This window comes from Sturnira hondurensis, unplaced genomic scaffold, assembly GCF_014824575.4.
Source record: "Sturnira hondurensis isolate 20B ecotype Veracruz unplaced genomic scaffold, ASM1482457v3 Scaffold0008640, whole genome shotgun sequence".
Lineage (NCBI taxonomy): Eukaryota > Metazoa > Chordata > Mammalia > Chiroptera > Phyllostomidae > Sturnira > Sturnira hondurensis.
This window is the reverse complement of record NW_028081271.1, coordinates 3,608,170-3,680,258: the sequence shown is the minus strand read 5'-3', so window position 1 is coordinate 3,680,258 and position 72,089 is coordinate 3,608,170. Positions and strand designations below refer to the sequence as shown.

The 72,089-nt window shown below is 40.9% G+C and overlaps 1 long non-coding RNA gene across 1 annotated transcript; it reads left to right on the top strand.

Moving 5' to 3' along the window:
• Nucleotides 1–25,999: 25,999 nt before the first annotated feature.
• LOC118992990 (uncharacterized) lies at nt 26,000–50,483 on the top strand. Its single transcript, XR_005067755.1, has 3 exons — nt 26,000–26,011; nt 37,912–37,917; nt 50,418–50,483. It is a non-coding gene; the product is annotated as an uncharacterized LOC118992990 (long non-coding RNA).
• The last annotated feature ends 21,606 nt before the right edge of the window (nt 50,484–72,089 follow it).

Below are 72,089 nucleotides of genomic sequence, written 5' to 3'. Positions count from 1 at the left end.
ACGTGAGAGGCAGGAACAGCAGTGGGAAGGGGCACAAGGGACGAATTCGATGGCCACAGACGCTCAAACTCGACTTCCAAAACATGACCACCCGACTGGATGACATGTATGTGAACTCCCGAAACCAGGCAGAGAATAAAGGTTTGTGTCAGGACACCTGTTTCACCATGAGCACAGAGGCAAGACGGGGCGAGACTCTAGGGGTTCTGTAAGGGAACTGGTAGAAAGAGAAGCAAAAAGGGAAATTGAGGTTCGGGGAAGGAGAAGAGTAGAGGAAACCTGGGGTGGAGGGGCTGAGGACCAGGCAAGGCTTTGCGGACTGAGTTCCTTATGGTTTTATGGGGGGTTAACAAGATTAGATGAAGGGCCTGCTGGGGGAGGGGACCATTTAGCACCAATGTCAGTTTCTTAAAATGGCAAGGTTGCAATTTATATTTCAGATGCATCTTCCTCCTGTCAGGGAACGAGTAACCACCTTTCTCTGTTTCTTACTGGACTTTAGCAGTTTAACTGAACTCATTTAAGTTTCTGAGCTCCTGAACAGCTGCAACTTTGTATTTAAATTTCATCTGCTCTCTGTCCTACTGAATGTTCCAGTAACAATCCATCTTCCTTTCAAGTCTGACAATTTCATAAGGGTGCTGACCACCCACAGAGAGTGTGCCTTCAAAAGGCAAAGCGCTTTAGGAGCTGTGTTGAGTGAAGCAAAAATGCTTAGATTTTAGTTGATGCTATTAGAACCGAACTGGGATAGGAGTGCGATGATTCAGAAGAATTAGTTTCGTTTTTTTTTTTTTTTTACTGATGCCTCAGGAAAGCAACAGCACCCAGGAAATTAGTAGAATTTAGAGCAGTGTGGTCATTGGGATATTATGCCCTATATTTGAGCAGTTGCGCCATAAAATTTCAGCATAAGTGCAGTTAAAACACATAAAACTGAAAACTGCACCAACTTTTAAGACACTGAAGATTTTTCTAGATAAATAGGTCGCGTTCCTTGAAGTAAGAATAATGGGCAGGACTACATTTTATTTAGATTATAACAAAGATTTCTGATAAAAATGGGCTTTCCTAACAACAGAAAGGACCATGGGTTAGTCTGAGACATTAGCATAAAGAGCTTAAGTTTAATAATCTCAAATGCAGAAATGAAAAAAAAAACCCACACTGATTTTTGACATTTAGAAACCTCTTACTATCCACCTAAGTCCTGTGTTTCAGAGATTAAGATTGCAACGGACTTTTACTTCTTACTACTGAACAGCTTTGTATTTAAGTAGTCTTTCTTTTTTCCTTGAAAATCTGATTCCTATCTCTAAACGTCCGTAAATCAGAAGAGCGTGCCTTTAAATGAAGTCTGTCTCGGGACTGACCTGTACCTGGCCATCGGGTAACCTGTAGCGGTACCGCCACAGGCTCAGGCTCAACCCCAGCATGCCCCCCGTGGGCTGATAACTAAAATGTGACAATTCTGATAATTAAACCAGCCAAATAAAGCAAGCCGCTGATGTCTTGCATTAATTTAAAAAGCTTCAGGTGAGACTCGGTGCACTATCCAATTACTGGAGACATTTGGGGTGTCCAACCTTTTGGCGTCTCTGGGCCACACTGGAAGAAGAAGAGTTGTCTCGGGCCACACATTAAATACACAAACATGAACAAAAACAAAAGAAATCTCATCGTGTTTTAAGTATATTGGTGATTTTGTGTTGGGCTGCATTCATAATCCTCCTGGGCTGCAGGTAGCTCTCAGGCGGTGCACTGGACACCCCTACCGGGTGGATGCTCTCAACCAAGATGGTATAACTTTCCTCAAATGCACTGAACTTGATGTCTGACCAAACCCATACTGTAAGCAAGTAAAGGGCCGGGTGGTGGATACACTGTAGCCTGTGTAAGTAAGAGCCCCATCCAAAGACATCTCTTGATTAGTGAGGCTGAATATGCCCGAGGGTAACGTTTTTCAACCAACCTAACATTTGTGAAGAAATGTTACATTTTCCTGCCGCTTTCATTAAGAGCTAGGGGAGTTCAGATTTTTGGTTTATATGGAAAACCCCAATTAATTAAAATAACAAAGAGAAAATAAAAGCAGATGACTGTATTCGTACTGGGGTATAATTTTAACATTTATATGCATAGATTCCATTAGCAGTGAAGAAAGTTAAACATTTCACCACGTTTCCGAAATGCAATCAGAAGGTACTAAAATGGGAAGAAGCACAGCTCCCAAGATTATAGCTTTATGTATCCTGGGCCTTCAAAAGCCAGCATGATCAAGGGGAACATCGCGAACTTAAGGGTAAATTTCTAACGATTACCTGTACAGGGAAATTGTTCATGCCTGTTCTCCACAGTCATAGCCACCTGATTAAATAACATCCATTGCATGCCAACAAATGCCTCAAATGCATACCATGTAAGAGCAGTGAATTTTATTTTATTTGAGTTTGTAATTTTATTTTTTAAAAGATTTTATTTATTTAGTTTTAGAAAGGGGAGAAGGGAGGGAGACAGAGAGGGTGAGAAGCATCACTGTGTGGTTACGCCTCACACACCTGCTACTGGGGACCTGGCCTGCAACCCAGGCTTGTGCCCTGACTGGGAATCAAACTGGCGACCCTTTGGTTCGCAGGCCTGTGCTCAGTCTATGGAGCCACAGCAGCCAGGGCTGAGCTTATAATTCTCGTGGGCTGTATATCTAAAAACATATATAAGCCTGGGCCGTGTCAGAGGAGGATGTTGGGAAATGACAAACTTTAAAGTTAAGCGTTATCTGGGAAGGTGTTTAGGATTATTGTGGGATGTCAAAACTCGCGTTTTTCTCGCATGAGCCTATATAGTGTATATATCATAGGCACGAAAAAGGTAAGAGTCAAATCTTGACAGTGTAAGAGTGGGTCATTCGAATTAGACATTTTCGTACCTTCTAGTAACCTAATCTAGGTTATTCCCCAATTTGCAGCTGCATCTGATCATCAAAGGGCCACAGGGTAGCAAGCCACCCAGTACATCCTGGAGTTGGAGAAGCCGATCAGAGAGTGGGCAGAACACAGGCGCCGGCCCTGGGCATCAGCAGTGGAGCTGGAGTTTTGTAGTGGATTATACTGGGGGAAAGCAAGGGCTTTCAGAAATCCTTGAAGCATTTGCAGGCATGACTGAAGCCAGGATCCAAGGGCACATCGATTCCGGTGCAGACTGAACGGCAGTTGACAAGGACAACGAAGAGAAATAAAATGAAAAAGAGGGGCCCGTGGGATAGACCTGTAGCCGCCTATATGAACGGAGATCCTTCATAGACACAGAGGAGGTTTTGCCAGATGGGAGGGGAGTTGTGGGGGATGGCTGAAAAGGGGGAAGGGATTAAGAAGCAGAAATGAGTAGTTGCAGAATAGTCATGGGGATGTAAAGTCCAGGAGAGGGAATATAGTCAATAATATTGTAATAACGATGTATGGTGTCAGGTGAGTACTGGATTTATGGGGTGATCACACAGTAAGTTATATAATGTCTAATCACTGCATTGTACATGTGGAGATTAATATAATATGGTACATCAACGGCAACTGGAAAATTAAAAAGTATCCAAACGAAAAATAATGAATTTCCTAATAAAGGGATATTGGAAATAGTCATTAGAAATATAATGCATTTTGCTGGGCATATCATATGCTTATGTTAACACCCTAGTCAAGCCTATTTAGTTAGGAATCCATCCAGCATATTTTAAATTCTTTTTCTGGCTGTACCTCTCCCACATTTAAAAATAATCACTTGTGTACACCATAAAGTGACACAATGTTTTGTGTCACTTAGATTTCAATAAAGCTGAGAAAATCACTTAGACACATGTAAAGGGACCTACTTAAGCTTTGTAAACCTAATCATGATGCGAAGCTTTGACTCTGGTATGCGGACCGGCCGGTCTGGCTTGGCCCCATCCATTGTGACGGAGCCTGTTGGACGGGCACCGCGGTGCGGTTGGTGAGCAGGAATACAGTGTCTGAAGGTGTACTGTGCACGAGATCGTGACATAGAACGGGAGAGCATTTGAAGTGTTTGCTGGGTTCTTAGGGTCCAGATTTCTAGAAGGTAGCTATTTTCTTAAGCATCCAGATTTTATTTATGCTGGCTCAGTGGAAAACTTTCCTCATGGTAAAGGACACTGAAGCAGGTGTCAGGCACTAAGAGGATGTCAAATATCAATTACCCAATTTAGAAATATCACTGAAGTAAAGTGGAATTAAGCTGAATCGAAACTGATCAGGGACCCAAAGTTTATTAGTAAGATGTGATATCAAAATTAAACTGCTAACAATGTAAGACTGTACATTTTTTTATTATTTTGAAGTTTTCATTTGAATATGAAATGAAGGCATGAGAAATTAGAAAAAAAGTCTCAGATTTTCCTTAACAGTGCTAACGGATAGCTGGGTATTAAGTACATGTCCATAATGTGCTTGATTTGTATCATATATAGTAGTCATATATATATATATATATATATATATATATATATATATATATATATATTACATATGTGAAGTAGTAACACTCTAAAATAGAGAATAAAAAAACCCCAAGAAGTTAAATGATTTAATTGCATTTAGTTAATGCATTTTTATGTATTGGACTAATATGGCTTTCCTAAGTTTGCTTCCAAATTAGAATGCATTTATATTTCATTTAACATCCAGTTCCTTTCAAAATCACTAGGAAAACTTGGTGGAGCAAAAGCTGTAGGAGAAGACGCTGCAAGCAATTTCTCCAGCTGGTGGCTCCAGGTACCGGAAGTGTTCTCGGGAGACACTTGGCTCAGGAACGCATGTGAAGGACTGCTCTTCCAAATGCACATGTGGACCACTAACATGCTCGTTGCCTTTAAGTTTATTCTTCAAATAGTTTATTTCTAAGAAGGGTCCAGTGCTAATATATATCATATTAGCATGCTAACATGTTATAAAATATGAGTACTATATACCGAGTAAGAAAAATATTTGATAAGCAATGTTTAATTTTTGAATTAGGATTCATTCAATGTGCATTCTGTAGCTGCAGCTCAAGACATTGTTGTTTGGTATAAGGCCTGGTTCTGATGCATTATTTTGAAAGAATTCAAATAAGTGGAGGCATAGCTACAGGATTATTTTTTATGTCCACGTTGCTTAAATTTGAGTCAATGATTTGAAAATCTTGAACTTCTACGCACTTTGTGGACTTTCTTCCTAAACACTAGGAATGAGTTGAAGCTTTAGCTATTCCTGACAAGGGGGGAGGAAACACAATTTGCAAAGTTCACAAGTTATACAGCATGAAATATTTGATCACTGTATTTATCAAAGATGAGTACTACGAAACATGTCACGTGAAACACCCGTGATACCAAGATCTGGGAAGTTTGAAATTAAAACAAAACAAAATAAAATAGGATTTCAATGTTTTTCCCGTAAAAGGCCATAGGGAGACTTGCTTTCAATGAAACTTCCAAGTCTGTGACTTCGTGATACAAAAAGAAACACAAAACTACCCCTTTGTACTCCCTAATCCTTCCACATCCGACCCCCCCACCCCCCGCCGCCTTACATGCACTGTCTCCTCTGGCCACGGTCAGTCTGTTCTCTGTATCTAAACAGTCAGGGAGACTTCCAACACAGCATAGGGAACAGAGTCAATAACAGCATAATAACAACGTGAGGTGTCAGGTGGGTATTTGAAATACGGCATGGGGCAGGGGAGGAGGGTGTGGGGGAGGAGCAGTTGGTAAAGTATGTGATTGTCTAACCACTGTGCTATACACCTGACACCAACATAAAATAATATTGAATGTCAGATGTAATTGGAAACTAAAATTTTAAAAATAGAAACAAATAAAAAATTTTAAAAGAAGAATAAGAAGTAAGTATTTGGTCTTCCTTCCAGGTTACCGGCAAAGAGCTCTTAAAACCCTTGTCATTTCTTGATAGCAGTGAGAAGAGCATCTTTTGTGATTCAAACCCATTTCAACCTTATCTAAATGTATGCTAATGACATGCCTACTTCTGAAAGCCTCTAGATAGCTTCAGGGTGGGGGCCGGTTGTCAGAGGAACCAACCAGGTGACTAGAGGAGTTGGAAAGTGCAGGCCTGACCTCTGACCTCCAGGGACTGTAGAGAGACCTTGGGATTGAGTTAATCACCAGCAGCCAATGATTTAATCAACTGTGCCTAGGTAATGGAACCTCCATAAAAGCCTACACAGTGGGGTTTGGAGACCTGCCAAGCTGGGCAAAGCACCCAGGTGCTGGGGGTGGCACCCCAACTCCATAGGGATAGAAGCTGCTGCTCTTGGGGCCCATCAGGGTCTCACCCCACAATGTTCTTTGTCCAACTGTTCATGCGTGTGCTTTGGAATCACCTTGACAACAAACCAGCATGAGTAAGTAAGGTGTTTCCCTGAGGTCTGAGAGCCATGAGAGCAAATTATTGGCTCTGAGGAGAGGATCATGGGAAACCGGGCAGGCAGAGGTGTGGGTCACCCGGGCACGCACCACTTGCGATGGGCACCTCAGGGCAAGGCCATCTCTTGGAACTGAGCCCTTCACTTGCAGGGCTTACATTAACTCTAGGCAGTTGGCATCAACAGAGTTAAATTGTAGGACACCCAGTCGGTGTCCACAGAGAACTGGAGAACTGTTTGGTGTGTAAAACCCACACATTTGCTATCCAAGTGTTGTGAGTAGAGAAACAGTATCTTCTTTTCAAGTCAAATGATGATAGATAAGGAAATAACACCAAAGTAAAATATGAGGGCACACAAAGTCATCAAGACAATGACAGGCCTTACAGAGGTACTGACATGAATGGCGGATATCATTTTAGAACCTTCTGTTAGTATTTTGACAACTGAAAGACAGGGAAAAAACATAGGACTAAAAAGAAAGATTACATTTTTAAAAAGGAAGGTCACTGCAGAATAGTATTCAGTCCTCAAAAATGAAATTCTGACACATGATGCTATGACATGGATAAGTGTTGAAAAAGTGATGCGAAGTGAAATAACCCAGACACAAAGGACAAACATTGCATGATTCCACTTCTCTGAGGTTTGCAGAATAGGGAAATCCAGAGACAGAGAAGCCCACAGGGGCTGGGGAAAATGGGAAGCTACTGTTATGGGTCCAGAATTTCTGGTGGGGACGATGAAAGAGTTCTAGAAACAGATACCTGTGGTGACTGCACAGCGTTGTGAGTGTACGTAATGCCACTAAATGGTACACTGAAATATGGTTAAAATGGTAAACTTCATCTAATGCATATTTTACCACAATAAAAAAAACATAACATTTTGTCAAAAGAAAGAGAAAATTCCCAGTTAAGTATACTCAGTTAGTTTAGATTTACTATCCCTTTATTTAAGACTGGAGACCTTGAACTAAGTGGGCTAGCCAGATAACTCCTCACTTATGTGGGAAGCAAAGATCCATAAGATGTCCAGTTGGTAGATAAACCTATCAGTTTGCCATGAAAACAAGAATTAATGCTCCTAGAATTCAGTGTCAATAACGAGAATAGTTCTACAGGGTTTTGTCTGCAGACCACAACTATTTAAAGTGTTTATCAAATTGTGTCATTTCCCCTGAGGGACCCGTCTGCTTCCTCCTATCCCTTAATGAGAACCTCATAATTGAGCCTCCATTTATGTCCTCTGGCTACCAGAGAGCTCAAACAAGATATGATGACAGTGACTAGACTCGTATTATGATTGGCACATTTCTGTTCTCCTTGTCCCTGGTTCCAATCTTCTATATTTATAGCTTATTATTTCACTACAAGTTTTTTTTTTTTTTAATTTTAAATGGGATGTTGTCTCACGTTCTTTGTGAGAAGAGGCGGGCTGTAAAATGTAATGATGTAAAAATAATTGAGCAGTGACATTGAAGCCAATATCATGAGTGTGCTCATTAAGTCAGCAGAGTGTGCCTCACATGGATCGTGATGTGGATGAGTTCATGGACCTCTCTGCAATTGAACTGAACACACACGTGTGTACACATGCATACACGGATTCTTCGTAGAAAACTCTGTGTTGGTTCCCTTGCTCTACCTTCTGAAAGCTTCCAGGTTAGATGGAGAAATGTCAGATAAACTGGATCTCTTATTAAACAAACCAAAAAATAAGTTGCAAAAATAACATTCAATAAACACAATTTCTTAGGAATACAAAATGAAATGCAAAATTAGTCATAAACCTGAAAAAGGACAAAATCCCCAGGAACGTATATGTATTTTAAATATCCAAGATCATAATTTAAAAACTGGTTAACAATGTGCAAGGTACATTGCTGTGAATTTGACTTTGGTGGTTGTTTGAAATTCTATACCCTGTTTCTCCGCTCCTCTCAATCACACGTTAGGGAACTCATCCCACCTAACATTTTAAGTAAGAACCTCTATGCTTCTGATTTCAAGCTACAGCTGATATTTTCAACTTTACTCGTTTACTGGTCCAGTTGGAAGAAAATGTTGGACCAGGTGAACAAAATGTTAAATTATCCGAAAACCGTTTGCAACAACAGAAGTCTATAATAATGTGGCAATTGAAAATTTTAGAATTAGAGAACTTGGAAATAACTGGTTCCGGTCCTTTAATTTTCTAAATCAAGTCTCTGATTCTAAGTGTTCCAGGTGATGCAAGTCAGTATTATAACCCAGTTCTCACCCCTCCCCTTTGTTTTCCCAGTCTGACTATGAAGTACTTGGCAAAGGCGCCCTACTGGATGGATCTTCCACCTAATTCCAAGAAGAGGGCCCAGGTGACAGAGAGGACACAGGTCCCGCTGTTAGGGAGCTTTCTCTATCCTGGAATACTTAAATTGAAATTCTAACATGCCAAAAATAAAGGCTTACCCTTTTCTTTTCTCATTTAACATTTCTTTTTGGTAGCCCTCAAAAGTACACAAAAGGATGAGGAACAAACATAATGAATTAATTCCCAGGTCCCATGTAGAGAAATGATGAATCCATTTGCTCCTCAATTTGATTCTGTACCTCCCTTAAAATTTGTTATTAGAATTGAGCAGATGCCCTCTGTTCCTCCCAGTGAGGTTGAAGGCTGGAAAGTCAGGGTGCTGCCGCCTAACTCTGCGGGCCGTCTGCACTGGGGACGGCGGGAGTCCTCGAAAACATATGTTCCCTCAGCTGACACCCTATACTTCCTGCATTAACTCAAAATTGCACTGGAGTAGATATGCCCTGCAATTTTTGACTTTCTGAACTGTGTGCTTTTTTGCCCTCAATCAAAAGTGTATGAAATCACACACGTTACAGGAATGTGAGCAGTAATTTGAAAGATAATAATGCTAATTGGGACGAATGTCATCTAAAACCTGAAAAAATATTAGGTTAATTTCATGGTCGAGATGCCCAGGAAGGAGAGGAATATATTAATCGTTTAGCTTACGTGGTATAGTTCTGCAGTCACTCCATTTGGCTGCCGAATTGTAGAAAACCCATGGAGCCCAAGGGTTAACATCTGAGAGCACTTTTTGGGATTGTCTCCGACGTAGCTTTACGACTCCAGGACTTGTCCCAGTTGTGTTTGATGGGTCACAGTTCTGGTATGTGCTACTGATGTCAATAAAAGTAAAACAAAATAAACTAGGAGGGTCAAAGAATTACAGCCTGGCGAGTCTATTCTTTGGACCTAGAGTGATGCTTTGTACACAATATGAAGTCAATAAATATTATGTCTCTCTGGCTTCAAATACCACTTTTCCTGTATAATATGTTTATTCGTGTTCGGTTTCTCTATATTCTAGATAGAGGAATGTATTTAAGTTTCTTCTCTTTAAATTCCCCCCCTTTTTTAACTTTGTTTTCCCCGTTCATTACTTCAACTGACTTCCTTCCACTTATAGGTGTTGGGTTTATAACACTAGTGAGAAGTAACATAACCGATGGACTCACGACACCTGCCTCCACAGACAACTTCTGAAATTCCATGTCCCAAAACCGTATCCCAGATAGGGCCCCCTTTTACACAGAGGATGGGAAAGACATCGTCCTGGGAATGCGGAGCAGGGCCAGCGCGGAGCTATCCTTATGTGGGGCATGCTGGGAGGAAGCCCTTCCCTAGAATCCTCACTCTGAGTCCGAGGCTATTTCATCCCAGACCAGCTCAGAGAGTCAGCCTCATTCCGCACTCATTACCTGGGGTTAGTAACAGCATGGTAAGAGGCAGTAAACAAAAGGTGACTCCTGTTTCAGGGATAGGAGACTGATCTGACCTTGGCCTTCGGCTAGACCCATGTGGGCAGGCGCTGGAAGTTTTCCATTGGAGAGGTCATGCATGGTGCTTTATAGATTTTACCAATTTTGTCAAAAGATGAAGGATTTGTCATATGCCAGGCAAACTGGAATTTTTTTGTGTGAGCTTATGTGAGCATTTACTAAAGTGAAGGCACATATTTTTTTCCCAATCTGCTTCCAAAGTCTAGGAGATAGATAGATCTCACTAAATAAATTTTTATTCAGCACCTTCTAAGTACTCGGTATAGTTCTTGTTGATGACCATTTATTGCTTGCTTTCCTTCTGTTTGCTTCCTAAAAATTGGGTAATAAACTTGAATGCAAAAACTGATCACTGTTTATTGTTCATGAAAAGCTAACATTTATTGATGAAATTATAGTCACATTTCACATTTTAATTCCCCAATGTCTTTTAATGTTTCTAAATATTTTATTAACAATTCTTAAAATTTGCATTGTATTGGAAATCGTAAGAGATTTTCAATTAGTTAATCTATCATATACTTCTAAGGAGCTAGGAATTGCATTTCCATTTCACAAAGAAATAAGACTGGAATCACCTATGTAGGTTATTGTTGTGTACCAAACTCACTAACTTTCTTAGCTGGAAAGGAGAGAGGGGTAGAGGAAGGTGCCTTTGGCTGGTATAGGTCAGGAATCAACATGAGGCAGCGTTTAACAACATTTCAATTACGAAGTGAATGAATAATATTATGAAATCTCATGAAAATTATAATAAATTATTTCAGAGAACAGGAAGGGCAATGCAAATGAAAATCCCATAATATTTATCCCATCCCCATTGACTATGCAAGAGTTGAATTTTGAAAAATTAACTCGGACACACTAAAAAAAGTTCACCTATTTTATTTTTAAAATCCAGTCTGCACATTAAAAAAGAAGAAAAAAAACTCTATTTTTTCCTCAACTTCAGTGGCATGTGCATGAAGACATGTTTACAGGCACGGACATGTGACAGATCACTTTGGATGTGCAATCCGAACTCGGCGCCGCAGGGGTGTCTACTGATTCGGAAGGGGAAGAGACGAAGAGCCCGCTGCTGGATGGCATGGCCGTTGCATCCGGGGTTTCCACACAGCAGTCGCTGCTGTCAAACCAGTGAGAGGAGTGCGGGGTATTTTGAAATAGAAGCAAAATTAATCTCATTACCTAATGTATGGCTGCGCACTGAAATTTAAAAATTATGCGTTCATAGTTTAAATGGTGCCGCAGATATAAGTGCATTCCCTGGAGAACAGGTCATGAGCAGGGTCAGTAACTCCGCACCCCGTGGTTTCCCGAGTTGGCAATCAGGTCCCTTTGCTGCTGTCCTGCTTCCACTCAACTCCACCTACTTTCTTAGAGACCGCGGGCGGTGCTGGGAGAAGATGGGAATTTCCATTCCTCACAACCAGTGAAGAGGGTCAGTGAACACACTTTTCATGGGGCTGGAGGTAATCTCTTTCACTGAAGATGCCTCAGAGCGTTATACTTTCTTGTTATTTTTGCCTGTGATGTACAAAGACAGCACGGAGTTCAACGCACAACTTACCCTGACTATTGCCCTTCTGAAGTTAGGTCACTGGGCAGTGTTGCGCTCTGCACCCTGGCCTTGTGTTTCTGCTTGCGCCCTAGTTAAACAGTATTAGTCTTGCTCTTCCTTGCTAGAGAGATAGACAGCGGCCCTGTTTTCATTCCAGACTAAGTGAGGGGCTGACTCCTGACTGTGAAAAGGGAGAGGACCTTCCAGTAGGTGACAGGAGATGTGGCCTGCAGAGGCTGGAGGCAGCCCTGAAGGGGACACAGAGGACAGGCTCAGAGACGAAAAGCACTCAGAAGCACCAGAGAGAGCACCAGATAGAGCTGACTCCTTGTTAAGACGTAAATAGGGAAATAAACATATGACAGAATATTAGAAGGAACAAGCTTCCTCAGGGTGATATTTGGGGGGGGCACTCTCAGCAGTTACAAATTTAGAAATAAAGAGTCATCCACAGATAATAGAAGGCTATTGCAGACTAGCATTCCAGAGCAGAGTGGAATGTGACACGGAGAAAATGATCAGCGGCCCAGGTCAACGCAGAGAGATTCGATTTTGATTATACAAGACTATCTTTTACACACCGCCAAGAATTCTCTCCCATTCCTTACTTTCCTTTATCCCTTCTCCTCCCTTTCTGTCCCCTCCCCTCTCATCATCTTTCCTTTTTCTATGTTTCCATTCTCCTACTAAAAAAATCTGTTACCTTGGTCCATACCTATCTCACTGCCTACACAGCCAAAAATAATTTCTTTCACTGGGCGTAAAATAACCACACAGCCCCGTATCTGTCATTCTCCTTAAAGGTTTATTCATTTCCAAGGAATTTTTTTATGATCTTCATATAGTCTGGTACCTAGAATGGGTACAGCCTAGCTCAGCGTCGAGTAACATTTTTAATGCCGATAACAGACCCACCCAGTAAACAATGTTCCTTCTGTCTGCATGCAGTGTCATCCAGGTTCATGTCAACGTAGTGATGCCTCACTTTGCACCAGGGACATGGGGGACGCTTAGTAAGGATGACAAAAACAGCTATGTGCACACCCTAGTCTCCAACACCGCCTTCCTCTCTTCAACAACACCAAACCCCAGCCTTTGTCCAGGCAGTCTTGCATGCCCTGAGAACACTGCATTGTTAGCCTCTTTGCAACACATCTGGCCATTGATATGCAGGCTGAGTAAAGCGCGGTGCCTCCTTGAAGCCCCCTTGAAGGAAGGGCTTAGTGCCGAATTTGTCTCCTCTACCAACTGCGGGCCTGGAACAGAGATTTAATGACCGGAGCTTCGGCTGCCACATTGGCCCTGGTTCCAACCTGCAGTGGTGGTGGCGGGGGAAGGGCTGGAAAAAGCCCTGATTACATCATGGAGCTGTTATAACCTGGGACTTTCTTTACATGAGAAATTAAATCTCCTCTTGTTTAAATCACTATTTTTTGAAACCTCTTACTTGTGGATGAGCATGAATACTAACTGATAGACTAGGTAAAACTAAAGATGAAAAGCTAAATAAAGTCCTAATTAACATGGAGTTCCAGTACTTCTGTTTTTTTAAATTAGCATGAAACCAAATATAGCTATAGGACGGAAAATCATCCGCTCTAATTGGTTCATTTCATAGTTTCACCATTTCTGTATCCAACGCAGGTTGCTGGGATGTCATAAAAATAGTTTGCATTTCAACTTGTAGTAACAAGCTACTATTCAGTAGTATTTTCATCACTAGTTCCTATTATGCATTGTTTTCATTCCTTAACTCAAACCTCACTTCAGCTGTGAAAGCCTAGAGGAAGAAAAAAAATTTGTGCTTGTCTCAAGTTCGACAGTTCTTAATTATACCACTCCTTGGTGTGTGCATTTTGATTTGTCCAACCAGAGTGCAGTCTCGTAAAGATGTGATCTTCGTATTACACACAGAGATGGCCAACAGGTGATGCACACACAATGGGTTAAATTGGTTTATTGATGTTTATGGTTATTTATATATCCCCTGTACAATACATTTTTTTCATTAAATCTTAGAAAGGACAGTATTATTATTGCCACTGTAATTCTTTCTTTTTCTTTTACCGGTTTCCTTGACAACTCCAATTATTTCTAGAAGAAGAACTATAAAGGTCTAGAATATTTGACCTTGTAAATCAAGGAGAATAAGTTCTATGAATATCTGAAGTCCTAAAACTTTGAAATGCTATTAATAAAGATATCAAAATTCTGTTTAAGATACTTTGCATATCTAATGTTCTTAAGAAAACATGCATTTCAAGCAGAAGTTTTAAGGGTTTTAAATCATAGATTTTCACAGCATTTCCTTCCGGCAGCTGATGAAAATTGGATAATATACAATCAGAACACTTTTTCTACACATTTTAAATTGATTGAAAAATAGAAACAGATTTAACATTAACCCCCCCCCCCACATTTGCAACCATCATATAAAAATGGTCTGATCTGATTTAGTAGATTCTAGGTATAGGAACTTGGAGCTGACAGCGTTCTTTGGGATGTTTTAAAACAGAAGCAACGTATCACAGAGCCCAAACTGCTACGCCCTCAAAGTCAGTATCTCCGACAGTTTGAATCTTCTCTGAGGACCCATCATAAAAGAAAACCTTCCATTCAATGGAAGGTGTTCTCCATGTTTCATTATAGGTACAAAACTGACATGAAATACGGATAGCTTTCAATATAAAAACATAAAAATATAAATTGTTGAACAGAAGATCCATGGAAAGACAACGTATTTGCATAAGATCTAAAGTGCAGCATTTATTACTGTCTTCTATGTGATACACAACTTAGAGGTGGGAAAACAACTGCATAGCAATTCGGGTGGCCAGGGTGCGTTGACAAAGCATATATTCAAAGACAATAAACGATGAACAAGAATATCGACTTTACGCCCTGTTCACTAGGCTCTCAAGGCGTTGGCTGGGTGGCCCGAGATGCAGTGCAGAGACCAACACCCTCACAGAGCGGAGGAGCATTTATGGCCAGAGATACCATCACATTCACCCTCGAACAGTTTTACCCAGGCTTCAGCCTGTTCTTAATGTAAGAAAAACAGGCCCTTTTTTGGAAGGTATTTGGGCATCTTCCAGTTTGCGTGTGTTTTTCGGAAGGCTGGGTCATCATAACCACAATGGGACCGGTCTGCAGAGGACGGAGAAGAGGGACCGGAGAGGTGAGAACAGTCTTACCCCCTCTGTGCACCGTGGGGCCATGACTTTGTCCGTTGCCACAGCTGCATTAAGTCAGGGCCCAAGACACAGCACCCCTGCAGTTCGTGGGATCAGCCACGGCAAGGGAAGCGATTTGTGGTCTTTGACCATAGAAACGTCTTTCGGCAGGGAGAACTTTGTGAGTAAATAGGATACATTTTTTTTTTCTGTGTAAAGAATAGCTTAATAAAAGTATGGTTTATGTTGTGCTGCTTATTCTCAAAACAATTTTTTTACCACGTTAAAACTTACTTCAAACCACCAGCAAATAAGAAGGTAGGTTGGATGCTAACTTTCAAATTACCAAAGGGAAATATTTCTAAAAAGAAATAATGATATTAAATCTGAAAAAGGTAAACTGAATGTTAAAAAAGATTATATAGTAAAGGTAAAGTGGGCTTATATAAGGCTCTCACACTAAAAATCACTATTATTGATATATATAAATAGAGCATGCATGAAGGTTTTTTTTTTGCCAAAACTAGACTATTTTTGAGAGTAAAATGGGGAGCTATTAATAATAGGCATTAACAGGGATCATGTTAGAAAATCAGAACATGTGTTCATTCTCTTTACAAGGTATTTTATTTGGTTTGCTTTGAGGATATTGAAATATCTTCTATTTGGACCAAAATGAAAACATTTACAATTCTCCGGGGGACATTCACTGCCATTATTTTGTCTATCATTAAAAATTACGCTGAGTCAGAAGAACTTCCACACATGGCCTTGAAAGAATCACCTGCATTGGATATGGTCTCCCACCCTACACCACAATAGAGCTGGACAGAATACATGGGACAACTGCTCCGAGCCAGTGGACAGCAGACCACAGAAGACCGTGATCTCTGAGAGGAGGGAGGAGCAAAAAGGTAAGTCCATATTTATCTTGGCTTCCTGCCTTGCGTGCGGCACTGGTGAGAAAGCAAACAGGGATGTGGGGCCAGAGTAGAGCACTGTGCTCTCCATAAACAGAGAAGGCCGAGATCAAAGATCATGCCTGTGGATCCATCTGGAATTTGCACGGAATGGGTGTCAGGAAGCAGTGTGCTCCAGGGTGGGGACAGGAGCAGGGAGGAGCAGGGAGGAGCAGAAGTCTTCCCGGAGATTCTCTGAGAGTCCTTGGCTAAGTCTTGGGTTGCACACGTGGACGAGGACAAGACTTCCTGTGGCTGAGCAGAGAGTGGCTATGTTTTTTGTGAGGCGGAGAATTCATGTTTTGTTTTTCTCTCTTACCTACAATCATGCCAGATAGATGTTAAAGCTGACTGCGTCTGAGTACTAAGAATTTGTTAAAAATCTCAAAGCATTGAGTGGAAATTAAAGACAGGCTCCAAGGTGAGTAAAGATGAAGTGCTCGGGTAAGGGATAGGCCCTAAAGCACAGGATGACGTGGAGATACATCTACCATAAAAATATAACATCATTCTGACAGTTTTAAAATGATCTGTATGAATAATATAACTGCCTGCCAGAACAAAACTTAACAGCCTTTAAAGGAAGACTAGATTCCCTACTTTCCTAAAACCAAGCCTCAATAATAACCAGCGTGCAATTAAAAAAGACTAGAAATGTGAAAAAATATAACATTGTGTTCCATAATCAAGAAAAAAACAAGCAATCAAGACAAACCTTGCACACTTTAGATGTTGGAATTGGCAGGCAGAAATCTTAAAACAACTATTATAAATATATTTACTTAAGAACTTAAAAATAGAAAAATAGACAAGATGGGGGACTATCAGTCATCAATAAACTACTCCAAATGGAAAAGCAAAATACCCAAAGTAAAAATTCACTGGCTGGGATTAGCAGAATCTTAGAGAATGAAGAATAAAGGGTCAATCAACTTGAAGAGACATGAGAGTTATCACCCAATCTCAAGAACAGACAGAAAACAAGATTACATTAAATTTACAGATATCCATATGCAATAAAAATCATATGAGCTTTAACCTAGAGCTCCTACCTTATGCAAAAATAAACTCAAAATGGATCAAGACTTAAAAGTAAAATGTGAAACTATAACCTTTCTAGAAATAACCAATAAGAGAAATATTTGGGACATATCACTAGGTAAAAAAAGGCTCATACTTAAACCTCAAAGCATTATCCACAAAGGGAAAAATTGTTGCATATGATGATACAAAAATTAAAAAGTTTTGCTCTGTGCAAGTGTATTTTAAGAGGATTACAGAAAGTATTTGCAAGTGACAGAACTAACAAAGAGATATATTATCTTAAATTGAGCCCTCTCAAAATGAAGTATTAAAAAATGATATCATGAAATGGACAAAAGACACGAAGAAACATTTTACCAAAGAAGAAAATGTCTGGAAAATAAGCACATGAAAAAAATGTTTGGTATCATAACTATTTGGGAGATGCAAGTTAAAATCACAATGAGCTCTTGCTACATATCTATAAGAATGGTTTGAGTAAAAACTCAAACCATTTGATAACACCAAATGCTCAGAAGGATGTAAAAAATGGCTCTTTCATACATTGCTACTATATACATGTAAAATACTACGGTTACTCTGGAAGACAGTGACAACCTATTTTAAACTAAACATATCAGACAACCTATCCATAGCACACTTAGAATTTTATCCCAGAAAAATAAAATGGTATTTTCTTGAGAAATATATACATACACACCCATGGCAGTTTTTGGTGATTTCCAAGCTCCAAACTACCCTCCAGTGGGTGAATGGATCCATGCAAATTGTGCTACATTCATAACATGGAATATGGCTCTCCAATGAAAGGAATGGGCTCTCGATACATGCAATAACTTGGCCAAACCTCAAAAAATTATGGTAAATTGAAAACCCACCATCTTAACAGATTGCCTACCATTGGTATAACGTCACATATAGCAAAATTATAGAGATTAAGTGCAGAGTGATTGATGCTAAGGTTTCAGAATGGAAGAGGGAGGGTGTGGCTCCCAACCAGTAGAATAAGGAATCCTTGTATTGACAACATAATTATGCACATTGGCAGTACTGGTGGTCACACAAAGCTGTACCTGTGATAAGGTGGTTCTTAATGGGGGGGTGGGAAATTTTGTCTCCTGGACAAATCTGGCAATTTGTGGAGATGTATTTGATTTTCACAACTGGGAGTAGGGGTTAGGTGCTAATGGCAACTATTTGGTAGAGGACAGAGATACTGCTAAACATCCTACAATGCACTGGTACGAATTAATTATATGACTTAAATTGAAAAAGTGCTAACTTGAAAAATCTTGATAAAAGGAAACAGCAATGTGAATGACAGCCAACTTCACATCAGAAACAATGGAAGGCAGAAGTAAATTAAGTGACATCTCAAAAGTAATGAGGAAAAGCCTATTAATGCAGATTTCTGTGTTCAGTAAAAATATTCTTAAACTAGATTAAAATAAGATTTTCTGATCATCGAACATGGAGAAAATTTGTGACTAGCAAACCTTCACTGCAAGAAATCCTACAAAAATATCTTTAGGCTGAAGGGAAATAATAGCAGATGGAAAGTTGATCTTAAAACCAACTTTAATCTTCCAGTTTATTAAATGCTTTATAACATATACCTTCACATACATAAAGGATCTAAAGTAGCTAAAGCAATCAATAATCATGAAAAAGGAGACCCGGAACAGAGAACTTGCATTAACGACATTATGACTGTAGTACGCAGGGCAGTGCGGTGTTGGCATAGAGACAGCCAAACGGATCGATGAAATAGGATGAACAGCTCAGAAACTAGGCATAGATGGTTCACTGGTTTTTGCTGAAGTGCCAAAGCTATTCGATGTGGAAAGAAATGATTTTTCAATAGATTGTGTTCAAATAACTGCATAAAAATGTGGAAAATGCATCTTAACCCCACCTCAAACCACCCAGAAGAATTAATTCAAGATCATCATAGAATCAAACTATACAACCTTTAAAATTGTTTGCAAATATTTCTTAGAGAGGACACATATGAAAAAACTATTTTAAAAAACCCTGACTGATTAAACTTTGTTGAAATAGAAACACCTATTGTGAAAAGACATAGTTTCAAAAATAGACAATGTCACAGACTGAGCATACATACTCATAACACATTAAATCTGATAAAGGTCTTATATCCAAAATATATTTAAAAAACTCCCAGAAATCAGGCCAACACATCTGTTGGGTAAAGAACTCAAACAGGCCCTGGCTGGTGTGGCTCAGTGGATTGAGCGCGGGCCTGCGAACCAGACAATCGTGGTTTGATTCCCAGTCAGGGCACATGCCTGGGTTGCAGGCCAGTTCCCAGCAGGGGATGCACAAGAGGCAACCATACATTGATGTTTCTCTCCTCTCCTTCCCTTCCCCTCTAAGATAAATAAATAAAATCTTTAAAAAAAAAGAACTCAGACAGATACTTGACAAAAATGATATGTAAGCACATGAAAATTAATTAATTATAAGGGTAATGCACACTAAAATCACAGTGAGACCACTAGAAAAGCTAAAACCCACAAGACTAATACTATCAAATGTTGGTGAAGATGGGACACAGGGAGTTCTAATGCATTTCTTTCTTTTTTTTTTGAATCAAATTTAGTAAGAATCTGTTGGTAGTGGTTTTTCTCATGCATTTCTGGTGGGAGTGTAAAACGGGACACTGTCTCCGGAGCAGTTGGTTTGTTGTAAGGGCAAACACACGCTTGTCCTCTGACCCAGCAATTCCACTCCTGGGTATTAGCCCAAGAGAAATGAATACATAGGCCACAACACCTTGTACAAAAATGTTTGTCAGAGCTTTATTTGTAATACGTAAAACTTGGCAACAACTCAAATAGCCAGCAGAAAACTCAAGTATTGTAGTATATCGATTCAATGGAATAGTCCTCACCGCTTAAAAGTGTGTGTGAACTATTATACTAATAACAGAGATGAAACAGAAAAACTTGCGACACTGAATGAAAGACTGAGCCTGAAGCAAAGGAGTGCACATTATAGGATTGTACTTAAAGGAAGTTCAACGACTGGCATCTCCAGCCTCCATGACAGAAATCAGGACAGGGGGCATCTTCGAGTTGGGGCAGTGATAAGAGAGTGATCCTGTCTTCACTACAGAAAGAACTCACTGTTTTTCACACATACGTTATGTTGATAACTCAATGGATTATATCCCAGGCTGCTATACCAACATTTTAAAAACTTGGACACTGTGAAATTGTATCTTCTAATAGCAATTTTAATCTTCCAGTTTATTAAATGCTTTATAACATAAACCTGTATATTCTTTAAGATACACAGAAATCCATGGAAGAGTTTGAAATAAAACTTGATTGGGAAATGCACTCCAAATGTTTTTCTTATATGCAGAATTCACTGGAAGATGCTTGAGTCCATGTTCAAGGACATGAGAGCATGATGCAGGCATGCGGAGAACTATATTGTCATTGACTCTAAACTGCAGTGCATCCTAACACTTAGCAGCCAAGTCAAGACTTTCTCTGGGTAACAGATGCGTAAGCCACAATAGACAAGATCAGATTAACTGTGGTGCTCAGATATCTAAATCATTAATGATACGACATGTAAGGAGACGATTTGGAGGAAGAGAGCCACCAGTCGCCCTCCCGTGACAATTAATACCGATGAGACGTCATAACACTTAGTACCAACCAAAAAAAAAAATTGAGCAACAACATTTTATTTTTGGAGACATGGGATTACCAGAAACGTAGGTCTTTGTAGAGTCTCAATCAGTAAGATACTGTCTGCACCATTAAATGGAACATTGAAGTGTTAGGGTTTAGTTGCTGTATCTGGGGAAGATGTCTAAAAATTAAGGGAGATGGGGGCTCTTGGTAGGCCTTGTCTAGAACGGATAACTGAAAAGGCTGTTCTCTCTTGAAATGAATAAGCACTTGGCCGTCCCTCATTTATTACGCTACATAAAACAAAGCCTTTAACAAGGTGTTAGTGAGCCTGCAGCTGATCTAAGTGTACCTCCATCTGGTTTCCTGTTCCCTTGGAGGAACCGTGCAAAATCTTTATCCTATGTTAATTACTGATTTAATCAGTCAATGCTTACAGAAATCTTTTGCTCTAATTACAAAAGACAGTTGCTGTAAACGTTTGACACGGCGGATACCTTTTCTGATCTTGGGCGGGCTGTAATTTATTAGGCACACATAGGAGGAGGAAACCTGAGCAGAGGGCTCAATCAGCAGTGACCCTCGCCTGAAACAGGTGATCTCCGCGGAGTTTAAGGGTAAAAGCGAGGGGAGTCCTACTAGCTGTCAAATCAACTGGCAAGACAGCTGTTACATACATTTAAAAAATATCACTTGGCCTTTATGCACACCTTCTAGTTTTTGTCCTTATTTTTGAGTCTTTTAAAAGGGTAGCCCCTCGAGCCCTGGCTGGCATAGCTCAGTGGATTGAGCGCGGGCCTGCGAACCAGACGATCGTGGTTTGATTCCCAGTCAGGGCACATGCCTGGGTTGCAGGCCAGTTCCTTGCAGGCTAACTACCAGCAGGGGATGCACAAAAGGCAACCATACATTGATGTTTCTCTCCCTCTCTCCTTCCCCTCTAAAAATAAATAAATAAATAAAATCTTAAAAAAAAAAGAAACCATATTTAAAAAAAAAAGGGTAGCCCCTCCATTCATGAACAATTTAAGAGCAGGGGAATCCACTTGGCAGAGTTAGGAGTCTGACTGTCATCAGCTGCAGTGGGGTGACCAGAGGCGGGGGTGAGGATGTGTGTTAGAAGGCCCACGTGGCTGTGGGGACCTACTGAGGGTTGGGGGGACCATTTCCTAACTAGGGCGTGTTCACCCAGTAAAAACCCATCCAGCTGTATGCTCACGTCTTGCACATTTTTTTCTGAATGTTATACTGCAACACAATTTATCCACAATGCAAATTCCTCCCAGACATACAGAATCATCTAAGCATTGTGGCAAAATGGAAAGATCTTGTGCTAATGTGTTTAAAAAATAACAATTTTCTTGTCAACTTTTCTTCCTCAATCTCTGACCTCCAAGAAAACAGACCAGAATGTGTAAAAATTTTACACAATAGGGTTATAAACAAAATGGAGGCATAAGCATTGGCTTTGTTAATTTCAACCAGATTAAAATATTTACATGTTACTTACCAAAAAGGTGCGCTCTTCCTCAATTTTGCGGCAGTTGGTTCAGTAGAGTTGCCAGGCAGAGATCTCGGTTGTGGTGCAGGCCTGGAGAAATGGTACAGAGAGTAACACTGCTATTCTCCAATTTATTTTACTATAACTGTGTATATTAAGTATATTATACTATATATAATTATTATTAATTCATTCACTTAATCACTCACATAACAAACAATTGCGAAGCATTCTTGCATGTACCAGGTGGTAGGAGAGATATATAGCTGTATAATCCTAACTATTTTCTGAAGGAAATTAGGTAAATAAAGACGTATAATAAACATACAAAACTGGAGAATACCATAGAACAGGTAGGGATGGAGCTTTGTGGGAGACGCTCGACCAGGCGGCTATGTCCAGCTGGGAGGCTGGGGAGAGCCGTATGGAGGATTTGGGACTTGAGCTGAGGCTTAAGGAGGAGTACGATTTCTTAAACATGGTGGGTAGGGAGGAGCTGGAACAGGAAAGAAGCTGGGTCAGTGGTACAGAGTGACCAAGGTTCACAGTTTGAACCTAATGGAAAAAGAAGGGGGGCAGAGCTGAGCACATTTCCATTTCATTTGAGAACATTTTTGGAGGGTTTGGAACACAGGTGACACTGGAGGTGGGGTCACTGCAGTGTCCCAGGTAGACCCAGGGGTCACGGAAGTAAAGAAAGACAGGAGCTTGGGCCTCTTAAAGCTCCCAGTCTGTCAGGACAACCGATACCAAGGATTTGAATAACGTGTGAGGGGGCGCAGAGGTTCCTTCGGGAACCTATAGCAGAGAAACTGATCTGCACTCAGGGTCAGAGACAAAAAACTGTGAGTCTCAGAGAAGTGATGATTTAAGCAACAAATTCCAGTGAGACTGCCAGGGAAAGAGTCTAGATTACACAGATACGGGGTAGGGACAGGCTCGTTCACGTTTAGGGGAAAGAGAGAAGTAGGCGAGAGGGCAGAGAGGGGTGAGGAAGCTCAGACGCGTCGGGCACACTCAGGTTGAAGCCCCACATAAGGGTGATATTCCAGGGCTACTGGCAGGTGGCAGGTGGGCTTCTGCTGCATTTGTGTGTGGTTTCCAACTTGGTGAGAAATCTGAAAGTTTTACATTGTTGTGGGACACACGGATCCATGGCTTATAACTTACAAAGTACACTGCTGATACATGTTCCTTCGATTCCTGGTTCTCAAGTGCCCCCCTGAGAGCCAGGGTGGTCAGAAGGGTGGCACCTGGTGCCATGGCCAAGCCGGGGGAGACAAGCCAGTGTCTGAAGTTAGCGTCAGGGGCCAGGGGCCATTTGTGGTTCTAGAAACTGTGGTTATTGAAAAACGGTTCTCACACAAACCGGTGATTAGCTTTCTGAAATCTATCCTTTGGGGCTGGCGAATCTGCCCAAGTAGCTTGGAGCCAGAGAATTCCGGTCTCCTTGCCACCTGACTAGTGGAAACTGTCGTGGGAAAAAAGCTGTTGGTGGAAGGAGCTGCTGGCTCCTCAGCTTCCCGTTCAACTTAAACATACTTTTCCATGAAAACGGGTGGGCCTAGTTTTATAGTGGTCCTGACTAAATCTTCTTACTGGCTCTGTAGACTTTTGTAGTTTGGCTCAGGAATTTAGTCATATTATTTAACATTGTTTCTGCGAGAAAACATATTCCACATTTTCCCGTTTATTTATTCATCAAGAAATAGCCACTGAACATCAGTTGTGTACCTGGCACAACTGATGTTAGATACACACTCTTTATCTGACAGTCAGCAAACAAAAGTTTTAAATACCTTAATACACTTTTAAATGACCACGTTGCAAAGACACTTTAAAATATATTAATATTGTAGCTGAAAGTTGCCTATTTTCCCCTAAAACTGACCTTCTGTTGCATGGGCACAATCACAGAGAGCCCTGGGTGGAAAGAAGGAAATGCACTCGTGGGAAGTCAGCCCATGACTTGCGTTGGGCACTGCACTGCAAGGTCATGTGCTTCACCCCACAGCGACCCTGTGAGGCTGGTGAGACTTTCCCCGCCTTGAAGCCCAGTCTGGTTGACTCTGAGGAACAGGTCTTCTCTGGGAGACCCCACAGCCTGCCCAGGGACAAGCATTCTGGTCTGCAGCTCTGTGTCTAACTGGTTTTAACCTGGGTGGCACCCGCATCACCTTGTCACCTTCCCTGTCTCCTTTTCTGCAGAGAGTCCTCTGTTAAGTCTAAAGGGCATCACTAGTTGAAGGTGTTGTCGGCCAACCAGGTTTGGAAGAGATTTTACTGTATGTCGTTGCTATAACTTCTGGGAAATACAAAAATATACTCGTATATTTAAACCTGTCAACATGTTATCGGCCTTGACTCAAACGCCATAATAAAACATTACCAGCTCAGAAGGCTGCCAATACCAATATAAATAGAATTATTTTCCATTGTAATTATTTAATCTTGATATAGTGATAATCTACCCTTTGCAGCTTCTGAATATGCAATTTTACAGCATATACTAGTTATTTACTTAAATAGTTGTAGCACTTAACATCGCTGGTGAGTCACAGTTTTCTCTCCTGAAAAGCAGATCTCTCTCAGAGGAACTGTGAACACCATGATTTCAGGACATGGTCTTCTTGGGATTCACTGGTTAGAATAAATCATTAAAAAAACCATGATTAAAGTTACCAAACATAAATAGGTAGTTTCAGTGACTTCTTATACTTTGAACAGTACAGGGTTTCATTAAGTGTAATTGTATGCCAATAAGACAACCCAAGGCAGCATCTCCAAGACAAATAAATCAATAGGGGAAAAGTTGGGTTGATTGTTCAGTCTGTCCTAATTATGAAGTAGACACACACACACAGCTGATCACCTTACAATTCATTAGGGTGGTGTAAAAAACTTCCGGACTGACTGTGACTTGGGTGATGTATCCATAGTTTCTGGTTAACAGCTTCTATTCCTCGAAACTCACAGAAGATAGAAATAGCATGTTAATTTATGGAGAGTAATTACTTAAGGGTGCTACTGAGTTTAGCCAGGCAATCAAGATTATGGCTCCCAAATATCAAGTGAATTAAAATAATCATTTACTATTAACTCTACTCCTCCAACAACTATTTTCAGCTTTCAGTAATTTGATGCCCTTCACAAATATTTAGGAAAGAACTGAGAACTAGGGAGTTAAAGAAAATGAATATAGCATATAACAGAGCAATCCATTCTCTGCAGGTTTATAAACAGTGGTACTCAAACTGATTATTTAAAATGGCCTTACACTAACAAGTTTCTGTGCTTATAGATATGTCTTTCTATATTCTGAATCTTCCCCATTCAAGTCTCCTTCAATATTTACTTGGGAGGTCTCTGGTAAGAATCGTACCACAGACACAAGAAGAGTAAAGAGGCCAGATTTGTAAGGTTCTACAAACTGAGGGCGTGTATAATATCTGAAGATCAGAGGGGAAAGGGGTCTACGGTGAAAATTGAGTGGAGAAAAATGGTTACTTCTCTTGGTCGGTGCTCAAAACCTGAGCGAGCCACTACCACGCTGGCCAGAGAGGGCCGTGTGTGAGCCAGGCTTCCGCCCCTCATTGCTACCCTCCTCTGAGTAGAGCGTGGAGGACATTATGTCCACTGTCCAGTCCAAATGGCATTCCAGGTTTGCTGGACGAGATGTGTTTAACGGAAAACCACGAGTGTCTAAAACCCAAATAATGCAGTTTATGTTTTCCCATCCCCCTGTCTCTTTCAGGGTCATCTTCATCAACAGCAGCCACAAAAGAGAAGAGCCAAAAAGGAAAGAAAAAATAACCAATATGCACGTTGACATTTGTCCTTGACTTCCCTGGAAATGGAATCTAAAAAGTAAAGATGTATCCATAGCATCACAAGAATGACCGGCAACAACAACGAGCTCGAAATCGTGTGCTGTGCTCCAAGCCGATGTCCCAAGGATGTATTCCTACCTAGCATCCAGGACGGCCCACCTCACAGCTCAGGTGAAGTCTGTGACATCGTTTTCCTACCTGTAAGCACCGCACAGGGGTGAAAGATATATATAAATTGACTACGGTAGTAGTTGAATAATGCAGTAATTGGTAGTTATAATAGGACAAAAAAATAGGGATTTCACATTCGAACGCTCTTTAAATTACTTTGTATAGGTGGCTTAACATGTTCAGACAAATCTTCAGAGCCCCAATTGAGTCATAGAACTGACTCACTACAGAGCAAATGAAGACAATAAATGGTGGATGCAGCCGACAGACTTGGCATTGATAATTCAAAGTCTTGGCAAAAAGAGGATGCCTCTGGCCAACACTGACTTAAAGGGATGCAGGCAGTGTAGCTGTGGAGAGCTCCGGTTGGGGCTTCTCCGAACGTCGAGATCCTCGTCTGGTCTATCAGAGCTCGGCCCACAAACCTACAGGGGCAGCTTCCCCGCCACCTTGAGTCAGCCCTGACATGACCCTCATGCTACCAGGCCTCCCCTAAATTTATTGGACTCTGATTTGTTTGCATCTTGGCTGCTCTGACCACTGACTACATTGCTGCTTAACTGTCATTGCTTCTTGCACTAATTCTCCAGTTTGTGGCCCAATCACAGTCTGATGTTCTGTTGTTGTTGTTTTATTTTATTTTTTATTTTTTGCAGGGTCAGGCAGATCTCTGTGGCTTACTGAGATACAATCTTCTCTCTGTTGTTCTCCCTCTGTCTGTCTGTCTGTCTGTCTGTCAGTCTCTGTCTTAGAAGCCTGGTGTATTCAGCTTACAGTCACTAGCACACAAGAGAAGAAGGCTGAAATATAACCTCCCTCTGGGAACAGCCTCAGACCCTAGTCGCCCATTGTCACTGAGCTGATGCTGGGGCCCTAAAGCTCAAAGCACGCCTTATGGATTTCTGGGGAACTTCAAAGTTCAGCCTGATGGACAGAAAGCTCATCTTTGATTTTAGAGTTGAATAATATGCAATTTCATAGAAGTTAATGGATGCTCACTAGTATCTGCTGCCTTGCTAGAAGGTTCTCTATTTAAACCAATGTTTGCATGTTGCCAGAATTAACTGACAACTCGGCATCGGCATTCCACAAAGACATCTGAGTGCAACGCAATGCTCAGGAGCCTTGCTACTGTCACTGATGTTCATATGAAAACTCAGAATTCCTGAAATGGAGGGAGGGGCTCTTTTGGACTGGCGTTGGTTGAAGACAACTATGTATGAATTAACATGGTTGTGACATTTTCAGATTTTATATATGTTCATTGTTTGGTTTTGTTGTGTGATTGGTATGTTGGTATTACGTTGCTTTTTATTTTGTTCCTTCTCCAGTACTTTTTTTTATTATGGGGTTTATTTTTTTCTATGGAAAGCAGAACTAGATTAGGATATATAAATCCCTATGTTATCTACAATCAAAAGTTTGAGAAACATTGCCATAAAATGATGGAAGGAAGTCAGGACAGAAAAAGTTTTATGAGCAGGGACTGAAAAAAAAAAAACAAGTCTTGTCTGTGACCAGGTGCTCCTAGGGGCCAGGGCCCAGAAAACAGTTGAGCGGGGCTGGGAATCTGGGGGCTGACGTCAAGGGCAAGCGCTCACTTCCCAGCCCTGCTCAGGGTCTGCCTTGTTTGTACGTTACAGAGAACCTGCATTTGTTTCAATTTTGCCTTCTTATCCAGGTATCATGAGAACCATTAGGTTTTTTTGGCTCATAATTTGTTTTTGCCAAACATTACTAGAAATTCATTTTCTACTTAGAATGTAAATTACATTTCCTATTTGTCCTCAAACTAATGTAGCATTTCTTTATGCCTCTTATGCATGATATTTACTGTGTCTTTGACATTTTTATTTAGTAGTCACTATTAATAAATCTTCATGAAAGCAATAGAGTCATTGTGATTTTGTTAAAAATGCATTGCTTACAGCTCTTTGAAGAAGTGTGAATGTTCAGCTAAAAAGACAATCACAGGAAGGGACACCATCACAGAAACCATCCGACTTATCTTTGCATTTGTGAAACTGATTTATTTAAGCTGAACTGTTGATTTTTTTCTGACCTCCATTCTCTTCAATGTGTTCGAATGTACAACTAGAGCTAACAAAGGTATTTTTTAAAAACTCATGCAGGCAAGAATATATGTAACGCCGTTGTATATTTTTCCAATGAACGAGATCAGAAACTTCCCACCATTTCCATGACATCCTTCTAAAACGCATTATGCATATGACCATTCTTCCTGATGTCTGACCTTTCTTTTGTTTGTACCTGTACTCCCCACCGCTCACGTCAGTGGGAACTGAGATACCTTTGACTTGTTAAGGGATATGCTATTTATGGTAGGTAGTTTAGTCATAAAAATAATCAAGTAAAAATCGTAAAATAAATATAATTCTGTTGTATATACAGTTGACCCTTTAACAACAGGGCTTTGAACTGCATGGGTCCACTCATATGGAAAAATTTTTTTTCAATAAAGACCCATCCTGTTTCCAACAAGGCTGGGGACCTGCCAGTGCTGAGAACCCACTCTACACACTGACTATGCTGTTTTGTATCAGGGACGTGAGCATTCACAGATTTGGGTGTCTTGGGGTTTCTGGAACCAATCCTGTGTGGATATTGAAGGACGACTCATTTGGGGGAAGCCAGAAATTATACCTGGACTTTCTACTGGGGGGGGTTAGTACCCCCACCTCTTTCATTGTTCAAGGGTCAACTGTATACTATAATAAAATAATAATTAAAAAATATCTTTTTATTTCATTTTAATTAAAAAAACATGAAAAAGTTATCTGCTCCAGTGCCTGGCACATCATACGACCTGAAAAAAAATGTTTCGTTTTGCCCTCTTTTTGGCTTGTTTCTCATAGCAGTTTGGTCGGTGACAGAGAGAGGTAGGCATACACATATGACATATGTATGTATATGTGTGCATGTATATCCCTCTGAAAGCTGAGTTGAATATCTATTTTCTATAAGGTACCCTTTTAAAGGTCCCTGCTTTTAAACACCTTATCAAATCATGTCACTTTGTATGAAAAACATCTGATATTAACACAAAATGTAATAGTTTTTACCAAAACGAAGATCAATCAGTATGGAGGAGGAAAGCCTTCATGAAAGGAATGGGTCCTAGATTCAATTTGTGGATGTTTTTTTTTTTTTTTTTTGGAGACTCAAAGCAGAGTACACAGAAATCACATTGACAAAATTCTGCAAATTAGTCTTCTCTCTGACAAGGATGTTCCTCTACACTAGCCAGATATTAGCAGGGAAACCCATAGAAAGGATAATTTCATGATAAAGTTATTACTTTATTTAACTAATAGGGACAGGTATGTAAAAGGAGAAAGGGAAGAAAGAAGGAAGCAAAAGAAAATGATTCATGCTACACATCTATAGGTAAGCTAACAAAATAAATAAAACAAATACAAATAAATAAGACTGTGGTGTTATATACTATAGTAAATTCAGTTATGTACGTATAATATAAAGACATTTGGACAAATCGCAGACTTGTGAAGTATTAGGGAAATGGAAATAAAGACAGAAAAATCTGAGTAAGTTAGTAGTGACTAAAGCATTCAGCAAGTTCCTTGTAATATTGTCCACATAATGAATATTTCAGGGCCATCTTGACATCCTCACATTTTTCAAAGAAAAGCAGACAAGATGCATTCTATACCTGTTAAAGACTTCTGATTGGCACACATGTTGAAAGACTGCTTTAAGCCTGAAAGGTGGAATGGTCTTCAAAGGCCATAGCTATGAAATATTTATCCACCTCCTTTCATTAAAAAGAATGAGTTCATTTTGTGACACAAATCTCTACCAATAATACCAACAAAATTACATGCCTTCTGTTAAATGATTATTCTTAGAGGGTGAACTGGGTCTTGTGTATTGTAGATGATCAGAGTAGATCAATGCAAGTATTGTTTACAGTGTTCTTTTGAAAGAAAATGAATATAGCACAGGGAATGTAACTTTTGCTAAAGATTTTTTTAAGAAGGTGATGCTGGACGCAGTTTTTTTCTGGGGCTGTTTAGCTTCTTTATTTTTAATTTTAAACTTACATTTTTTTTGTCAATATCAACCTCTCTATGTAAGAAACTTTCGTTTATAAAAATGCATAGCTTTACCTTTGAGTATACTTTTTTATTAAGCAAGGCAAATATGCGTGTGTCTCCAAATACTGCTCAAATCTCCAAAGCCAGCTGAATAAATAAATATTATGTGAACTGTAACCCGAAAGCCTGAAAGTTACTCCATATGATGTAAAAAAAAAATACCAACTATAATTTCTTTTAAGTATATCTTGGAGCCAATGATCAGCTGTTTTGTTTAAGTTCTGGGGCCCCTGAGCCTCCATACAAATAACTTTGAAATATTATATTATGTGTGGAAATTTTACACACATGCACATTTATAATCAGCAGGCATGTCCCTCTGCCCTCCCTCAACCTGATAATCAACCATAGTGCCTACTCAAACACGGAAAAAATAAAAGACCAGAACTCCAAAGCACACCATCTCAGTGCCATTGAGAACCATGCGTATTTCTGAAGTCCTCTTTTACTGCAAATTTCTTGGTTGTATCTTGTATGGAATTGTCTGTTTCTCATTAGCAAATTTTAAGGAAATTTGATATAGTCATGTAACACTTGGTAAAGGAGTGTTAGGAAAAGGCATTCCAGAGTGCCCCGCTTATCTTTTCTTTCCAAAGCAGTAACTACTGTCTGACTTTTCTCCTCTGCAGAAGCCAAGTGGGAAGGCGAAGACAAGAAAAAAAAAATCAAACCGAAGTAAATTAAGCAATGGCCCCACACCTAAATCAATCACAGATATGAGCTTTTAAACCATGAGTTGTAGTTAACGGCCACGAGGTGGACATTAACCTGGGGACTTGTTACTCCGGAAAGTCACCTTCTGTAGAATGCGTACCACGCTGTGCTTTGACCCCCGTTTGCCGGAGTAAGATGGCACAGGCAGAGTGCGAGGTTTGCCATGCCTGTAACTGTAATCATCAGCTCTCTCTCGGCCCCAGGAAATCAGATCATGAACTCCCAGAGATGGTCTAAGGTTAACTGCATTCTTCAATATGGCTAAGAACTCAGGAGCTCCGTGCCATCCTTCCTTCCTCAAGAGTGAAGATGATGGAGAAGAGAAAGTTGGGGAGAAAAACTGTAGATATTAGCCACGAAGGAAGTGTCTAGTTCCAACAGGTTTGTGTGTGTGTGTGTGTGTGCGCTCGTGCTCATGGATGTCAGTTAAGTCATTTAGTGATGACACAGTCAGTCTTCAGACAACTCTAGATGCCCATCTGATCAATTAAGATGAACTCTATGTTTGCAATTAGAGCTTTTAAAAAGCATTATAGTTAAAATACATGGCAAAGACATGCTGGCATAATTGGCTGTCAAAGTACATTGGTACCGCCGAACAGTCTTAAAATAGCAGGAAATGCAATTGAACACTGGAAAGGAAATCACTATTTCACTTTTTCAAATAAAACATATTGCACCTCTGAGTTCATATGGGATGTTTGCTGAGAGCCTGTAATTAACTCATAATGATGAGAACCCCAGAAATACACATTTCCTTAGCAAAACCTTTGCTTGTTTTCATCCTTTTCTGCTCTTTTGCTGCTTCCTTGTCAGTTTGTAGCCTGCTTGTCACTGTTAATCAAGAAAAGAATGAAAAAGAGGTTGAATGATTTTTCTAGAAAGGGAATGTTCGTTTTTGTTATATAAAGAACACTTCTTGATAAAAGCCAGCACGTCATCTGAGAGTTCCTACAACCTGGGCACAAATGAGGGGTTGTTGACGTAGCTGTAACATTGTTTACTTGGAAAACCCCAGTCCAACAAAGTCAAACGGCTTCTCCCCTCCAGCCCTCCTGCCGCAGCTGCTTCCTGATTAGTGCCCCCCCTGTCTCCTTGCACGGAGCTGTCAGCTTAATCTTCGCAAATACCTTTCCGTCGGGCCGCTCCTGTGCTCAGAATCCTTCAATAGCTGCTCAATACCAACAGCACAACGCCCACGTTCCTTGGCCGGGCATTAAGCCCCTCTACAATCTGGTTCCAATTTTCTTTTCTTGCCTCATTTCCCACCCTTCCCTTATAATGCGGCAGCGCATGTGAATTCTCTGCTCTAGTCCACTCAATTGCCTTTGAAAAGACGGTATGCTTTCTTCTTTTCCTGTTATTTTCTCAAGCCGTTCGCGGCCTGGGGTGTTCCCTTCCTCCATTCCTTGGCTTTACTCAGACGCGTCCTGAAGACTGTGTTAGATCCGAGCACACGCAGACAGGTGTGGTTCCCTGTTCTGGGAACACGCCCTGGCTCAGCGAGACGCCGCCGTGAGCTCTGTGAGAGCAGGCACACCTCTCCTAGCTCTTTGTCTCTCCCGCCGTTCGCCGCACAGTGTCTTGCATGGTGCTGGGGCACTCGATAAACAGCTACTGACCGATAGACCAACTGTCACTATAAAACACACCACGTCAGCCCCGTCTCTGATAGGTCTCACAAGTGTCATTTAGAAATAGCCGCTTTATAACCCAAACCCAAGATTCCGTTCCCTCCCACCAAAGTTAGAGGAAGGCAGAGAGTGAGTCACAGAAACCTTGCGAAGTATTTAGGCTGACTTGATGAAAAATCTAAATCTTATTGTACATTAAAATGTGCGCCCAAATTAAATACTTCTAATAATAAACACTAAGGTGCTCCAGGTAGTGAAGCTGCTGAGGGCACCACGCGGTCGGTGGTCCATCCGGGGCCCCGTGGGGTTCTCGGGAGGATGACAGCTCTCAAGGGGAGCAGTCTGGATTCAACTGCCCATCTGGGCACATTGCTTCCACTTCTGCCCCACCTTTGTCCTCTTGCCTCCAGCCTTCCCACAGCAGACAGACCCCCGTTTCTCTAATGACAAACAGATCAGGTCCTTCCTCGGCCGTAGCCACCGAAGAGGGCTTCTCTGTTCACGGCAACCGAATGAAATCCAGCCCGCTGCCTGACCGCCAGGCCTGTTGCTCCGTCTCACCCTCCCCTGGCCCACCGCTCTCCAGCTACCCTGTGCCTCTTTATGCTTGGCCATGGTCTTTGCATTTCCTGTTTCCTGGCCCGAACACCCTGCCCTTGACCTCCTCCTGGCAGGTTCTGTATGGTCATTTTTAAACATTTATGATCAATCAGGCCTTTTTACCACTCAATCTGAAGTCAGTGTCTCCCAGTCCACTTTCTATCACATCACCCTATGAGAACAAAACAAAATAAACAAAAACCTGTATTACTATCAGGAAATAACCTTATTTAGTTAGTTATGAACTTGCCTATGCCCCTCTCTTTGCATGAGAAGGCAACGCCTTAGGGCCAGGGATCTTGTCCATTTTGACCATCACTGTATCCTCAGAATTGCTTGATATGGAACATGTGGTCAATATTTGTCCAGTGCATAAATGACTAAAATTACACAGCCAGTAAGTGACAGAACTGTGCCTGAAACCTGAGTTTGTTCATCTCTCTGATCAATACGGTACTGCCTCGCGCTCGGGGCCATGCTGACGGCCACCGACAAGTTGGTGATGGACACCAGCTTACTCCTTAGATCCAAGACAAGGACACTGGATAAAGTCAATGTGCCTGTCTGTCTATGGAGAGCAGCCCGCCCCAGACAATCTGACGCAGCCGTGACTCAGAGCTCATCCCACTCAGGGACACTTGTCCCTGAGGGCCCTTGGGGCGGGAGACAATCATATCTTACTGACGGGGATCACTTACACATTTGTTAGAAACAACTCGGCCTCTGTCCCCGGTGCAGGAGCCAGGAGACTGGGCAGAGGGGAAAGCGTCTAGGTGAAGTTCACTGCAGAGGTCACATGAACACACGTGCTCACTGATTAGATGTTGAACAGAGAAGGTGATGGCAGCAGTGACGTGCCAAACAGGTTGGTTGTGAAGATGGCGCGGCTGGCAGAGCCAGGGCACTGGGAAGGGGAGGGGCTCCCCGGGTGAAGCCCGGGATGGCTCTCCGCCTCGTTTTAGATTTACAGGTCTTGGCACGTTGTTGGTACTCATGAAACATTTGTCCAATGTCCTCCCACAGTCTTTAGGAAGAAGAAGATAACTGAGGTAGGAATAACTGTGAATTCTTTAAGATTTGGGTCTCTCCTTTCCTCCCTCCCTGTGTTCCCTCTCTCCTCCACCTCTCTCTTCCTTCCTTTTTCTTTCTCTACAGCAATTGATACATAACTATTTCTACAGTAAGCCCTCCATGAATGCTAGTCACGTGACTCCAAAAGCAAAGCTCAGCTAGAGTCTGTATCTTAAATACTATTCATTCACAAGGAGCTTTGCAGAGCCTGGAGAATGATGATGACTTGGAGCTCAGACAGACCTGCCCCCTAAACTTCTGTGATCTCAGGCAATTGTGATTTGCTTTCATCATGCAAAATTGGAGGCTAAGCAAACCTTTGTCAGGGTCTTGTGATAGGAACAAAAAATGTGCTTGGGATATTTGGTAGGAGGCTTGAATCCTAATGATGCTTTATAAATGATAAATCATTAATATTATTCAATCTTACCTGCTTTTTGTTGACTTTTTGAGAATTGCTATATATGTTTAGAAAAGTATGTTACTCTTAAACTTGAACTACTAATTTTACCTTATCTTTATCAGAAAAATTCTTTTAAGTGTCTAATTATATGGAATATTTTGAAAATAAAGGTATAAAATTAAGGTATAATGTTACTACTACCAAATTTTATCAAAAACACAAGGAAAACATACAGTGTATAGAAATACAATTACAAGTGAAACACTGTATTTTTCTTCAATCTACTTCCATTGGTTAATTTATGCAAATATTATTTTTCTTTCCAAAAAGGATATTATACTATTTCTCACAAAGCAAAACTGAACTCAGCATTCATGTATTTTCTGTTCTATTTCTCTACATTACCTTGTTTATCCCAACCAAAATATATACACAACAAATTATTTTAGTGCAAATGTAGAAAAGGCAGACTTAAAAAACAACAGTCTTACCTTTATTGGAATCAAATCATTGTTGCTAAATAAAGTATGATTTACTGACTATGATGGTCATCTAAGAAGCAGACTTTTGAGGACAAAGTTTTAGTTCATCATTAGCTCACACTGACATCAACCATCCTGTGATTCTTTTTTTTTTAAATTTTTTATTTATCTTTCGAGGGGAAGGGAAGGAGAGAAGGAGAGAAATATCAATGTATGGTTGCCTCTGGTGTGTCCCCTGCTGGGAACTGCAACCCAGGCATGTGCCCTGACTGGGAATCAAAACGCGATCGTGTGGTTCACAGGCCCACGCTCAATCCACTGAGCTACACCAGCCAGGGCCATCCTGTGATTCTTAATAAATGATGACTAACTGAAAAATTAGAGAAATATTATATAATACTAATACCACAGAAATCCCATTGACCTAAAATTACTTGAAATGTTCAATGTGTTGGAAAAAGAATAATGAAACACTGCCATCTCAGACAAAGGCATGGAAATTATGCTTCCTGTTAGATTGTTCTAAAGATGTAAATGCCTATTATGTCATGATTCTGCAATAATTTACTTGCAATTTAACAGCATAGTAAAGTCAAACATTACCACTTATTGCCAATTGGAAAGGGAAAAAATGGGAGGCTCCGTGTCTGGGGAGGGATTCTGTAGTTTGGCACATTGGCTGGCTCTTAAATTAAACTGCTTTTCTGAATGAGCTTGTCGATGAGTGTGTGGTAGCCCCATGTTCTGCTGACTAATTTAGATAGCTCGCGGCCATGCACTCACTGAGTGGTTCCATTCATGAACAGATGATGCATGACAAAGCTGTCGTGCTCTTCAGAGGAAGTTAGCTAGGAAGAGCCCTACTATACCAGAGGGGCTTGGGTAACACTTCCATCCAGGCTACATACTGTAGACATTGATTTGAAATAAACTGTGACTGATGATCAGTCAATGACGATTTCCATAATCATTACACCGTCAGTAATTCATCAAGGTAATGATATTTGTGTCCCTGATGTCACATTTGTCCTGTATGGAGGGATTGAAGAACATGCTGTGATTTTTAAAAGCCCTTATTAAGAACTGACGGGTTGTGTTAGACCCCCAACCACTAAGTCATCCATGGGATGGCTAAAAGGGAATAAAACACTTTAAAAATTCTGCTAGGTTTGTAATAAAATTCTTTGACAAAACCTTCTATAGCACAAAGGAAGGGATCTTATGCTTATAGCATAAGAAAAGATTGTCATTGAATTGTCATTGAATCTCCCTTATCAAGATCATTCGGTGTAGTTTGCCAATATGCTGTGGAAAGAGACATTACGGCACACCGGGCGGATCAGAACCTCCTCGCCACCCCACACCTCGTCTCTGGGATATTCCCTTCCCTTTTTGACTGTGGGGATTTCTTCACAACCATGGTTTTCAGCAGGTGTGTAGTCAACAGGTACCACCATACCCTGCATTGACTCCTGTTAGATAGATACCACATTGCTGAGCGATATTCCCATCCCTAGCCAGAAAAAAGCTCATGACATCACACACTAGATGTCATAAGCATCTCTTCACTGAAAATGAACACGAGCTGAGAAAGTCAACAACAGTGACATAATTAACGAAATTAACTACTGTGTTTTGAGACTGTCATTATAACATGGATTACCATTAGATTACAAATGTTCTAGAATCAATTTCATTTTCATAGAACATGGCTGAAATACATATGGCCCAGTAGAATTTCAAGAATTTTACAAATAGTACTAGTTTGCTATCTTAAAAGTTCTGCTAAGCTGATCTAAAGCATAGTACTTCGATTGGAATCGAGAAACAGTGTCTTGTAGATATTTCTTCAAGAACTCTATTTACTCTTTTCTTGGAGACAGACTCCTGAAAGGCAATCATACACACAACACGTGTCCAGGGAGTCTGTATGTAAAGATGAACCCATTAGTGGTTCTAATCTCCCATGGCAGCTGGCCAGGCCATCTGAGATGGATCTGTGTTACTTCCAGAGGCCATGTCATTTGGAAACGAAATCATGTTGGACAGGTGGAATGAGGTGAAGGAGGAAATTGAAAATAAGAAACAACATACTTAAAGATAGTTCAAAAGAAAGGCGACTTGGGCTAGGTCTTAAAACGATTCAAAAAAGAAAAGTTATTTTTTAATCAGAGTAATAGGGAGACTGCTAAGAAAAATATTTTACCTTGTATATTTTGATATTAAAATTTAAGGTAGAGACTGCATAATGCACATCACTAAGGTCACAGTGACTCACCTATTTAGAAAATATTTAAGGATCGCAAATAATAGTTTTAGTACAGTAACATGGCTTGCAGATTTGTAAGCATTATAATTATAAAAACCTCTTAAAAATAATAAGTATTCCTAGACAGTAGACACAGAAATTTCTGTTAAACTTTGAAAACAAGTTTTAAGAAGTATAAGCTGCCTATGTAACTTTTTCAAACAAATGACATTTGAATATAATTTAAATGTCATTTGAAAAAATAAATACCAAAATTTATTTCCAGACACGTTTGATACTAAAATGTATCAAGTTTCTATCAAAAACATATAAGATGATTCATTCTGTACCTACTCCAGTTCCATCTCTTGTTAACCAAGCCTTAGTGAGCAGAAGGCGGAGTTAAAGGTGTGGGAGACCAATTCACGACTTTTCCCTAAACGAGGCCAGGGTTACTGAGAAGCAAGAAAAATGAGAGTCAGGACTAAGAGAATAGTGGGAAGGAGTATAAATAAAAATAGATATGAGAAAGATCATTGAGGAAGAAATGATAACCTAACAAACTAGGAAAATATAGGAAGGAAAAGTGGAGGGGAGAGAAGGAGAGGGGAAGAAGAAAAAGGCAAGAAAGGAAAAAAGAAAATGAAACTTAAGAGTTTATATTTCATCTATGACATGATGAAAGAGAGAGAAGAGAGAGAGAGAGAGAGACTTCTAATCCCAAAATGAAGACAAGCCCAAAGTAGCAGTTATGCCTTGCCAATCTGCCTTCCTCTTAAAGGGGACAAGCATGGATTTCAGTGTTTCTTGCAAGCCATGGCAAAACTGAAGAGACTGTCTTTGTGTCTGTCAACAGATCATAATGAATGCTTCAGAATTTTCAAAGATAATTCAGAAAAATTCCAACGATGCCTGTGTAGTGTGGCACAGAGGCACCTGGGGAAGCGCCGCACACGTCGGCTGGAAGGGTGACACCCTGATGCATTGGCTTGCTTTGCTTCGACTTTTTAAGTGGCTTTCAAAAACATATTTGAATTTTTAAACACATTAAAGGAACACTATAATGCTTTTTAGTGTGCGAGCATGTAAAGTACATCGTTTTCTGCAGCATAATTGAAATCAAATTAATCATTTTCTCTAGAGAATTTTTTTAAAGACAACTATTGTGACAACAAAAGGAAAAATGACTTGGCTCATCACCTCTGAAAATGTTTCATTTGGGGCAACAATATAATTTTGTGAAAGCTTGTACTCAGTACACATTCTTACCAGGTACATTCATGCAATTTACAACCGAAATTAACAGTCTAACTGATGCCTGTGAACTTGCGCATCTTTCACAGGACAGGGTGGTTTGCTTCTCTTTTGGAACTATTTAGTTCTACTGATAGCTGTTCTGTTTGTGAATTAGGGGAATAATGTTCCTGTTTAGCTGGAACACTGGAATATCAGGCATTTTTCTTATGCTTGTTTGAATGATGATTTCATTCTTCTACAAGACTCTGCCCCTACCACAGTAGCTGAGCTGTGAATGCTTGGTGGTTCTGTTTATGAGTGAACCGAAAATGTTAGTGCCAAATGGTGATTTTTCACTTACCCACTTGGCGCTCATGAAAACTACTGCGTATGTGGGTTGTTCTATATGCTCAAGGCAGTCGACTCACTCAGAAATCTGAGGTCCACCTCCTAGAACTGGGTCAGCCGCTCATACAATCCCTACCAGCAGCCAGTGCTCCCCGAAAATATTTCTGTATTAAGAGGGTCAGAACTCTTTGTGCTATTTTTAGATCCTCAGAACCATATTTTGCGTTTGAAAATCTGCTCTCTACATTCGAATAACTAATTCGCCAGGTCCCTGCTTTCCATTGTAAATATATTCTTATGTCCCTTAAGATTTTTTTCCTCCTTAAAAAGATGTATGCTTTTGGATTAGGGTCATTCTAATATTTATTGTATTTTTCACTGCCTATTATCACAAAGAAGGCTGGTAATAAATGAATCTGAAAAGCTTTGGTATTTGTTTTTCTAGGAATACGAACAAAATACTGGGATTGCCCTGGTGACGGTCGTATGCCAAAATGAACCCCTCTGCTCTTCGTTTAGGTACAGTGTTGGTGCAGGCGGGTGGGACATTATTTCTGGGTAAATACAGTTAGACTCCACAGTAAGTGCCCAGCCCTCTCCATATTGTACTGACTGAGACAGTTCATGAAAATATTAACTTGACATTTTCCATAAAACCTCCTTTATGTTGCATCTCATTGACAGGGTTTTAAAAAAAATTGGTTGATTCCACTGTGGGCTTCGTCACCCACAATTGAGAACCAAGCTTCTCCAGGACTCCGTGTCCTTCTCTATAAAGTTATAGCGACTTGACGGCTTAGACACCCTCTAGCTCCAACGTCCAGACATAGCACCCGCTGCGTACCAGCACGGGGATTGAGGGCCTCGTAGGGAGACACTGCGGACATTGGCAGCTTGGGTCCTTTCTGAACTCCCTTTGATTTTAAGATGAGATTCTAAACTCTGTGATTTCTAAAAACAGGAATGTGTTGATATATCTGCTGGCAACAGAGGATGTGAGCTGTAGTTTTAAAGCATTCTTATATACCACTTGGCTTTGGCACCCAATTAACGACAATGCTTGAAAAATGACTAAAACCACCAAGTCCAGCTTCAAATAACATTTAGGTATTTTATAAATGAGAACTGACATTGAGAATTTGGGTCTGTTAAGTAACAAAAAGAAAAAGCTTCCAATTAGACATGCACGGGAATAACACTCTCTGGCTCAGATGTTTTCATTCAATGTGGGGTTCCTTTCAATTTATGTATAAATGCTTTTTGAAAGAGATCCTGTCTTGGGCTCTTGGGCTCCAATTTGATTTTTTATTCCCCACTTAAAAGTTTTACATTCTACTTTATTATGGTCGGAACACTTGACATAACACCTATACTCCTAACACATTTTTGAGTGTCTGATACAGCTTTGGTCACTGCAGATGGGTCTCTGGAACTGAATCTCCTTGCTGGATGAAAAGTTCAAGTTCATCGATTAGAAGCTCTTCACTTCCCCCTCCCAGTCCCCGGCGGCCACCGTTCCACTCTTTGATTCTATGCATTTGACTGTTTTCGATACCATATGTAAAAGGGATCATACAGTACTTTTTTGTCTGTGACTGTCTCTCTAGCGTTAATTTACATAATTCCCTAAGGATCATCTATATTGTCAAATATTGCATAATTTATGGGCTTTAATTTTTCAGCTTGGAAAGTTACTAGTCCTTGTTAATATTACATGTGTTTGTGCATACATGCACATGTCTACACATACACATACAAATAGTTTGTATTTCAGTATATTAATCAAAAGTATGTATCTCCTTCGTACATTATATATTATATAGTCAGTATATCTATAGATACACATACATTGCATTTATGTATATCTTCTATGTAATATATTAATATACATGTCCTAATTAATTATTATGATTATTTTATACACTACAGGGTAGGGAAACAAGAAGTAAATGTAAAGGTTTGGGCTACTAAATGAATTTACTTTTTAAAAAAATACATATGGGTTATATAAGCCTATGAATAGGGCAGGATTGGGGGCTGAGAGAGGAGGAACCAATGAATATAGTATGTGCTCACATTAAAGTTAACCATTAATCTTTCATTTGATTACGGTGCAATGTCTATTTTTTACTTAAAAGGAGCTATTGAACCTCACTAGCAAGGCAGGTTTACTCTTTTTCTAAATTTAGGCAGTAAAAATTACCTTAGTGCTAAAACTTGCGCTAGGTGTGTAAAGCTGCGAAGTCACTAATTCGCCTGTATTCCCTGTCATAATGCCTTCCACATGGATAAGATTTTCATATCTAATATATATCCGTATGGAACTTCTGCAGCCATGAACCTCCAGCTGCTGGTGCTGTTAACATGGCCCTGTGTCCCCCCAGGATGGTGGGGCCACTGCAGACCCCACTGTGGCTACACCTTGGGCACAGCCCCTAGGAACCGGTAGGGCAGCTCCAATTTCTGCTGCAGTGAACAGAATTTACATTTGCATTTGGCTGTCAGTTTGTGTCATACAGTGACTGCTCTGTAAAGGACTAATTTCAGAGCCTGCAATTAACCTGTTTTTTATTTCAATGCATTTGTGCATCATAAAACTTCTTAACATGTGGTTCATGTCCCATTAGCAGAAGAATCGTCGGTGGTGGCTGTCCTTACCACAGAGCCCTGGGACAGAGCAGGGATCTTGGGAGGAATTTCTCTTCATCATGTGCCCAGCGTCCACTACTGACTCACACACAGTGCTCAGCCAGCAAATGTTTGTTCAGAGAACAAATTAATGGACACTAAGGCGTAAGAATCATTACCCTGAACAGAAAATCAAGACCAAGTGCAAGTCCAGGTGAAGTGGTCCTGCCATTATTAAGAATCTTTAAAAAGTTGGACCCAACTAGTTCAAGGAAAATTACTACTAAATGTTTAAGTTGAGTTGGTGGAAAAATTAAATGTGTTTTCCAAAATTCTGCCCTGGGGACAGTCTTACAGACACATAAAGCAGTGTAGTAGAACAATCTAGAAGTTTTGTCCCCTGGTACTCCTGCAGAGAAGTTCAAATCCTTAGCAACGTCTATAATTTCCCAAAACTAGATTGACAAAGAGGTAAGACGGCATTTAAAATTTTCAAAATATTTGGATTATGTTTACTTTTTACTATTCATAGACACACACCAAGAGACTCCAAAATTTTGGACAAAAATAGCTCTCACCTTTTAAAATTATTCATAGAAAACCATATGTTCAGGGAAATAGTGAGTACAGCAAGAAAGAGAAATTGACACAAAGGAAAAAGAAGTAGGAACATGACTTTAAAGGTTAAAAATGAACAACCCCAGTGGCGAAAGAAAACATGCCTATGAGCTGGAGAGTTTATTAGGATTTTGCAGAAATGACCGAAAACTTGAGTATGAGTAGGAATAAACTATACCCTGAAAGTTTGTGAGCAAGAAAATGCAGAAAGGTGCAATATCCCGGGAAGACAGAGCAAGAGGTTTCAGCCCCTGATTCTTCCCCAACTGGAGCAAATGTGCCCTCTCCAGTTTCAACAGGAATCAAGAACACAGGATGAAGTCTGCAGTGACAATTACTGCATCTTTGTAGGAAACTCAGGGAATGGCTTCTCTTCAGTGTGCAACCAGTGACACTTCTGGCTGGCACAAGCCCTGTTTTTAGGGACAGTGCATTAATAAATTGATGAGTCAAGGCAGGTCCTGAGACCAGAGCAGGTGCAGCTTCTATAGCTGTCCCCACTTGGCCACTTGAGAGAGAGGGGGGCAGCATGGCTGTGCCGCATGGGGAGGTGGCCCAAACATTTATGTTGAAACACTGTATGGATATTTACTCATGTATAGGTGTGTATATATAACAGGGTATTTTCTTCCTCAGCCACTAACATTTTAGTCTAACGCATACAGAGATTGGTCTAGCAGATTTTACATCCCGACTTCTAAAAAAACTCCATAGTCATAAGTAAACAAAAAATTAAGTATATGTGTTTTATGGATTTCCTGGTTAATGGCAAAATTTGGATCAAATGATCTCTCTCTTTTTACAAGTATTTTATCATTAAAATTAAAATTATATATTTTATTATTATGTAGCTTCAGTTAACAGCCAAATACTAATGTTAAAATATTTAAAAATTCTGCTTAGCAAAAAATAGTCCCAAGTTTTGAAAAGAGAAGAATAGGATGCATTTCTTAGAAAGTAACTTCCGAAACACAAATCAATGCAGTAGTATATTTAATTGACTTAGTCTTTAATCATTCGAATTTATAAACAATGTAGACGACATTGATCCCTAATACTTAAACGTCACACTACATGAATAACAAATGATATAAAATATGCAAAATAATAGCACATTAGCCTAAATAACACTAATGAATTGCCAAGCTTAGCATGAAATTGAAGCTCACTAATGGAACACCGTGCAGTTTGTTCACGCAACAAGCGGAGACTCATCCATAATTGAGGAGCGCAGCTGTTAGCAGCAGGCTCAGGGAACACAACGTAAGCGTGTCTTTGCGGACAGGCTGGATTGATCTGGAGTGGTTCCCGAGGAGATCCCACTGACCTCAAAGAGCATCTTGGGAGAGTTTCATGATTTTCCATCTGTGCCTGCAACTTGTACCCTTAAGGTAACCTGTCGTCTTTCCACCAAGTTTTTTTATAAATTGAAAAAAATAGAATTAGTTGGAAGAACGTATGTGAAATCACTAGTACCAGTGGTATTTAAGCTGGGGGTCTTGTCTGTGGCGTATTTCCACTGGGTGTTTTAGTTGCAGGCACTGCGGGTAGCAACTAATGTGATGGAAGCTAAAAATGAGCCTGAAACACTCCACTTCTTAGTGTCCTGGAGCGTCACCCTTGACAAGATTCAGTATTGCCCAGAAGTTAGTATATGGCAATGGCTAACCTGGACCCCTCTTGGGGGAAAGGAGTTCTTGAATATATTAGAAGAAACTTGCAGGACTATGTTTCAACTGCAAGTTGGTCCCCAGACATGGAGATTGATGATAACATTATTAAGTAAAGCTCTAGTGTTTTCTACTTTCATTTTTACCTTACTATCACCTCTAAATTTAATTGGTATTTCAAAAGAGAGTATAGCTTGAATTTGAACATTTAGTATCTAAAGGTGAGTGTAAGGATGAGAGTTTGAAGGTGATATGAAGTTGTCAAAAGTCATAAAGCTGCTACTAATTTCAAGATAAAAATAAATTGCGTTACTGAAGGAAAAGCTTAGCTAATGCAACAGGGAATATGATAACGAGTTCACCTAATATAGTCCCTAAAAGTGAAGAGAAGATTTCAGTGAAAGGAACTTAGAGAAGATGGAATCTGTTTGTAACAGAACACTCTGGGGAGTCGAGTAAGGGAAAATAGAGTTTTGTCCTTCGCTCACGTCCACCCTCCATGGTTCATTTATGAGCTTCCTTCTGAATTACGATCCTGTAGGCTCTCACTTATGAATCAGGAAAGATGCAAGTGGAATTTCATGTCCATCCATCATATTGTCTATGAGACATTAGCGATCAATGACATCAGCACACACAATTCCAATGTTAACATTTCTTCAAACAGAAAGAGAGAATTTGAAGCATGCTTAATACCAGGCTCTGAATCTCACCTGAGAGATGTTTAGACTCGGTCTATCTTAAAACAATAGCCATTATGCTCAGGAGACCTCTTAACATCTTAAGCTAATTGACCCCGCTATGGAATGCTCAGTCAGACAACACCTGCTCCATGCACGGGAGTTGCTGCTGCTGAACATTAAAGAGTAAATGGTCCAGCCAAGAGGGTGTCACAGAGAAGTACTTATGATGTGGTGCAACTACTGAGTTTTAAAGATTGTTACAAACCTCACATTTATGGGGAGTGGATTAGTTATGCGCTTAAGTCATACTGAGCTAAACACTCATTACAGAAATAAAACAAGGGGATGGATTAAAGAGATTAAAATAGAACTGAATGCTTAAAATAAAATAGAAGCATAGAATAAAAAATCTAACAAAGTAAAAGTGTAATATCAACACTAGAAAAGGGGGAAAAGTAGCTTGGTTTGCCCTTGATTTTTGTAGATAATAAAAGAAAAATAATGGCAAAATCTTCATTATCTTTCTATTCTAGGAGATCACAAATGATCCTACAGAGCACCTTAGCTATTATTTGATCATGTTTGAAATTTTTAAATTATTATATTTGACCAGGCTTTTCATTTATTTAGTAACAAAGTTTTATAAATATTAGTTATCAGCGGAACATATTCTTTCAATTTGCTTGTAATCAATAATTTCCAAGTCAGAAAAAGTTTCATAAATAGAAATTAGTAAAGATACTTGAGATGTGAAAGATAATTAAAAACATATATATATATATATACATATATATCACTAACTTTGTATTTAATGTATTGAAAATCAAGTAAAGTAAATATAACGATTTACTTTATCTATATCAATCCTCTTTGAGTTAAGTTGGATCCTTAAAATCATAAGCTCAGACAGTCTGCTGCTAACACTCAAGGGACCTTATTTTTATAGATGCCAATTTTTGGATTTTTTTCCATAGAAAATGGTACACAAATTTGTTGATGATACACTGATAGACCATTTTGGCTCTCCAAAGAAGGAGGTCTCCCCAAGTCAGCTTTATGATATGTTTTCTCTATATACAAAATAAATGGAAGAGGGACTGTTAGGGAATTTAAAGTATATTATTGCTTTAAATGATATTTAATAGCTCAGTGGATTGAGCTCAGGCCTGTGAACCACATGATCACGGTTCGATTCCCAGTCAGGGCACATGCCTGGGTTGCAGGCCAGTTCCCAGCAGGGGACTCACGAGAGGCAACCATACATTGACACTTCTCTCCTTCTCTTCCCCTCTAAAGATAAAGAAATAAAATCTTAAAACAACAACAATAACAACAACAACAACCCCCCCCCACGCTTTTAAAAAATGATATTTAATAACTGTATTTCAAATGAGGTAGTATTCAGAATATTTAAAGATCCCAAAATATAAAAGAATGGAACCCTAGAAAAACTATTATAAAGAATGGAAAGCATGTAAGTGCTAGAAAAATAATTACATGAATCAATGTCTATATTTCTTAAACTTTATCATGCAGTTATCAAACTTTATGATGTATGGGAACAAACAGCATTATTTATTTAAAAGTGGACCTTATAGGCATCACTGAATGCAGCAGGTATGAGGAGGGTCCTAAAATATGCATTTTTAAAAATCCTCACTGAGGATTTGCCTATTGATTCTAGAGAGAGAGGAAGGAAGTGGCGGGAGGGGAAGGGGAGAGAGAGAGAGAGAGAGAGAGAGAGAGAGAGAGAGAGAGAAACATCCATATGAGAGAATAACATCGATCAGTTGCCTCCATTATGGACTCTGACCGGGGATCAAACTCGTAATACAGACATGTGACCTGACCAGGAATTGAACCTGCAACTATGCTCTAACCAACTAAGCTATCCTTCCAGGGTGAAATATGCATTTTTAGTCACCTCCCCGAGATACTCTGATTAGAGCTAACCCTTGGATACACTTTGAAAAATGTAGTTTTAAAATCTGAATATACACACAGTTAAAAAGAGGTATTGCAAATTGCTGTCCTCTGACTTTAACTTGTTTTTAAAATTTACAATATTCTTTATTATTAGTAGAAAAAGTGATTTATTTAAGACATAAAGTATAATTAAGAAATAAAAAGACTCAACTAAAAATACATAGACTCCAGCCCTTGGATAAACATATCTATGTATCACAAGAGAAATCTCTTCCAATGCTAGACTTAGCTAGAGGCCCTCCAAATTTAGAATGGAAACTGACTGAATTAAAATTTCTACTAAACTAGTAATTATTGACATGGTCTAAAAGAACATGGATTCTTAATTTGTCTTAAATAACAAAAATAGCAAACAAAAAAAATAAACCTATTTCTCAATTACAGTAATTGCCAAAAATGTTCAGGCTAGTTGAACGTTGAGCTCAATGCTCAACAAAATGTTGGGTGAGGGAAAGAACTAGAAAAGTAAGCAGAGCTTTCAAGCACACTTTAGCCTCGAGTAGCGTCTGTGGACCTGAGATCTTCGTATTTGTTTTCTTATCGCCTCTGGAAGGAAAGGGCTTCAAAGTCCAAGGCCCATCTCAAGGGTAGATTCTAAAAAGAACACTTCCCCCATCCATAAACCTGGACCTGAAGATCCAGATCTTCAGCAGAAATAAAAATGAGAAATAACACCTGCCCAGGAGACTGCAAGAAAATTGTGCATATCGTAACTTGGAATTAAGCAGGAGTAAGGTTGGATGTCTATCCTGAGATTTCATAACTTTAAGTTCAGATATCTTCAAATATGAAGATAAGCCATTAGAATTAACGACAGATTTTAGTAAGGTTGACAGAGTTATTATATAAACTCATTTGCATTTTTATACTCTAGTAAATGGCCTATTAATTTAAAATATGCCTTGACAACAGCATCAAACAGCTAGGTTCTTAAGAAAAAATATAAAATATATGTGTAAAACTGTTACAGAAAATTATGAAACTTTATTGAAATATTGAAAATGTCATAAATGGATATAGAGATACACTACATTCATAGATTAGTAAACTCAGTTCTTAAAAATATCAGTTTTTTTCAAGTTAAAATCTCATTTTAGTTTAAACTCTTCTCTCTCAAAGAACATAATTGTTTTTTAAATTTTATGATTTAATAAATTCTAAAATGTATATGGCTGTCTTCAAAAAAAAGCAATAAATAACAAGGTTGGTGGAGAAATCAGAACCCTTATGCATGCTTGGTGGGACTGTAAATTGTTGTAGCCTCTGTGTAGAATGGAGCTTCCTCAAAAAATTAAAATTACAGCTGCCATACAACCTGGCAATTCCACTTCTGTGTATTTATTGAAAAAGCCCCAAAACACTAATTTGAAAAAAATGCACGCACCTCTATGTTCATCGGAGCACTGCTTACAGTAGCCAAGATATGGAAGCAGCCTTGGTGCCCACTGACAGATGAATGGATAAAGATGATGTGGAGCATAAACACAGGGGGATACGACTTAGCCATAAAAAACAATAAAATCTTGCCATTTGTGACAACATGGATGGACCTAGAAGGCATAATAAGTGAAATAAGTCAGACTGAGGAAGATCAATGCCAAAGTGTGATTTCACTTTATGTGGAACCTAAAAAAAAACAAACCCCAAAATAAAATAAAACATAAACAGAACCATAGATACAGAGAACAAGCTGATGTCTGCCAAAGGGATGGGGTGGAGAGATGAAGAAAAAAGGAAAGGAAGAAAAGGATGTATGAGGTCTGTCTGAAAAGAGTCCTGCCATTGTTATTCTAACATGAACAGTTTGTGTGACATCAAGTAACCTGGCAGCCAAGGAGAGTGGACTGGAGTGTGCGCGTGTGAACAATGACGACTTCACTGTACTAGTCAGTGGGGATGGTAGACGTCATTGAATGAGTGTGTGTGTGTACTGTGTGATCGTCACATTCAAAAAGACGGAGTGAGTAGAGCAGTGAATTTACATCAAATTTTGCATTAAGCGTAAACATTCCTCCACGGAAACTATTCAAATGATTCAGAGGGCTTTTGCACCCAATGCAATGAGTGCAACAGAAATAACAGTGTGGGACAAATGCTTCCAAAGATGGTTGAGAATCTGTTCAAACTGATCCACATTCTGGAAGGTCTGCACCAAGCAGGACACCTGAGCGTGTTGAACGTGTACGGGCTGCCGTCAACAGAGATCAGCGACCGACAGTGTGAGAACCGGAAGCTCATCTGGGGATTCCAAAAATGACTGGGTCTGATATTTTGATGCAGCATCTTGGCATAAAATGTGTCAGGACAAAATTCCTTCTGCAGCCCCTGCTCCCAGAGCAGAAGGAACACTGTGCTACAGTTGCTAATGACTTGATTCAAACCACTACCAATGAACCTGATTTCCTCAGGAAGGTCCTAACCTTCTAGAGGAAATGGTAGATCTATGGCTGCGATCCTGAAAGGAAGAAGGTTCAGTTATCCCAACGCAAGTCACCAGGTTCTCCGTGTCTGATGAAGGTGTGGCAAAGTTGCAGCAAGATTGAGACCATGTTAACTGCGTTTTTTTATTGGGAAGGTGTTGTCCATCGTGAGGACACCCCTTCAGGCCAAACAATTAACAGGAAATATTATCTCAATGCTCTTTGTTGGTTGACAGAAGAAATACAACCGAAAGAGCTGCAGCTATGGTCAGCTGGGGACTGGCAGCTCTATCACAGTACACCCGTGAATATACTACATTTTGTGCAGAGTTTTTGGTACAACATCAAATCACCCAGGTGACTCAGCCCCTGTACAGCCCAGATTCGGCACCCTGTGACTTCTGGCTTTTCCCAAAACTACAATCACCTTTGAAAGGGAAGAGATTCAGACCATTGATGAGATTCAGGAAAATACAATGGGGCAGCTGGTGTCAATTCTAACAAATGATTTTGCAGAATGTTTTGAAGAGGAAGAGATACTAGGAGAACTGTGTGAGGTCCCAAAGTGCTTACTTTGAAGGGGAATGAGGTGTCATTGTCCTATGTACAATGTTTCTTGTATCTTATATCTTCCTCAATAAATGTCTCTATTTTTCATATAAAATATGGATAGGTATGTTCTGGACAGAAAAAAAATATGCACACAATGGTTCAAAATTTCAAGAGTAGCCAAGAAACATTGCAAAAGAACAGGATAAGGCCACTGGCTCTACCAGATGCCATCAAGCTAGAGTCACAAAGGTACTGTGATATCGGCATAATCGGACCAGTGAAACACAGTAGTACCAAGAAACAACGCCACATAGAGATGAACAACTGGTCGATATCAGCACGGCAGTGCAACTCGAAGAGGGGAGGATGGAGTTTTCAAGAAATGATACTGCAAGTTATTCATCTGGAAAAAGAAACTGGACTCATCCCTCGCATACCACACACATAATTCAATTCCAGAGTGATGAAAGATCTAAATGTATATGTGCCATATATCTTATTTAAAAATTTTTAAAGTCTATGCTGCATTATGCCAGGCCTTGAACTGGAGGCAGGAAGTAGAAATGGCCTATGTGTGTAAAATGATAAATGGCTATTATAGCGTTTTAACTACAGACAAGTATGTCAAGTCACCCGACAACATGTGAGTCTTGTGACTGACTGAAGTCAGAATTATTCAGAGCATTTTAAAGGGGGGCGGGCATGTGGGAATGTAGACAGAGTGTAGCAAACATGTCCACGATGATGTTGCAGTAGATTCTGGAAGAGAAAGATGAATGAGAATTGATTTCATCTTCATGGAGTGCACAGTCTAGATCAGCGATTTTCACCCTTTTCCATCGCGTGGCACGCATAAACTAATTACTAAAATTCTGCGGTTCACCAAAAAATATATACATTTTGCCAATGTGACCACAAAATAGGTATAATTTTGATTCACTCACACTAGATGGCTGCTGTTATTTTGGCTGTTGTAATTTTTTAAAATTTGACAATCTAAGGAAGAAGAGGTCAGTGCCCCCGAATAAATAAATAGTCAGGTACTGAATGTTTTAAAAATTCTTGCAGCAGACCAGTGCTAAAGAATCCTGGTCCAGACAATTCTCATGTCATCAGCACCATCCCATATCTTCCTTCTTGTCCAAAGCTGAATGTTAAAGGCAGACAGTCCGATGTAGTTACAAATGTCAAATCACCCCAAGAATTTGGGCTTACCTAAAACTGAATGCTGAAAATATAACTTTATATATTACCCTTTTGGAAGAAAAAATATGTATCCATTGTTTTGAATTCCTAATCAGACAATTACCCAAATGTAATTACAAGCTACTGAATAAGATAACTTGCCGTATTTATATCAATTACACACACATCCTTTTAATTATTTTAATTATGCACTTTAATGGTCTTACTACTGATAACCAGAAAACAACAAGGGTTAGTAATCATGCCCGCCTCATCACATTCTTCGTGAAATAACTGGAGTAGTAGATCATTAGGTCTGTCAAATTCTGCTGAATATACAATATCTTCTCTTGAGTCAAAGAAAACACTGTTAAACTCACCCTAAGTAACCTGGAACCAATTACACTGGTCGCCAACTTTGCCCATCACTTTGAGCGAGGCATCTTCCTTTGATCACTTGAGCCTCATTACTCATATAATTACTGTAATCATTATGACACTAATGACTGTTGAAGTCTAAATGTGTGAAATTAATTCACTAACAAGTGTAAATATGCGTTCGTGAAAGGACAGTCTGAAACGTGGAAAAGAAAACTTGGGTGTTCTCTTCAAAACGAGAAGTTGGTAACGTGATTCGACTATCGATGGAGGGTGTGTACAGTCAGTGACTGGGACTCCAGTCTAACTGTGCATGTTGAGTTATAATTAATCCATGTGGGGATGAAGACTCAGAGCACATACAACTCATCTCAAAGGATTAAATCTAGTCCAGTTACTTGAGTTCAAATAAATGAATTCATAACAGCAACCTCATGATTGACACATTTTAGAATTTGAGGGTTACCTGGCTATGACAAGCCACCTGGTGGTCACCGGTGTTTTTAAAATCAACCTTCCAAATTATAGGGGTACCAGAAGGAGAAGAGGAACAGCTATGAGTGGGAAACTTATTTGAACAAATAATAAAGGAGAACTTCCCCAGTCTGGAAAAGGAAATAGACTTCCAGGAAACCCAGGAAGCTCAAAGAGTCCCAAACAAGTTGGACCCAAGAAGGAACACACCAAGGCACATCATAATTACATTAGTCGAGATGAAAGGAGAGAATGAAGGAGAAAATTCTAGAAGCAGCAAGAGATAAGGAGACAGTCACCTACAAAGGAGTGCCCATCAGACTGTCAGTGGATTTCTCAAAAGAGACCTTACAGGCAAGAAGGGGCTGGAAAGAAGTATTCCAAGTCATGAAATCCAAAGTCCTACAGCTAAGATTGCTCTATCCAGCAAAGCTTTCATTTGGAATGGAAGGACAGATAAAGTGCTTCTCAGATAAGGTCAAGTTCAAGGAGTTCATCATCACCAAGCCCTTATTATATGAAATGTTAAAGGGACTTATATAAGAAAAAGAAGATAAAAAATATAACAGTGAAAGGACAGCAAACTCACAGTTACTAACAACCACACCTAAAACAAAAGCAAACCAAGAGGACACCTAGATCGGGAGCAAAACCACAGAAATGGAGATCACATGGGGGGTTAGCAACAGGGGAGTGGGAGGGGGAGAAGGGGGGAGAAGGTACAGAGAATAGGTAGCATAGATGGTAGGTAGAAAATAGGCAGGGGGGAGGGCAGAAATACTATGGGAAATACAGAATCTAAAGAACTTGTGACACATGGACAAGAATGAAAGGGGGGGAATGGTGGGGGAGGGGTGTGCAGGGTGGAGGAGAATGAAGGGGGGAATGGGACAACTATAATGGTATAATCAATAAAATATATTTAAAAAATCAATATTCCTGGCTTGCTGGGTGCCCCCCTTCTCCTCCGTGATTTCATGTCTGTCCTACCTGAAGGAGAATGCTCAGTCAACAAGGGCACTTTTTTTGAATGTTAAAGAACTTTCTATGGCGATTTCTATGTAGGTATCAAATTTCTAGTTTTACTGAACCTCCTAGACTTGAAAAATGGCACTTTAAACCAAAAAAATAAATAAATTCTTTTATTTAGAGCACTTAAAAAAATCTATTTCTAAACCAACTCCCCAAATCTGTTCCCAACAGGCAAGCTGAGGGATAGCATGGGGCCCTCGTTCTCTGATTCCGGAATAACCACCTGCCTGACTCCTAGTCCGTCTCACGGAGCATCTGGGGCATGAACACCAGAAGGCTCCTTGGTAGGGTGGCTGAGAGGCCACCTCTTCCCCCCACCCTCACCTCGCGCCAAGGTTGAGGGCAGGAATCTGAGTTTGTCCTGGAGAGGTGGGACCCCCCGGGCAGGTGCGTGCCAGCTGGACGCTGCTTATAAGCCAGTTGGTGCCTGCGAGTCCAGACACACACTTGCTGTGATTCTGAGCCTGCCTGCCTCCAAGCCCCTCACGTGGTCAGTGCCCTGGGACACTGGTGATTAGGCCCACGTTTAAGAGCGTTGGTGACTGACAGGACAGGAAAGGAATGCATTTGAAATAGCAGGCACAACGCTTCTTTGCAGGTTCAGTTGAACGGGTTGCGTATCTCTCCTTAGTCCAAAACAAACAAACATGACAAGGCAATATGCTGTTGAAAGGGCCTAAGTTGGAGAATAAAGGTTGGATTCAATAATAATTTGTCAAGCGACCACCATGAGGGAGACAATAGGGGCAATTGCTGTGAGCAATGAAAATCTTCTCCCAGGCTTCCTTCGTTTGTTTTAGAAAATTTGTTTTTTTGAGAAGTATAGTGTTCATCCTTCTGTATACATAAATCTAAAATGCATGTCAGGGGCTAATACTATCAGTCTTTTCCTTCAACCTCCAAGGTTGAATTTGAGGAGAGATCCTGCACTTTACCATTCTCCAAGCTGGGGTTGCCTTAACTAATTAGTGACATGTTTTAAAGCCAGATTTAGTTAGGCTTGCAACCAGATGCCAGGTGCCTTGTTGAGAAGCAGGTAGATAAGGATGAGGATGAGGGAGAGCCCCTTGCTCTTAAGGAGCAAAATAGCCTACAGAGGACAGAGACATATAACCAAGTCCTCCTAACCTAGTTTAATAGGTTAGGTTACAGGTTAAGATACATGGGTCAGTGCAGGTTGCTGAGAACATCACTAATTCTGTCAGGGAGAATGAGATGCAGTTTCTGAGAGGAGTAGGTAGGCATAGAAGGACACAGGGAGAGCGAAACAAAGCAATAGACGTGTCACAATACAGGTTCCCTTTCCTGTTCCCTCTCCCTCTCCCTCTGCTGCAGACATGAATGTGTCGTGTTGGCCACAAAGGAAAGGAGGGCGCTACAGAGTGTGAGTGCTGAGTGTGAGGGGCCTGGCAACCTTGAACATGAATTCACATTTTATCCTGCAGAGATCTAGGAGCCGATCAGGGGATTTAACATAGGAGCAAAACGATAAGATTTTGTTCCTCTTTCGGTAAGATAATTTAGCCTTTTCAGGGTCACATAGACAGTAGGGGGCTAAGTAAGGAAGTCACCACCAGCACCCAGGTGAGCACAGTTAAGGGACACCTGAGTCCCAGCACCTGCTAAAGGCCTGAATTGGACAAGGGGGTGGAGAGGTAAGGGATTTAGCAGCGAGAAGGGACAGGTCTAGGGGAGGGAGAGAGAGAGATGCCACCCGTAGTGATCTCTGGTTATTGGCTGCTTCTACAGTATCACCTCCTTGGTCAGGAAGCTTATTCTTACACCAATCTGCACACTCTTTTGATCTCACGTCTGTCTTTTTTTGGACTCTGTGGGCAAATGGAAAACCATTGCTCAACATTCCCATAAACACCTGCTGAACAACGGAAGACATTTATCACATCTGTTTTTAACTTTCTCTTGTCTAGATTATACAATCTCATTTCTTTCAAACCTAGAGTATTTGATTGAGTTTGTTCTGTTCTTTGTCTCTCCATGTTTTTGCTTACCCACATTTGTTTCTCAAATGTCTAGGTCCAACTTAGAGTGACTGTTTCTCCCACTATCCTGGAAAAAATTCTTTATTTTTTGCAGCACCAATCCTCACACAGATTTGATGCTTAAGGGAATGCTATTGGTCACCCACTGGGTGTCTATCCCCTCCCCAGGCACTGGTCACCCCCTACACAACCCCTGTGCCTCCAGCGATGCCACCCCATCCCCTCCACCTCTCTGCCCACCCCAGGACTGCCTCGCATCTGGTGGTTGAGCAGGGTCCACAAGCACGAGATGAGGTTTTCTAGGGGCAGCTGGGAGAGGTCTTCTTTGCCACACTGAGAGGAACAGCTGAAGCGAGCTCCTAGTGGTAGATGCTATTTCACCGTCATGGAGGTAGATATGTGATGAACAAGAAGCCTAGAACTCGCCAGCTCATTCCCAGCTGAGAAGGAGGCTGGTGTAAGGAGATGCGGAGAACCGGGAGGATTACAGAGACATGGACCCAGAGCCACCAGGCGAACACAACGCGGAAACCCCATCCTCACTTCCCTGTTGCCATTTTGGTGGGCCAGTCGGCATCCTCACACTTTAGTTGGTTACAGTTCAGTTCTCTGACAGACGGCTAAAAGAATCCACACTCTGGCACGTTAGATTCTCATCCACACACTGGTACCAGATTTTTTTAAACAAAGACCACATCTAAGCCTCCTATTTTGTTGCTTTGGATTGTTTGCTCAGGGCTCCGGCACCGCAGTGGAGGACACACGTGAAGTAGAAGAACCCTGGGCCCTACACTGAGTTCACAGTGGAGTCCGGAAGATAGAGGTCACATGTATTACACGCTACACACTTTGCAGACAGCACAGCATAGCGCATTGAACAGCGTCTCTGAACAGAGACGAGAGAGGTCAGGGTGGGGGGCCTGGCCTTGGAATGCTGGGCCAGCCTGGTTGTGTGGGACACTGGATGACCTTTGAGCGAAGAGACAAATAGAAATAAAGATGTGCTGTGTTTCTGAGGCAGTGAGGACTTGTCTGGAGCACCACCTACTTCCTGGGGACCATTAGAAAGAAGGTTGAGCATGTGAAAGCCAGGCAGAGAGGCGAAGGCACCCTGGATCTCGGGAGCGTTCAGAGCACACGCAGTGTCCCCCCACATAAGGGCCAGTTGTTTTCTATTGTTCCTCCGAACTCATCCCCACCCGAATGCCCCGAGAGCAGGTGCAGAGTCTCACTTACCTTGATATTTACGTAAATTTTTATGTATGTCACTCAGGTCTCATATGGTCTGGGCACTGTATCTCACGTGGTCTGGGCACTCCATTTGATGTTTCACTCCTGGTGCATAACTTTTCATCCAGTGAAATATTATCTTCGTAGCCTCTATTTTACCCTCTGTGTAACCAATTAAATACCAACTAATTTCAGGGCAAGCATTACTATTTGGTAAGTTCAACCAGCTTTGCAGAATCTGTTCTCAACAGAGCTTTAATTGTTTAATTCTTCCTTAATTGTGGTCCTGTGGTTGACATGCTTGAAAGAAGATTTTTATGATATTCTTTCATATTTTTCAAAATATAGAAGTTAAGATAGTGATCTTTGAAAAAAGACTGGGATGTCTTATTTAAATTTTTTTGCAGTAAAGACAACATTTCTTTATGTCTAGTTTTTTATAACTCCTAAAAATTAGTTTTATTGGTACATTAGGCACTTGTTAATTAAAATGATGGGTTAATGCTTTTAAGGGTCAAAGAATTGGGGGCAATAATACTAAATAAAGCATTTAGCTTTTCTCACTTTTGCAGCATAAAATCAAACTGGAGAAATAAAAATTCTATGACTAATGAAGATGGACTTAATTATTTAGAATTATACCTGCAGATGATAAAAATATCTCTTAATTTTTGCAATCCTTAAGCCTGACCTGAAAAAAAGTAGGAATTTAATAATAGATTCTTAAAATTCGTGGAGTACAAGGAATAAGAATGAGAGAATTAGTCAAAAAGTCTATTCTTAAACAATATGCAAAAGGAAAAAATGTCATTTCCTTTTCATCTTTGTGTCATTTAGACATACTCAGAGAAACAGTTTCATCGATTATGAAAAGCCAGTTTTTGAGGGGAGATGGGAGAAATATTTAAGGTGATTTTTAAAAACAGTTTTTATTCTCATGAGGCTAATGTCTAATTGAGAGTGTACGTGAACAAGAAGTTATAGCAAAAAATCCCTCAGAATTTGGGTACACAGTTAGGAAAATGTCATTTTGAAACTGAAAGGAGTAAGAATCCAATCTCTGTGGCTACGCCTGGCAGTTGCACGCACAGCCTCCCCTGAGAGGACTGGATGCTGGGGAGGGTCATGCTCCCCGGGAGCCCTCCAGGACTATTGAGTCTTTAGAGGTGTGTTAGTCCATTCCAGAGGGGAAAAGTTATTAAACATTTTCTCCATGTTTCCTCTGTGTTGGGCACTATGCAAGACAATTTATATAGCATGGTCTAATTCAATGCTTATCTCTTTCCTCTGAGGCAATGTAAGTTTTTCTAATTTATAGTTAAGAAAACAGAGGTTAGAGAAAGGGAGAGAGCGACATGTAAGCTGGATGCCAATGTAGAAAACAGCGACAATGAAAAACCCGCCATGTGAGAGCCCCCTCTCGGGATGTTCTGAGGAAGAGCTTTCTCTGGGGAAAGCTCAAAGTTTGCTCCTTAACCTGCCCCATTGCTTCTCTGCTCACTCGTTGGAGGACTTGTCCCCAGGGTCAGCATTACTGGTGCACTTTTTTCTTTCCTTCTCGGTCTGTGAAGGAAAAGACTGTGTCTTGGTTCCCATGGGTCCCAGCTGTGAACTTCAAGACAGGGATTCAGGTCCAAGAGCTTGGGAGGCGAAAGAACCCCTGGACTGTCGCTAGGCATGCCTGGAGCTTCCTTCCTTTGGGGAGACGCTGGCTGGGGAGAGAGATTGCCCCTCACTCTATGCACAGAGTGGTACTAGCAAAGGGTGGTCCTTTGAGGGATGGGATAAAGTTAGGGGAGCACAGTGGGTTATGGAATTAGAAGTCCTGGGTTCTAACCCTGTTTTTGGTTATTAAGCGGATAATCCTGGGCAAGACACACGGACTTTTTGAGCCTTGATTTCTGCATTGATCCAGTAAGATAATATGGCTGCTTTATCACATAGATTTTGAGGATTCATGCCATTTGTGGGCTTTGTAGACCATAAAGTACTCTATGAACACAACTAACATTGGAGGAAATTGAGAGGGAAGCCACTTAGTACCTTTCAAATTCCAAAGGAAACCAAAAGTGCTTTCCTGCTGTGGAGCCTCAGGCCTGGACCAGCCAGAGTCCAGTCCTCAGGACGGGAGACAGGACTGCAACCCTGGGCTTAGGGAAGGAGTGCATTAGAGAGCATGTTACAGCAGGAGCAGATTTGCTTTGGCTTTCTCTCTTGAAACCTAGGCATTGTTAGCAGACTGCAAAAGTTTGGTCTAGTCAGAGAATACAGCTCTGCCCTTCTTCCTTCTTCAAAAGGTTCAAGGCAGAGACCTGAGATCCTAGAAATGAGTTTCCAAGCAAGGAGGGTCTCTGTCCTTGAACAATCCTGATTGGGGCGACACACCAGAGTTGATACCCTTTACACAGAAGCCAAGGGAAGAGTGCTGTGTTCTGTTAATGAAGCGGTTTTTATTACGGTGCCAAACGTAAGCGCAGCCGTGTCTTCCCCCGTTTCCACGCATGAAAATAATCAATGTGCAAACAGCTGGGCTGCTCTGCAACAGTGGCTCTCGCACTGGTTGTGTCTACAAAAGACCTGAGCGCTTGCGAGGCCTCGTCTTGTCCTCTGATGATTTTATGGCGGTTGCTCTCATTGCCTGGGGTGAGGCCCTCGGCCACGGGGGTCCCTCCATCCAACGCCACAGAGCCTGGTGAGGTGTGGGTCACCCAGCTGGTACCCCCTGCAGAGCTCATGATGGCGGTGAGGTGACTGATTTCACACAAAGTGCCTTGGAGACGGTAACAGCTTTGCGCTTCCCACAGGGCTTTGTTTCCTATGGTCTTCGTTCTTCCCTAAATCTTGGAAGGTAGGAGAGAGGCCTTATCGATTCATGTTTTAGGGAATTGCTTGCCCCATGTTAGCCAGCTAGGAAGTGACAGACACTGCATCGGGGACAGGCCTCCTGCTTCCCAGGTTCATGCCGTTTCCGTCACATCAACCTCTGTCCTGGGAAAGAGGAGGGTCCAAGAGTGGCGGACACCCTCTCCGAAGGACAGTGGAATCTGCGGATGGCATCGTCCTTCAGAATGGTGGTTCTTAACCCAGGTGGCCCATTGAAATCACCTGGGGAACTCTTCAACAGTGCCTTTCCCGGGACTTCACCCCAAACCAATGAAGTCCAGCTCTGGGTGGGCTCGCACATCTGGATGACACGAGGCTTCCTGGGCGATTCTCAGTGTGGGAGGGTTTAGATTTGCTACTCCAGAGGAATAATCAACAAAGCACTGATTGCATCTTCCCACTTTTAAACCACGTTGGGAGTGTAGTCATGAAAAATCCCAATAGCAACTTTGCCGGCAGCCTCCGAAGGTAGGCCCTAGCCTGTGTTCCTAGTAGGGATTCGGGTTCATCTAGAGAGTGACTGACAGGATGATAAAGGACCACTTTTACCGCCTGGATCAGTAACAGCAGAGCCGTCCATGTGGAAAGTTTGTGAGATAAATAAATTACATTCTGATCCCTTCACACCTTTTAATTATGCTACCTTAATCGTTTTACTACTGATGACCAGAAAATTAACTCCTAGCATGGGTAGTGCTATCAGCAGGTAACTATTGTTTCCTTAATTAAATAACTACTGGTTGGTTTTTCCCTTGCTTATATATATATATATATTTAAAAAAATTATGGGCAATTTCATTCACTTCAAGGTGAACTTAGTCATTAGACTTTGCATACATCCCATTCTTTGGGAAATTTTTCTGAGAGGTAAAGGCTCGTAGAAATAAGTATACCTAACTGGCATTCTTTTATGTTTCTTTAAAAATTAACCCATTACTGACAAATTTGGACTGGGTATTCACACACACAAAATTCCCTTTCAAATACTTTAGTTGCTTCTCTTGTACGGAACTCTTTAAAATGTGCAGTAATTGGAAACCTTGCTCCTGTGTTAATCCCCATGTATGGTGTTGGGGTCAGAATATGCACGTGTTATTGATCTTCCCCCATAAGAAGTGTGAGAAATGCTGTAATACAGATATCGGAAAGGAGGAACAAACAAGGTAGAAAGGGTTCAAAGAACATTGACATTTTTATTGAGTTTGTGTGAGCCACTTAATTTTTAAAAAGCGCTTTTTGCCCTGGCTGGTGTGACTCAGTCGGTTCAAGTGTGGTTCCGTGCACCACAGCCTCAGTCGGTTGTGGGTTCAATTCCTTGTCAGTGCGCATTCATATGTCGTGGGTTCGACCCCCAGTTGGGGATCCTACGGGAGGCCACCGATAGATATTTCTTTCTCACACTGATGTTCCCCTCTCTCTCTCTCCCACTTCCTCTCTCTCTAAAAGCAATGAGAAAATATCTTTGGGTGAGGATGGAAAAAAAAAAAAGAAAGCTTTTTGTCACGAATTTCCAAATCATCATATTCTTTGAGTTCTAGGGTCTATATTTTTCACATCTCATGTAAAAAATAGAAAGTTTATAAATCTTTTTATTCTTTGGAAAGTACTGTCTGTGTTAACTGTGCAATTTGCAATTGAGGGTACTTTACTGTCAATAAAAATGGTATTAATTTTCTGAATTAGAGTTCCTTCTGGAGTTCACGAATATCTACACAACTAGTTAATGATACCGTTCCCAATCTCAGTTGATACTACGCCTGGGAACGCCTTCCCATGTCCTTGTACATCAATTTCTATACCAAGAAAATGGTGGATGAATGGCTGACCCACTTTGCTCATAATATTTAGGAGAAAAAAATATTACCAACTCACCTGAATTAAAAAGTATTTTCATGGTTCTCGTAGAAACAATACAGATTCTTATGCTAATGCTACACCAAAATACATAGGCATCAGAGTCATTTCTGAGAAGTGAATTAAAAATGTGGCAGGCACCCCATAACTTTACATAACTATCAATTAAATGGACTCTGGGTGTGCGGTCACTCAGTCTGTTTTGAAATGCCAGTTAGTACCCTGTGGTCTTGATGCATTGTAACCTCGTGGCCTGAAATAATGAAAATGCCTCCCCAGGCAACCTGCTTCCTGACACAGCATGGTTAGGGCATGGAGCAGAACAGAGTCCAGTGAGTTGAGGGTAGTTTTTCATTGGTTTTGATATCTTTCCATTGTTGCAGGTGCTCTGAGTATTAAGTTTTGGCCTGACCAGCATGCGGTTACAATTCGGCCATCTTCCACTCCCCGCCTCGTGGCGTATAAACACGCAAAGACGAGGCAGTGAAGTGCACGTGCTTCTCTGGGGTCAGGGCAGAGCTTTGGGGCCGTTGTCCCATTCATTCGAATGAATGAACATCCTGCTACGGCACACTCAGGATGCTTGCTGAGGGAGCACTCCCAAACACGTGCATCTCTCGGGCTAATGCACTTGCAGCGCTAGGGACAGATCACATTATCACAACAATACGAAGAGCTGTGGACGGAAGTCCTCTGTTAGACGAAGCAGCACCCTCAGCAGCCATTTTGTCCTTAAACGTCTTCATGCATTTGTCTCTTTTTAAGACGCAACCGTCTTTAAAATGTGGCCGTTGCTCCCTGTATGCAAAAGCCATCACTTCAAAAGCCTTTGATTAATTCAAGCACAATCGAGGGCACGCGGTAGCTGCCGTTTAGTGAGCCAAGGCAGCCCTATGCCAGCCGAAATAAACCTGTCAAGCTGTCATCGAGTCCAGCTGTGAGAAAGACAACGACAGTTACGAATAATCGTTTCCTTCAGTGATTTCATAATTTCGATTGTTTTTGTTGCATTTCCAGATTTCCAATACTGGTAGTAAGAATGCTAGAGGAGAGAAATATTTTCCCCAGGGGTCACTCTCAATGGCTTAGTGTATTGGTTTTTTTCCCCATCATTGATTCAAGTATAGAAGCTCATCAGGCAAGACATATTGTGATTACAAGCCATATATAAATTATTTAAAGGGGTTCAGCCAATCAAAGCAAGAGCTCTAAGTGACTATTTTCCTCTGGATGCCTTTGTAACTCCTACTCAAAAACCAAATTTCTGATTGATAGAAAAGTTCTAAAGTTTCTTCAAAAAGGCATTATTTTGGATGGGAGGAGGGTCTCAATGTGAATTGTTCACATGCTTCACCAATAACTCTTTAATGACAACAGGACAGAGAAGCAGAGAGAAAGGACAATGCCACCAAGACACAGGCGAAGGGAGTAAGGAGGCGGGGGAGCGAGGGACAGAAGGCCCTGTGGGTAATTGCGTCCTATCCTGCAAGAGAAGATTCACTCATCTGGTGCCTCCTCTCTTAATTCCAGCTCTGGCTACACCAAATAACCCCTGTGGAAAAATTTGTTTTCCAAACACCCTCATTCACCAGCCAGTTTTTACACTTGCCTTCCGGTTGAAATCTTTAGCGCTCACAGACAATGTCACCACCTGCTTGACTTTGTACTTGGTCTATTACCTGTAAGAAACAAAATGGCAACCCCCCTGTCACCTGTCACCTGCCTCTGTGAGTCACCCCATTATAGTCTGAGATGTTCCTTTCTCTATTTTTCCTTTTCTTGCCTCATCATTTACAGATCCTCGTATGTCAACTCTCATTTAACTAATAATCATAGAATAACTCACATTAGGTAGAATTTAGGAAAATTTATTTTCTGGAACCATATAGGAGAGCTAGCACACCCCCCTTTATTTTCTAAAATCGAAACTAGAAAACCTAGAACATCAGAGCCTTAGAAAAGTTATCCTCTGAATTTGACAATCGTAGATGTATTAAATTTAAAAATACATTAAACTAATTAAGGCCTTCTCATCAAAAGGGATTCTGCCATTGTTTACATAATTTTCGTACATCAAATACCGAAGGAAGCTGAATCTTCAGTCTTTTAGCCGCAATGGAAAAGTGAAAAAATAGATTAAACCACTATTTTGAATAATATAGAGCATGAATAAACTGATTTGACACATAAAGCTTTTATTTATGTCTCAGTTAAAAGGCCAATTCAACAAACACATTGAGTTTTGAAATAACAGAAATGTAAGGATTACAAATAGTAATGACACTCAATCTCTTCCTTTAAATAAATCTGTTCCCTTTAAAAGCTTACGGAAGACGATAAAATCCCCGCTTTTGTGACTTTAAATTAAATACTTCATAAATAAAGCCCAATCAATTATATTTTCCTTTGCAAAGTTTGAGGATTTTAAAGTATTGAAAAGAAACAAGAGGCAGTAAACACACTATTAAGGCATTTAGCTTGGCCCGTGATTTATCTCTTTTCCTTTATCTGGTTAGGGTTTATATTTCACTGTGTGAGCAAATTTCCACGGACATGTTATTTTTGGAGAACAGCCAAGAAGTGAGGGATGGGGGGTGGGGTGGGAGAAAGATCTCCTAAGATATCAAAGAACTGAAGGGAGAGGAAAAAAAAAAAGAGAAACTGATGGAGTGACATTTGTGGTTTTAAAAATAATACACCTTCTCTAGTTTCCTGTTCATTTATCAAAGGAAAGCCCTCTTGGCTTTCAGCTCTCATTGTCTAATGAGATGTGTAGAATAATTCTGGCCAAAATGATTTTCTATATGTGATGGATAAAAAGAATTCTGATCAAAACAACTCGCTGAAATGGCGGAGACATTCTCTGTGGTTGCTCTTGGCTCTCCGAGACTGCGCTGGGGACGCTCTCACCGTGGAACCCTGTGCAGAGAGAACCGGAGGGAACCCGTGGCCCCTGCGGAAATGCTGAAGCTCGGCACACACAGGCATTACTACCCATCTCCCTGGGGTGTGGGCCAGATCCTCCGAGTCATCCCCGCGTAGTAGGCCCTCTGGAGATGAATTTCATTTAATTGACTTCCCATTGCAGTCTCGATAAGTTACTTCTGTTTCCACGTACTTTTGTGATTGCATTTCAGTTCTCCATGCAGCAGCTGTATAAACATCTGTCCCGTGGAAGGCACGTCTTGGCAAATAGAACCAGGCTGCCGCGAACAGGGGACCGCTGCTGCAGGTTCACAGAGCCGTTCACTTTGTAAATATTTACTCAGTGTTCACCAGGACTGAGTGCTCCGTTAGGTGCTGCGGTCTGCTCGCGAATAACTAAGATGGAGTTGTGTCTTCAAGGACTCTAATCATGGACAAAGGATCGTAGTGTAGGATATAAAATGAGAGCTGTGACAGGAGGCTGAAGGGAATTCAAAGGCGGCCCTTCCAGTGGAATCTCGGAGGGCTCCGTGGAGCAAGTGGCATGTAAGCCTGGCCTGGAGCAAGGGCGATGGGAATGCTTGGACACCGGACCCTTGGGGTGTGGTCAGTATACCAGGCAGACAACCCAAGATTTGCCGAAAGGACAGAAGGCTGTCCTGTTTGGCCACCCGGTGCATGGAAAGACAGGAAATGACAGACGAGAAAGGCCACACGCAGCGCTATAAATGCTGTCACTGGGCGGGGCCACAGTGGATGGACACGTGTGTCTCGACGGAACATCATCCAGGATTCAAACCCAAGGAGAGACGACCACCCGATGGCTCTTCACAGGCCTGTTTTTCTTTAAACTTTCAAACGCATGCCTATACCTGACACTCTTTGTCATTTAGGTTGTGTTGGGAAAGTAAACTTCTGCAAGAGGGAGGAGTCGAAAAAGGCACTGACCTAAAAAACACGTAAGGAAAAAACCTGATCCATGGTATCCCATGTGCTGCCACGGGCATTCGCGAAAAAGCTGACATAGGAATTCTCTATACTATTGACAGAATGTGTTCTGAAATAAAAAAAAATAGCCCAAATTATTGAAATGTTTTACTTCTTAATTTAATGAGATACAATTAGTTTACCCCACTGGCTTACACTTAAATCAGTTGTTCTAGGGAATAAATCGCCGGACCATTGGTGGAGACCCCGCCCCGACCGTGGTGCCCGGAAATCACTGACGAGGGGAGCAATCCCGGAGTAAGAGCCACGCCAGCCTTCCTGCCCGGGGGCCTCACGCTCACTCGAGACCACATCCAAGCACTGTAGCTCTGGACAGGCACACACCTCCTGGACACAGACTCGGACACAGGTAAACCCTTGTTAAAAATGTGCTTTATAGAAAAATTCATTGCTCAATGACCGCACTCATTAGTGGGTAGTTTTTAATACTCCTATTAGCAGAAAAATAAAACACTCAAAAAACACTCCTTAAAAAACATTCAATATTACTCCAAATCTGGTTTCTGTTGATAAAACTTCCAGGAAACACGGTTATTTCTAGATGGCTCAATGATCCTCCAGGGAAAGTTACAAAAAATCTTAATCGAGTGTCAATGAGACGCTTGCATGTCTTTTCTCAACCCCCAGGGACGCGCCTTGGCCAACACCTGCCTCCTCCTTGCCCATGTTCTGTCTCCCGTTCCAGGGCTGCGATGTACTGAGTAAGGAATGGGGCTTTCGTGGTTTCTGCGGAACTTCTAATGAACGCTTTTTATTTGTTTATGCAGCGTGTGATGTTGGATCTCATTTAGGACAGGACTAGACAGGTTCAGAGTGGAAGGAAATTGAGGATGGACAGAGCCGTTGTCAGAGGAGGTGGCTTGGCTGGATCCGGCAGGTAGCTTCCAGGAGGTGATCGCACGGGGTATGCAGTTGACTCAGATGGAAACTGTGTTTGGCAAAAAGCAGTGTTGCAGCCTGGGTGAGAGGTAATGGGGGTGGAGACATTTTTCAGGGGCCATGTCATTGGGCCAGTGCTACTCCGGAGGCAGGTGGATGGCCGTAAAGGGAAACTGTACTCACAGGTGGATGGGACCTGACTGTGGACGTAGCAGTTTGAAGGGTGGGACTCACAGGCCAATCAGAGTTCAATGAGAGAAAAAGAACCAGTAGGAGATGATGGGCATGCATGCACGGACACACAGAGGGTGGGGCAAGGGTGGGTTTACGGTTGTTCATGTGGAAAATAATACAGTAATACTAATGATGTGAGAATAAACTCTGTGTTCCCCATATGCACAACTGGAAACCGACTTTTGCCCCACCTCATATATATGCACGTGTACGTGTTGTGTAAGTATAACACCCACTTGTTGGAACCCACAGGGCAGGCCATGAGGAAGGGGACTTGAAGGCTTCAGTTGAAGGGGCAGTCATTTGATGGGTGGAATTCTTCTAGGAAGGCTCATTTCTGCTTCTAAGGCCTTTCAACTGATCAAACCAGGTCCACCCACATCACCTAGGATGGTCTCCCTTACTTAAAGTAGATAAGCATGAACTTTAATCACCTGTAGGACATACCTTCTCAGTGACACCTAGGTTAGTGTTTAAATAAGTAATTTGGGACGAGAGCCTCATCAAAACTGATCATCGCAGCTCATGTCTGGGAAACGCAGAAAAGGTGAATATCCCAGCCCTGGAAAAATAGTGCAACTCAGCTAATTTAGGAATAATGTAGAGCTTTCAGTAAGTGCACTGAATCAAGGACAAAGTTATAGAAGGTAGGAAACGAGGAAGATAATTTGGGAGAAGGAAAGCCCAGACCCAGCTATTGGGACCAAAGTGATGAACAACAGTTCACTACAAAGACACTGGACCTCAAAGACCCGCTGCGGAGGTCTGATCCCTAGGTCTTAAGCTCCGGGTGTGGTTTAAAAGGGAAAGCTTCAGGAGTGGGGCAGTCATTCCAACCCAAGGGCGATTTTGCAAACAAGTGGAGGGAGGTGGGTGCTGCCGGCATTTCATGGGTGGAGCCTAGGGATGGGGATGGAACTTCCTGCAATTATAGCCCCCACAATAGTGTTCTAGCCTCAAATGTCTGTAGTGCCACGTTCGATGAAACCCTGGAACAGAGTGACAAATATAAGTAGAATGTACTTGGTACTCAGTCTAAACTAATTCCTAACTCTAGTGTAACTACCGACTGTCTACAGAGCTCGTATGGAAGAAAAACGACGAAGAGAAAAGCAGCCACAGCCTTGTCTTTTCTCTGGAGACGGAATGGCATAGTGGCAGGAGCGTGACTTCACAGTACGAGAGTCCTAAGTTCAAGGTCAACTCTGACACATACCACGTGCACCTTGGGCCAGAGGCTTAACATCTTGTAGAATCAGTTTACTCAGCAATAGAATGAGGAAAATGCCTGTCTCATAGGGTTGCTGAGAGTATTGGTGGTATTGCTAAATAAGTGTTAGTTGCTTTTTCCCTTAGAAAGCATTTGGGCAGCTATGATAAAAATCCATCTAAGAGAGAAGATGACCACAAATTAAACAACAGGACCACTCATGTGTAGAAGAGACTAGATTTTAGAAATAGTTCTTAGACTCGACAAGACTGTTGACCCAGTGGACGAAGTAGAAAGGAGAAGCCTTGTCAAGGATGACTACAGCAGGTGGGTGTTACTACCACGAACAGACAGGAAATTCCCAAAGGGAACCCAGTTTGTGCGGGAAGACACCGAATTCAGTTTTGGGCATGTTAATGCCTTGTGTCCTTTTTTTTTAAGGATACCTGGATGGAGATACAGTGGGGATATTTATTATTTACAAGCCACGTTCACATACCTTGTTCCATTTAAATTTTGAACTTCATAACAACCTTAATTACCTATGTTCCTTAGTGAGAAAACTAAGGCTCAGAGAGGCAAAGTGAATTATTCAAGACCATAAAGTCTGTAGGGGGTCGAGTTCTGACTCTACATCTCAACAGGATTTAAAAAAGGAAAGTGCCAGGTGTACTAAGTGGCGAGTGAGTGGAAGGATAAGGGCTCGATTTTGTTGGTTTGTCTGTGAGGGGCTCACCTGCTCCTCAAAGGCTGTGGGGGGTTGAGAGAGGTGGGGCGTCCTGGTAAGGGCTCCGAGGACGCGACCTGCACGCCGAGCGGAGATGCTAGGATGTGCGCTATCCTATGACCTGGGGAAGGCCACTGTGATGGGAATGGTTCACAGATTGGTAGCCCCACGAGCAAAGGCTCTCGGAGAAACTTGCAACAAAGATAGTAACGTGCCCTGCCAAGCCAAAAAAAATTTGCAATGAAGATAACTCATCTGTGACACGATAATGCCAATCAATGGGAAGGTATAAATGAGCAAATTTTGATTTGCTGTAACATTTTAAGAACACATGCAGGGAGACACATTTAATTCTCGGAACACTGGTGTTACTTCTTCCCAACAGTGAAGTGAAGCGTGACGTTCTAAGGCAGAGCCCTAAAAAAGGCTGGGTCTCTGTGGGTTTGTGTTTCACAGCTGTGATGGTTCTGAGGACTTCATTATGGCCATGAGACATATATGCAGAAGTAGATTTTCTAAATGTAAATATTTGAAAGTTTCAATTCCACAAGCCCGAACTTCTGTCTAGTTCTTGGGAGAATGACAGGAGTTGGACCCAGATCTTCTTTTTGGGGTTACAATCTGTTTGCAAATTATTTTATGATTCTATTTCATTATGGCCAGAAACAGTTGCCTATAAAATCTCTATTAAAAATCTAGCCCCAGCTGGCGTAGCTCAGTGGATTGAGCGCGGGCCTGCGAACCAGACGATCGCGGTTCGATTCCCAGTCAGGGCACATACCTGGGTTGCAGGCCGGTTCCTTGCAGGCTCACTACCAGCAGGGGACGCACAAAAGGCAACCATACATTGATGTTTCTCTCCCTCTCTCCTTCCCCTCTAAAAAATAAATAAATAAATAAAATCTTAAAAAAAAAAAATCTATACAGATTTTTGTTGGCTTTTAAAAAGCCAAACAAATTATGGATTTTTCTAATTGTTTCATGACACATATACAAACACACATTTCTAAAAGTCAGTCTATTTTCTCTTTGAGAGGTTCTGCATATGTCTCTTAAATGAAGCTTAATGATTATATTGTTCAATTCATCTATGTCCTTATTTTTTTTGTTTACTTGATCTTTCAGTTCAGAAAGAGATACATTCAAAGTGCTAATAACATGGATGTTTTTATCAAGTTCTCCTTGCATTTCATTTTTTAAAATTTGCTAAGGGTTTGGTCCATCCTGGTTTATGCATAGCATTTTTTCTTTATGTTCCATTTGTTAACAACTGCTTTATATACTGTATCATTTTCTAACGTTCTCCACCATAGAGCGCCACCCCCCATACATCACTAGTATTGCGACTCTTGCTCTTTTTCATTTCGTGTCTCATTGGCACTGCCCTTTCAGGATGTTCAAGTTCCTTTATCACTTTGTTTTAAATGTTTCCTTAAGCAGCATGAAGCTGAATTTTCTTTCTTAACCCTCTCTAAAGTCTCTGCCTTTTAATGGGGGATGTTCCTTTATACGCATTTATTTTTTATATATAATTTTTATTTAATTCTTGTTCAAGTACAGTTTTCTGTCTTATATTCCCAACCCTGCCCACCCCCCACCCCATGCTCCCCGCTTCCCTCCCCTTTCCACCCCCCACCCTTAGTTATTGTCCATGTGTCCTTTATACTTGTTCATGTGAGTCCATCCCCTATGATTCTCTCCCCTCTCCCCTCTGGACCCTGTCAGCCTGTTCCATATTTGAGTGTCATTGGTCGTATTTTGCTTGCTTGTTTGGTTTGTTTAGAATCCTGTTAACGGTGAGATCATATGATATTTGTCTTTCACCGCCTGGCTTATTTCGCTCAGCATAATGCTTTCCAGTTTTTGATTTTTTTATTTTTGAGCTGTGTTGCTCAGATGATGAACTTTATTTAGTGTACTTTGATTCGGCAGGTTTCCTTTATACACATTTAATGCAATAATTGAAATACTTTGTTCCTTCCATTTCTCTTTATGCTATTAAGTATTTTACTTTGTATTTCTCCATGCTTGTTTGGATTTCCTCAAGTTATTATTTTCTTTTCTATTTTCCCCTTGTTAATTGAAAGCTCTCCTCTGATTTTCCAGTCTTCAGAGATTGCTTTCCCTTTCCCAACACTTACTCAGACCTACCTATGTCCACCGTCACTGTAAGTTATAAGCCACGCCCCTTGCGTTCCTCCCTCTGCAAGATGAGAAACGGTTAGATGAAGAAGGCGTCCCTTTCCTGTTTTTCTCTCCCTTGTGCCCCTCCCCTCAGGAGACATCGGGAATCACTGCTCTGCACCCTCAAACTGCAGGTTATACTAAATTTGCATTCATGTTTCTTTCTTATGTTGCTTCCCTTTTCTTTTTCTGGAATACTGTCTTCTGGCATTTGGGTGTTCTGGACCTCACTTCCTGTTATCTTTTTTCCTATTGTTTTCTTTTGTATATGTTGACTATGAATATAGGATAAGAGCAAATTTAAGTCCATAAATTTAGATCTCAATGTTCTTTTTCCTTTTTCAATCAATATATGGATTTTAAAGTCGTAAGATTCACATATACTTTGTTGTTGGTTTGTTTGACTGTTTTTGGTATTGTGTTTGATACTTAATTGCTAACCTTATGATCCCCATGTGTTCACAAGCCCAGCAACTGCTGGACACCAAAGGAGCAGAGAAACTGGCATTCAGAGTGCAAAGTGAGATGTTAGGAATCAGTCCTGATCTCCCAGAATCCTTTCTCTGTGATGCTCTGAAAACACACACAAAAGTGATCTTTTAAAAAGACTTCCTTTTACCAGCACAATTGATTTTTACCATATAAATGCTAAAGTAGCATCAGGCAGATATAAATTATGAGTTAAAATTTTCCTAGAGCAGCAATTGAGAAAACAGTAAGATAATATCTTATTCATGTTAGTCTCCCATCCTTAGAACAACAACCTGAAATTCTCTATAAATACCCTAGGATATCAGAAAAAAAGGTAGTGTTTCTGCAGTTTTTATGATATCTCAAAGCTTAATAAAATTTACCAGTTTGTTGGAGAAACCTTGAGGATACTCTAATCAAATTGGTTGGTTTGATTTGTATCATTTTGACCCAGGCCTCTTAGTTCCTAGTGGCTAGAATGAGTAGAAACAAAATAAAACCAAACAAAAAATATGTTCACACCAGTGAGATACATTATGTTTAAGGGAAGAAGATTCAACCATTATCCAAAGGCGATGTTGTCCTGGACATTAAACATTCATGGGTAACAACCCTCAATACAATTTGCTGAGGACCTGCAAGAAATCCACAGCCCAGATATTTACGGCAATGAAATCCATGCTACTCCACAGGCCTACTAAACACATCACTCATCTTCTTGACTTTGAAAGTATTTTCAGAACTCCTGCATAAGTTATTGCAAAAAGAACTTTTTGGTCAAAATGTTTGGAACCAGTGTATCTAGAAAGATACAGCCTTAATTATCACTTCTGTGGGGCAAAATTGAGAACTATACTATGAATTTTAAATGCTATCTGAAACAGGTACATATAACAAACATACCAGTATATGAATGTGAAATGTTCGCGAGATCCATAAGTAAGAATAATTAGAAAGAAAGGTACTCAGCTCTTAGTGGAGAAAACTAGCCTGTCAAGTGATTCTTTCAAGTTTGAAGGCTGTTATCTCTAAAATATTCTGTAGTGCATATTCATGCAGTTTAGGAAGGACATTTGGTTTGGCAGAAAAATCGCTTGAGTCAAAATAATTCAAACTACCCCAAGTTTTGAACGGCTTGCTGCATGTCCCCATATGGTGCTTCTCCAGCCTCCCCAAATCAACGCATCCAGATCTGAACGCAGATTTTTTTCTACCCTCCCTTCCCTTCCCGCTCACCCTTCCTCTGGCCGTCTCTGTCTGTATGGATATTTCTACCTCAAAATGGAGACCCACTCCATCTTCCCGCAGGCCTTCATTCCACCCACATAAGGGTCACTCCCTTGGCCCTGAACATCCTAGGTTTCTGGCTTTGCATACACGGTCCCTTTAACCCAAGACTTGCCCAAACAAACGTAACTTGGAGAAATCCGACTCCCTCTTCAAGGCTCACTTCTGATGCCACCGCACCCGGACTGGTATTGTGAAGGAGCGACATTTGTCACACCAAAATATATCCCCTTTGCACGAGAATTATTCTCGGCTGCTTATTTTTTAGAAACAGAAGACTACGGAATTTTGTCATTTTACTCCCCCCTTAACTGTCCTAAAGGATGGATGCAGGGCGACTGTACCCGGAAGAGAGCTATGGTCGAAGATAACTCGTACAGCAGAACGGCTTCTCCGCAGGCCATGGGAAATGTGCCTTCACCAAGCGTCTGCCCCGCCCGTTGCCCTGTGAACTGCCCTCCTTCCGAAATGTGCCTTCACCAAGCGTCTGCCCCGCCCGTTGCCCTGTGAACTGCCCTCCT